Raw genomic sequence first — 64,611 nt, 5'->3', positions numbered from 1 at the left:
GGGGCCCAGGAAGGGACCGCGGGGAGTTGAGGGAGATCTAGGTGGGCCAGATGGGGGTGGGGCGCTGGAGATCCTGGCGACAGGACCCAGGCGGGAGTTGGGTGGGGAATCCAGCTGGACAGGACGCAGGCAGAGGGAATCCGGGCGGGGGCGGGTGGGGGGGAGGGGATGGGACTCGAGCTGGAGGGATGCGGCGTAGGAGGGGGCAACGCCCAAGGGCCCGCACGTTTGGAGCCCGGAGCTGTAGGCGCGGGAGCCAGGGAGGCTGGGCCCCAGGGGAAGCAAGGACTAAGGCCTTGCCCAGGCGAAGGGGGTCACTGCCGGGGCAGGGGGCAGGGTCCGACGGCATGTGTGTGGAGGGGGGAGCGCAGAGGGGGGAGGAAAGAGCAGGCATGCGCCCAGAAGACCACCCAGGCCTTTTGGAGAAGGGCGGGAGCAGGGAGAGGAGTAGGAGGCTGCTGCGAGCACTCGAGGATTTGAGGATTCGAGGTTTCGAGGAGGAGGATTGGTAGAGGTAGAGGTGGCTGGCCAGGATCAAGGAAAGCTCTGCGCGGATCCGAGCCCAAGGATCCAGATTTTAGGGGTAGAAGAACCCAGAACCCAAGAGATGTAGGTCTGGGGGTGGGGTGTTAAAAGCCCGCCCTTGGCTGTCAAACACTGAGACCAGTGTTACCACTCCCTAGCAATGCAACCCAGGGCAAGTTACCTAACCTCTCTGAGCCTCAGTTTCTTTGTTTGTAAAGTGGAGCTAAGGATCTCTCTATCTTACAGAGCTGTTGTAAAGGTTAGAGCGACATAAGCAAAGGGGCCTGGTACTCAGTAAGTCCCAAGGAAACCATAGCCACGTTTGGGATTTAGTTAGGTGCTTTTTCAAGGAAGAACCTTTTGGGGAGTGTGACAAGTCATAGGTTCTTGTCCTCACTCCTCTCTCACAAGCTGGGTGGCTTTGTGGGGGAAGCTCCCCAGGGCTTCTGGGTTCTCCTCTGTAAAATGGGAACACTGATACCTCCCACATTGGACTTGGAGTGGAGCAGATGGGACATTGTGTGAGCGGGAGCTCGTGACCCAGCGGGAGAGGCGAGGATGGTCAGTCCAGCTGGCCCGTGGGTCTGCTCTGGATAAGCCCGGATGCCAGGTCTTAGGAGCCTCCCTGCCTTTGCTTTAGGGATTTCTTTATCTACCCTGGAATGTGCCGGCAATCTTAGGCAACTTGGAAGAATATTTCTCACACTCTTACATCAGCAATCCCCTAATAGGCATTGAGCTCACACACCAACCACCACATTTAAGCAAATTTTAAAAGAACATGGTGTTTCTAAAATAGTAAAAAAAAAAAAAAAAAAAAATGCAGCTTTGTACAAGTAATATGAAAGATAACTGTTTTGTATCCTGAGAAGGATAGTACTTTCTGAAAATCTCTGCCCCGGTGTCTATGCCCTGAGACAAGAGGCCGTAAGGGTTTACACATCCTGTCAGTTCTTTTCTTACTCCTTATTTGTACTAAATTAGAAAATCCTAAACCACAATTACAGGTCATTAGAAATGGCAGCAAATGTTTGGTCGCTGTCAGATGGTTGTGGATTCGGACCAAAGAAGAATCCAGAAATCACGGCGCTGTTTCTCCCTGCAGACTCTTTTCCACTCTTCCGGACACTAGGTCAATAGTGACAAACCTTCTAAAAGTTGGAAGATTATTTCACTTAGAAAGAGAGAGTGGCAGACGCAGTTGTAATCCTCTCCTTGGTTGAATTTGACTCTAGAAAGAATTCTTTAAGTTCTGATGTAATATTTGGATATGGTTTTATATTAATCTTAATAATATGGCATTGATTCCATTCTGTGCAGAAACAGAAATCATCCAGTGTTGAGACATAATGGAGCAGTTGCAACGCAGTTTGGTTTTAAGTAATTTGGCTAAGTTTATCCCCAACAGTCTGTAATAGTCTGGTTATGTCTGGGCAATACAGACATTGAGCAGAATGCCATGTTAAGATCTTAGAATGGGTCTTAAGTGCCACTATTAGCTGTTCATTACAGAGATCCAAAATAACAGTGGCTTAAACAAGAAAGAAATCAATTTCTCTTCTGGATGGTATTCCTGAGATAGGTGGTCTAGGTGTAAAAGATGGTTCTTCCCTCGATTAGTTTGTCCAGAGATACAGGCTTCTCCTATCTTACTGTTCTGCTACCCTTAGGTCTTGCCCTCACTGGCATGCTTCAGGGTGGCTCACCATGACATGAGAGATTCCGAGCAGGAATTGAAGGAAAGTGGAGTGGAAAGGCATGCCCACTCCCTATGAAGACCTGCAAGTCATACTTCAGCTCACATCCCATTGGCCAGGACACTGTCACATGACCACAATTAGCTGAAAGGGATGATGCGAAATGGAGTTTTAATTCTGAGTGGTGATGCATCCTGGTAAAAATTGAAAGAGAAGGGGACAAGGGATATTGGGGGACAATCGCTGACGTTGCCAAAATGGGGGGGGGGGATCGGGAAACAGATAGAAACTGGCTTTCAGGCACAGCCTCTTTCTTCCTTAGAGGGGACCTTTGCTGGTGCTCTCTCAGCAGTGATTGCCAAACCGTCTTTTCTTTCTTCTAGGTTTTTTTGTTTTGTTTTTTTTTTTTAAGATTTTATCTACTTTTTTGAGAGAGAGAGAGAGAGAGACAACATAAGAGAGAAAGAGAGATCATGAGCAGGGAAGAGGGGTAGAGGGAGAAGCAGAGTTCCCACTGGGCAAGGAGCCCCACATGGGACTTGATCCCAAAACCCTGGGATCACGTCCTGAGCTGAAGGCAGACACTTAACCAACTGAGCCACCTAGGCAACCCTAAACCATCTTTTCAATCCATATCATGATTCATGAAATAATTCATGTAAGCAAAGAATCTTTTTCCTGAAGCAGGCATTTTTAGTGATAAAACTAATAGTTATCAAATGCTTTTCTCAGATACACGAACCACACACATCCTAAGTATGGTTAGACTCTGCACATTATTGATTTTAAATGGGATTTTTTTCCCCCTAAGTTTATTTACTTAAGTAATCTCTATAGTTAACGTGTTGCTCAAACTTGTGACCCCAAGATCAGGATCTGCATGCTCTTCCAACTGAGCCAGCCAGGCGCCCCTGCATGTCATTAATTTAAACCCATGTCACACACATGGGCCTATAGGAAGGTTTGAAAAAAGAGATGAGTTGAAACCCTTTCTTAAAATCACCGATCATGGGGCATCGGGGTGGCTCAGTGGGTTGAAGCCTCTGCCTTCGGCTCAGGTCATGGTCCCGGGATCCTGGGTTCGGGACCCGAGATGGGCTTTCTGCTCGGTGGGGAGCCTGCTTCACCACCCCCTCTCTGCCTGCCTCTCTGCTTACTTGCGATCCTGTCTGTCAAATTAATAAATAAAATCTTAAAATAAAATAAAATCACCAATCACTTGAGACAAGTTCCAAGATCTTTCACAGCTTGCTCAGATGGCGGTATGTTCATCTGTGATAGTCCGAACCTAACCTTAGAGGAGCAGGAATGTTCAATTTTTAACAAGGAGAGTGAGATGGCTGGGTTTATTAAAACCGAATTATTTTCTTATAATGTATGCATCTGCTACTATGTGATGTCCAACACTGTCATTTGATAAAGGACATTTGCCAAAAGCTGGTTCTGCTTTCTTTCTGGGAAAAATGTGTCGTGAATAAACAGTTCTTCCACAAGCTTCTCAGATAACATTACTTGTATCCATGTTTGACTAAGAGGAGTGCGATTTTCAATGCTGCCTGCGTCATTTTGTTTTTCTTCTTGCCTTTAGTGGGGGGAAAAATCCATCAATTTTGTCCTGGAAAGCTTATTTTACTCTTGTTCTGGAAGGGAAAAAAAAAGAAGAAAGCATTAATGGTTTACCAGAAAGGTCACTGTGCTTTGTTTAAAAATGATGTTAAAATCTTGATGGCTTTATGCCACTATTTGACAAAGTTTCATAACACATAACACACTGGGGATTAAGATGGGCTGGTTAGCTGGTCCGGTGAAGTTCAGTGTTGGGTTTTTAACATCAAGCTCAGTATTTACACTTTCCTTTCTCATTTGCTTGTGTGAAATCATCACATGTGCTCCAGTTCTTAGAGATTTACATTTTTTTCGAACTAGATTTTTGCTCGCTATTTACTTTTATAACACTGTGCTCACTTGTAGTATTTGGATTACTATTTTCATCACTCTTCTCGAGCTTTAATGAGCCACTTTTGAGCCATTGACTTATTTGAGTTGAGGATATTACACATTACAAAACTAATAACCAAAACCCATAAATGACATGAAAATATATCGCCTGCGACAAACTGCCAAGAAGGATCGACCAAAGGCAAACCTTGCAGCTCATGGCACAATGTTGAAAAATGTGACAGTTATTAAGGACATAATGGGATTGTTGTGAAAATCTTCATCAGTTTTTGCGCTTGAATACTATGAGTAAAATCATTCCAGCCTTTTTTTTTCCTGGAGATCTCCACCACCTGCGGACCACTTGTAGACCTCGAGGGAGCCCCCCTATCCCCAGCAAAGGTCCATGGACCACACTTTAGGAAAATTTCTATAGCCAGCAAGCCTACTGTCTGAGTCATGAGATGAGGGTAAGGGGTGTCCTGTTACACTGGTCTCTGGCCACCTCCAGCTGGAAGTGAGTGTTCTTGGCTGAGTGACATGGTTCATGGGAGGAACAGTGATCGACACATCAGCGGACATCCAAGAGAGATCTAGGGCAATGTAATGACCAGAAACCTGGGCATCTCCGTTTGAAGGAGACTCGTGGAAACAAGAAGGGTCTGTCAGAACCCAGCTCGTGATGGGCAACTCCAGTCACGTCATCCCCTGATGTCCCTACTTAGGTACTCTGCCTCGACCAGAGCCCTGTGGCATACAGAAGCTGTTTTTCAAACAGCATATAATCCTCCCATGCAGATGGCCTTTCCACAAAACCCTAGGGGTCTACACTGTGATTCTCATATTGGGGTGTCAAAGTCTTTTTTGATGTCACAAATACCTCTAACACTGTAGGTTCTGCGGGTCCAATGGTGCCAGTGGCCATGCCCAGAACTGTAACAGAGCTCTATCCTCCTCTGGGTCTCATTCAAATTTGGCAGCCTTTCATGCCACCTGTAAATGGGTCAGAGCCGTATTCCCAAATGCAGAATATGTTTTCTCCAGCACTAGCAAAGCCCTAAGGATGTGCTTTCTTATTCGCGGTGAGAAGTACAAGAAGCAATTATTTCTCCCCAGACCTCTAAACCCCTAAAAGGCTTCACCAATGTTAAGAGCTTCTAAACTTTGGTAACTTTTTTTTTCTTCCCATCTCCTGGAATGCACATGTCTTATGAAAGTTCCCACCGCTTGCTCTTCTGGTCCACTTAACATGATGTCAGTTGTAAATTGTCAAATTAGATCAATCTGATATTCTGTAGAATGTCCTGATGATTCAGGTCCCTTCAGACTATGTTGTCACAGAGAGTAGGAGGGTAATACACCCTGGGACAAGATCTCAAATGTGTACCGCCATCCCTTCCAAGTGAATGCAAATTGTTTCTGCTGTTCTTGACTGGAAGGGAAAAGACTGCATTTGTTGGACCAGTGGCCACACACCATGCACCCAAGGTGAGCTCCTTAGTTTTACTAAAGCTATCCCATCTGGCCCAGCAGTTGAAATGGGGTTACTTGGTAGTGTCCACTGTGGTCCTTCAGCAGCTCCCTGGTGACTTTCTGGTTTTACAGGACATATCCATTCCAGCATGCGCACTTCCCTGTGCCTTTCAAACACTGTCTATCTGCTCCGGCTTTCACTTAGCATGAAACTGACCCACAGTTGATCCAGGTCCTAAATCCTATTGCAGAAACTGCTTCCTGGGGCACCTGGCCGGCTCGGTCAGTAGAGCACGTGTCTCTTGATCTCGGGGGTGTGAGTTCAAGCCCCACGTTGGGTGTTAGAGATTATCTAAATAAATAAATAAATAAATAAATAAATAAATAAATAGAATCTTAAAAAGATAAAGTCTGCTCTCTTGGACCACTCCTGGTACTTAAGACCCGTTTTAGGACAGGTATCTGGGAAATAGACTCTGAAATGGAGTTTTATGTGCAGGAATCTGTTGGGGAGTGAATGAACCAGGACTTAACAGAGGGAGGTCGTTAACTGCAACACATTCCAAATAGAAGCATCGGCCAATCCCACCAAGAGCTCTGGAGCTGAAGCGGCCCTTCAAGTTGGCCCCCTTGAGACAAGGGGTTGGAGCTTTTGTCTCTTCACATCAACCAGTCATGGGTCGATTGCCTCTGCAGAGGGAGCATGACCTCTGGCGAAGTACATCGCTTTGGCTGACGGTGATTCCTGGAGAGGGCTGGGGAGCCAGCAGCCTCCCATGTTGCTAACCATGGAGGGGTGGTGGCTGGGTGTCTTAGTCCTGCAGCAGTTGTCTGGGCAGCACACCCCGGGAGGTGTCTATGGCAGAGGCGGGGCAAGGCAGACTTCAAAGTCCTCTCCAGCCGTCAGAGCTTCTTTGAAAGGTAATGATGGCCCCATCACTGAAAGTATGTGAGCCTGAGTCTATAATGACCTGTCCAGGGCTTTACAGAACAAAAGCATGGACCAAGCAGAGCTTGGCTTCAATGAATGGTTTTCAAATGGGGTTCCGTGACACCTTAAGAGTTTCTTAGAGTTCTTGGGGGCTGCATGGCAATTCGTCTTCAGGTTCATCCAAGCCCTTTCCCTTCATCACTGTGACCAGAACAGCTCCCCTCTCAACCTGCTCACATGCTAGGGCTCTGCACAAGGTTTGGTTTGCAGAAAGGTTTTTTGCTGCTAAAAAATAACACTAGGGAGTTCTACAGAATACCTACCTAATCAGGACTCCTCAGAGCTATCAAGGTGGGGAAAAAATAAGGAAATACAAAGAAAAGGTCATAAGCCAGAGGAGACCAAGGAGACATGAAAACCAAATATGGTGCGACATCCTGGATGGGATCCTGGGACAGAAAAAGGACATTAGTAGAAAAACTAGTGAAACCCCAATAAAGTCTGGAGTTCAGTTATTAGTGATGTACCAACGTTGGCTTTTTAATTGGACTATGGTGCTGTAGGCTATCAACCCGGGGAGGAACTGGATGAGGGGTGTATGGAAAAATCTCTATGTTTCATTTGCAACTCTGCTGTAAATCTGAAATTGTTCCCAGATTTAAAAAAAAAAAAAAAAAAAAGGTTATTTTTTAAAATTGCATTAAGATCCCATCAGACAGGGGCGCCTGGGTGGCTCTGTGGTTTAGGCCTCTGCCTTCAGCTCGGGTCCTGATCTCAGGGTCCTGGGATCGAGCCCCGCATATAGCTCTCTACTCAGCGGGGAGCCTGCTTCCCCTTCTCTCTCTGCCTGCTGCTCTGCCTACCTTGTGATCTCTCTCTGTCTGTCAAATAAATAAATAAAAGTCTAAAAAAAAAAATCCCATCAGACAGATGAGTTCTAAATATTTCCAAAAATGAGAACAAGGATGGGCTTTGCTGATGCAGGAAGGCTCCCAGGAAGAGGCCGAGCATGGATATTAGGAGGGGTTGGGGTGTCAGAATGTTGGTGATTGGGTAGGATTCTTGCCCTCAGATTTCTATGTGAAATGTTGCATATGTTCCTGTCCTTCCTTATCTCCAGCTCCTCCAGGAAAGTAAGGACCCATCTGGGAAGAAGGGAATAGAAGTTGGGCTCACCTGAGTAGACTGGACTATTGAAACATTAAAGTTTAAAAAGGCTTTGAAGGGAGATCGAGAAGTTGGTTTGTGCTTCAGTCCCTCCATTACAGCTAAATATTCTCCAAAGCAGAGAGCCCAAGCTAAGCCCAGGAGAAGCCAGAAGGAGGAGACAAAGGTCCTGCCCCCAGTCTGATGGAGGAAACCCATGTTATGAACTCAAGGAACCCCAGTGTGGTGGGGAAAGACAAAGCCTGCCCTCGGGGAGCCTTCAGTCTAAATGAGGAGACATAGTTCCTACCTTTGGGAGCCTCCTGTCTGATGGGAGGGACACAGGCTGAAGGGGGAGGCAGGACACCTTCCAGACGTGCCAACTCATGATGCCTAGGCTGACTTTCAGATATTGGTATTTGGGCTTGAAGAGGAGAGGACTATGCCCTTCGTAGAAAGAAACCAGTAGGAAAGGTCCTGGGACCGAGGGGATGGGTCCCTTGGAGGTGGGCCCTGCTCAGATATGGATATCCAGTCTACGATGGGTAGGCAAGCCTCTGATTCATTGTCCTCATGAGGACTGAGGAGCAGCTGATAAGCAGTGAGGGGACAGGGAAGAGCAGGTGAGGGAGAAGAGATAGATACACACAGAGAGGCAGCTAGGGAGAGAATCTTCCAGAGATGCCAAGAGAGGAACTGAGATGGAGAGATACAGAAGAGACGTGAGCATAATACCAAAAAAAAAAAAAAAAAAAAAAAAAAAAGGCAGAAGCAGAGAGCCCCTGTCCCGCCCACCCCTGCCCCTGCCTGCCCCACCCCAGCCCTGGCCCCCAGCTGACCCAGCCCTGGCCCCCAGCTGGCCTACCCCATTCTCATCTCCCTGCCTCTCTGCTCTCATTCAGGCTTTGGCACTGCCCCAGTGTTTTCCCTCACTAGGTGTCAAATGCAAACTAGAGCCAAAATCCACATGTCCTAGCTGGCTGGGAGGAATCTCCCTGGGAAGGAAGGAGAGTGAGAGCCGGCACAGACCCTTGTCCACTCTGTGGTGCCGGGGCAGGGGCAGGTGGAGGAGGCGGGGAGGACCAGTTCACTTTGGTGTGCCGAGGGCCTGGCACAGCACTGGGCACAACGGGGCAGTCCGCAGTGGTTCCTGACTGGCTGAACGAGTTGTACCTGGCCCACCTTAGAGAAAGGCCTAAGGCATGGTGGCAAGAGCCTGGGTTCAAATCTCAGCTTCACAACTTCCTAGCTGTGTGACCTTGAGCAGGTTACTTAACCTCTCTGAGCCTGTCTCTTCATCCATAAAATGAGGATAAGGATATTAACAAAACCTGTAGGGGCTCCTGGGTGGCTCAGTTCTGCCTTCAGCTCAGGTCATGATCCCAGGGTCCTGGGATCTAGCCCCACATCAGGCTCCCTGCTTAGCGGGAAGACTGCTTCTCTCCCTTCCACTCCCCCTGCTTGTGTTCCCTCTCTCACTGTCTTTCTCTCTGTCAAATTAAATAAATAAAATCTTAAAAAAATAAAATAAAAACACTGTATCATAGGATTGCTGTGGCAATTCAGTGAGCTCACATATTTCAGCCCTTAGGACAGTGTCCTGCATGCAGAAAACACCAGATAATTCAGCCTGTGGCATGTGGGTGCAACATGGCTGTGATTTTCCTGCACCTGTTCCCTGCGTGTATGTTCAGGGTGGACGTGGTGTGGGCAAGGGATGCTTCTGGACGGCGGTGGGTGGGCTGCCTGCCGGGCCAGGCAGACTTGAGTTCTGGTCACAGCCTCACCAGGTCCTGGCTGGGGGCATCCCCAGCCAGGGGCTTCCCCTCACCTACAGAATAAGCATAAGACCTTCCTCGGGGGATTGTCGGCGAGGAGTAGCCAAGCACCACAAGCACAACCAAGGGCCGACCTTGTTCCCATGTTGTACGTGGTCTGTGGGACGTGGCTCTGCGTGTCTGGTGGTTGCATGGATTTGCAAACACGAGAGACATGAGGCAATGGAAAGAAGCCTGATCTGGCGGTCCGGGCACGTGGGTTCTCTCCCAGCTCTAAGAAGTGTGTCGCAAGGCAATGCCTCCATCCTTCTGGGTCTCGGGTTCTTCATATGGACGAGAGAGGTGTTAAGACCAACCTCCCAGAACTGTCAGACGGATCAGATGAGATGGTGTGTGAGCTGCTACCAGCAAACAGAACTTCTCAAGAGCTTTTCAGCTGCGGAGGGGGGCGGGTGGGGGGCGCGGCTAGTTTCCAACCACGGGACACTGTGATGCTTTTCCACACATGCGCACAAAGGGAACGTGCGTGTTGGTGCAAACAGCCACTTTTTCGAGCAAGGCAGGAGGGCATCCCTTGGCATCCACCCTGGGTCTTTTGGACCTGTCCAGTGGTGGTGGAGCTTGTGAGGCTCTGGAGCCCAGCTGCTTGGGTGTGAATCCCAGCTCAGCCACTTGCCAGCTTTGTGACTCCAGGCAACTGACTTACCCTCTCTGTTCTTCTCTTTCCTCCTCTGAAATTGGAGACACTAATATCACCCCCCCTTGGAGAGCTTTGTGAGGAGGACTCAGTTCAAATGTGTAAAGTGCTTACGGCACAGCCTGGTACAGATGTTTGTGGTTATTCCCGAGTTGGACTAGGTCGGAGGGGTGCGCTCTGCTGCCCAATTCGCACGACTTTCCTGGCCAACAGATAGCTCATCCCCTGGAACCGTCCTTTCTGAGCTCTGACCAGTTTCCCTTAGGCAGAAGTTCCTCGAAGGGTGCAGCCGGAGGCACAGCAGCCAGCACAAGCAGCTAAAATAATCACATTTACAGGAGGTCCAGGATGTTGGTGGGACCGATGTTTTTGAAAGTGAATGTTAGTGAATTTCAGGAAAGAGAGGCAGGGGACATGCTTCTGCAGGTCCCCAGCTGGCTGGGCGAGAGCAAGCTTTTGTGATGCCTCCCCCTCTCAGACCCCGTCCCACCCAGAACCTCACAAGGAGGCCAGTGACCTGAGGGGGCGGCGGGAATGGGCCTTGGCAGAGTCAGATCTCCCTTCCCACTGCTCCCGCTTTGCCCTTGCCCGGCCGGTGACTTTGGGAGGAGGAGAACCAGGACTGGGAAAATGGACAGGGGTGCTGGTGGGGAGTGGGGGTGAGATAGGAATGAGAGAAGAAATGGGGAGCCCTCAGAGAGAAGGAAATAGATGTGGGGGGTGTCTGCCAGACTGAAGTAGGCTGAGGGTCCGGGGTACACGTAGATGTATGTGTGAAGAGGAGACAGATCACAGACCCACACCACCAGCAGGGACTTTCTCTGACCAGACTGCTGTTCGGCAGATGGGGAAGCAGGCTCCGGAATGAAATGCCCAGTCCCTGGGCTAGAGTCCTTTGCTCTCTAGACAACTACTCCAGGGCTGGGGGGTGGGTGGGGGGTGCCCTAGCCCTTGGTCTCCCCTCCAGCCCCCAGCTGGAGTGGGGGGAGGCAAGACAGCGTTGCCCCAGAAGATGGGAGAGGAGGAGGGGCAGGAAACAACCTTGAAGGGTGCAGGGCCCCTGAGGGAAGGGTCCAGCATTGGGCCTCCCCCTTTCCTGCAGACGTGGACTCCCCACCCCAGCCAGCCGGGACGTGTCATCCTTGGAGCCCGTGGCAGAAGCTGCAGCCTCTCCAGCTTTCCTACGGACCCGGCCTCGAACGTGGGGAGGGCCCTTCAGGAAGAGGTTTGGGCCCATTCCCAGTTTGGCAAAACTGAGCCCTAACAGGGAGTGGGGAGGAGCCCGAGCACCCCCCCCCCCCCCGCCCAGAGTTCTGGCCTTCTCCTACCTGTTCCTCCTCAGTTTCCCCACCTGGGCAATGTGAGAAAGAACAGGATATTCTATCTGTGAGAGGTGAAGGGGAATAGGGGGGAGTTCTCTAAGCAGGCCCTCCCTGGCTCTTGCCTATGGCCTCTCTGCTCCGCGTTCAGAGCCCCCTGCCTGGGGAGGAGCACCCTCTGTTCTGAGTTTGCAGGAGGAGGGCAAAGAGGGTCCATAGCCAAGGAAGGGAAGCTGCAACCAGAGCAGACATTCCCGATGACTCACGGGCCAGGAACGCCTTGAGAGGGGGCAGGACAGCCCTCTGCTCAGCTGGGGCAGCCAGAGAAGACCCAGGCCCCGAAGGGTGGAGGGGGGGGGGCAGGGAGATGAGGGGAAGGCAGAAGGTCAAGAAGCAGAGCCCTGGAGAGGCTCAGGGAAGGTCACTGAGAGGTGTCTTAGGGAAGAGCGACCATGGGCCTCCCCACTTCCATCCTAGCCCCAGGCTGTGTTTCCACTGCTGCAGGCACAGTGAAGGCTGGTTGTTACCAGAGACACCCCCCTTCCCGGACCTTCAGGGAACTCCCTTCCTGGATAATGGCTTGAGAGGAGGAAAATGTTCTGCCTCTACCCCTTCCTGGGACTGAAAATCATACCTTCCTTCCCTAAGGACGCAGGGGGACCGCTTTGATGATCACCACGGAGCCCCACTACTTTGTTCTTACCCACTCCAACTTCCCTCACTGCCTCTCTGGGGAGGGGAAACTGAGGCCCAGAGCAGTTTGGAGGTACAGGGCATACAGCTGCTCCCTCCCAGGTCTGCCTGACCTGGCAGAGCTCTGGGCTCAGGGTGCCTGTGTCCAGTCCCTTCTCCCCACCCCACCCCCAGCAGAAGAGGCAGTAAAGCCTTTAGTCTACGTGGCAGACAGAGGGGGGCCTGCAAGGGAGGGGAGCTGGGAATGAGGTCAGCGGGTTGGATGGGCCAGGCTGTGGCTGTGAAGGCATCTGGGCTGCAGCAGTCTGGAAGGTAGGGGCCTCCGGGCCGGCCACTCCCAGCCCCAACCCGCCATCCACCCGCCCACCATGGCCTGTCTCCCGGCTCCTGCTCCTCCCCTCCCTGCAGCCCACACTCCAGCCAGGCCAGATGGTTCCCATCAAGCCTCTTCCATGTGGCAGTTCCACCCTGCCCAGCAGGCTCCCTTCCCCCTCCGGCCACATGGCTCAGCTGGGAGTTGGGGAACAACTCTCCTGCCCTGTCCTCCCCAGGCCTGGACTGGTATCATGTGGGATCCCTGTACAGGTCAACCCCTTCCCCTCCATCCCCAGTTCCTTTCCTGGCCCCTCCAGTTCTCCAGCAGCCGCCCCCGACTCAGGATCTTAAAGTGTAGCAGGGATCTTGCCTCGGGCCCCTCCATCTCAGCTGTGAGACCGCAAGCAGGTCAATTCCCTACTCTGAGCTTTAGTTTTCTCATCTGTGCGGGGAGGGGGGCAGAGCAGGGCAGAGTGAGCTCAAAGTTTCATTCTACCTGAACATCTGTTGTATCATATTTCCACTTTGAAAGAGTGTGAAGTCCCCAAGTCTAGCAACCATGGAATGCCAACTTTGGAGGGGTCATCTGGTCTACCTCTTTGCTGGCTCCCAAGACAAGTTTTCTTGATGGTTTGAGACCCACAGAGCCCACCCACTTTCCTTGCATTTCCCCATTCCCCCGCCGCCAAGGACTTCAGCCTTCTTAGTTGGGCTCTGCTGCCACCGAGGTAGAGGTTTTCTGAGCAAGTCCTTGGCAAAAGGCTTCCAACCATACCCTGCTCAAAAGTGGTCACTGAGGGGTGCCTGGGTGGCTCAGTGGGTTAAAGCCTCAGTCTTCAGCTCAGATCATGATCCCAGGGTCCTGGGATTGAGCCCCGAATTGGGCTCTCTGCTCAACAGGGAGCCTGCTTCCTCCTCTCTCTACCTGTTTCTCTGCCTACTTGTGATCTCTGTCAAATAAATAAATAAAATCTTAAAAAAAAAAAATCCATAGGCTCTCTAGAGGTGAATGGATTTATTAAAAAAAAAAAAGTGGTCAGTGACTCAAATTCCAGGCTTCTAGAAGTTGGCCCCAGCCTAACTTTCCAGACTTACCTTCCATGTTTCCTCTGCCCAAGTTCTTCTCTCCACCACCTCTGTCTCTGTTGGGGTCAGGGGGAGGTTTCTCAGGTTTGGTAGGTGCCCTCCCTCCCATGCCAACCCTGCCTTCAAAACCTGTCACTCACCTCCAAGGCTCAGCTCGAAAGCGGCTCCTCCTAAAATCTGACTTATCTCCTGTTGGCATTCTCTCATCACTTTTGCCTCTCCTTTGAGGCTTCCATTTACCAAGCATGACCCAAGCTGGCAAGGTGGTCTCACTACTACCCCATTCCACAGATTGGGGAAATGAGGATCAGAGAGATGGAGAAACTTACACAAAATCACAGAGCCAGCGCTGCCCTGGGTGAGGGATATTTCTGTCTTTTCTTTATTCCCCATCTGGACTCCCCATTTCCTGAGGACCGGAACTGTTGTCCCCAAAGCACTCCTCAGCACAGGGCTGGCCCCAGGACATCCTCAGTAACCATCCACTGAATAGAATTGACTACAGTGTTCGCAACAGACACCAAACTCAGGATGTTCTTCCCTACACAAGGCCTTACCCAACCTTCCCCCTTCCAGGGTACCACAGCAGCCAGTCTCTCAGAAGACCAGGAATCATCCCTGCTCTGCACTGCCACACTCCCACATCCACCCACCCCAGGGCCTCTAAACTCCACCTCTCAAAGTGCTCCTGATTCCATTCTCTTCTTTATGTCCATCCCCTTCAACCTGGTCCAGGCTCCCAACATCTCTCAGCCCTGCAGCAGCTAACTTCTACCAGAACCCTCCTGAGTGATGATGGCCATCTTCTACAAACACAGACCTGACTTTGTCCCTCCCTGCTTCAGACCCTCTATTGGGGTCCAGAGCTTTAAGGACCTGACTGAACCGTCTGCTATGCCTTCATTGTTTTCCGGCCTTCGGTTCCTGTGCTCCAGTCACTCTGGCTGTCTCTGGATTCCGTAGGCATCTAGAACTTGCCGTGCTCCCCTCTGTGCATGTATACCATGACACTCACGGTAAACCCCCACCCTGCCACCTACCCCTTACCTAAGGGGTCCCTAGCTCATCTGCCAACCTCTTCAGGGAAGCCTTACTGGGCCCTCAGGTCCAGACTCCCTGGGAGGCATCCCACTGAGAGCTCCGTGTTCCTTTCCTTCATGATCTTTACAGCTGCAACAATGTCATTCATGTCTATCCCTACCAGACAGAAGCTCCACAGGCACTTACTGCCCAGGTGCCAGTGCAAAGTGCCTGAGAGAACAACATGGTTGAGTGACCAATCTGGATCCTTTCTCAGTCCAAGCCGCATTCTGTCTAAAGGTGTGCTCTGCCCAGGACTTGTACCAGTGAGAAGACTGGGACCCCCCCATCCCCTACGGAATCCCACCCCCAGAAACTCCAAGATCCCAGGTTTACCAGGAGAAACTGGTGGCCGAGGTAGAAGAGGAAGGCACCAGACACCTGTGGCCAAGGCTTCTTTGTCGGATGGGGGCAGGGGGACAGGGGTGAAGGAAGCAGCTGGGCTCTGGACAGGAGCCTCTATCTCACAGAGGCTCCCCCTAATCCTTGCTCGTTTTCTTTTCAAATCCAAACTTCAAAGAAACCTTTGCACCCCGCTCCTAGGCACTTGGACCAGACCTCTGGCGGTGATGTGAGCCTCCGGGAGCCCTCGGCCCCGCCCCCTAGGCTGGCAGCTTGCCCTGGGTGGAAGCTTGCGCCCCGGCAACATCACTGCAGCATCGAAGCCTCAGAAGACAGCCCCAGGAAGAGACGGAGGAGCCAGAGATACCGGAAGAGAATATGAGAGAAAAAGAAGGAGGGCAGAGGAGAGTGTGGGTGGAGGGGTCAGGACAATGGGGCGGATGACGCAGAGGAGAGAAATTCAGGGGAGAAAAAGATCTAAGAAGAGGAAGGAAAATACATGAACAGGAGAAATGGGAGTAGGGTGGGGGAAATAAAAGAATAAGAAAGAGGATAGAAGTGGGGGAAGACAACGGGGCTAAAGCAAGTACAGAACAGAACCATATCCGAAAGAGGTAAATAGCAATTCAATAAAACCTGCTGCACCCCCAGACCAGGGGAGGGCCAGAGATGCGATCTAGCCCTGGCCAGGTCCCGGGCCTGGGCGCTCACGCTCCAGCAGGAAAGATGGGCGTTGACTCCTCACGGAGCAGAAGTGAGAGCCCACCCAGCACCTTTTTCTCAGTTGGGACCCGTTGGGAACCCAGCGAGGTGGCTGGAATGGGCCTGGGGAGTCCTAATGTCACTGATGGATCACACTCCAGCCCCTCTCCCCCAGGTCAGCCCAGCTCCTTTCCCAGCTCCTCTGCCTCCACATTCCCCTTCTTGGACTGGACCCCTACCCCCAAGAATGGGGCAGACCCTGCCAGGACTAGAAATCAAGACTTCTCTTTAAAAGCCTGGATGGAGGGCACACTTTAGAAAAGAATGAGGTGCTGGCTGGGCCTGGATGTGGGTATCTGAGAGGAGGGAGAGCCCAAAGCACAAAGGACCCAGAGAAAGAGCTCAGGAGAGGGCAGGGTGGAGAAAGAACCAGAGTCCCATGGGAGAGAAAGAGGAGGGAGGCGGGGGACAGACAGACAGACAGACAGCAGTGGGAGTGGGGGAGAGCAGGGAAAGAAAGACTGACAGGAGGGGAGTTGGGGCATCTACTCATTCTCCTCCCCTCAGCACTAAACTCCTCCTCCAAGCTCTGTGCACTCTGACCCCATTTCCTGGGCTCCCACCTGCTCCTCATCTCCCTTCAGTGGCTTCCTCACCCGCCACTTCACCAAAACTTACGGGGCACTAATCAGTCACCACCATCCTGCCAAACCTAGGGAACATTTTGCCCCTTACCATGCTAATTCTCTCTGCAGCATCTAATTCTCCCTCCTTCTAGAACAATCTTCCCTTGCCTACATGACACGCACCTCCCTCTCCTTCTGACCCGTCTATTCCCACACTTGTCCTGTCTCCTGTGCAGAGGGGCTCCTCCTCCACTTCCCACCCCTTCAGCCTCCAAGGTTCCAGCCCTTCATCAGTCCTCCCTCCATGCTGGGTCCGGAGACTACTCCTTCTACACCATTGTCTTGGGGGAGCCCATGTTTGTCTTTCCTCTGAGCTCCAGACCCAGACACCCAAGGGTTGCCCTGACCTTTCTAACTGGATGTCTCATAGGCACACACGTGGACAAACTTCATTGCTCTTCTTTCCTCTAAACCTGGAAAAGATGAAGAGACAGAGGGACATCTCTGAAGGCTGAGGGACTTGGGTTGAGGTTGAGGCTGGGAAAGATGAGAGCTGTGCCTGGAATTTAAGGAACTTAGCTGAGGACCCCAGGGCCTGGCCCTGAGCAAAAGGAGGGAGAAAGGACCCCACACACTTGGGGTCTGGTCTCAGGGACCCTCAACAGAACCAGAGCAGGGCTCTGTGATGGGGACCCACGGAGACCAAGCTGTGAACCGCAGCCACACTCTCAGACCCCTCCCCTCCTCTCTCCTCAACCCTCTCCCAGGGTTGGGGGCAGGGACAGGGGAGAGGAGCATTCTGGAAGGCCAAGACTGGGGAGGGAGGGCAGGAGAACTTCAGAGCAGCTGGAAAGGGCTGATCTCCCCTTACCCCCACTGGGTGCCCTACTTCTCCCTAGTCCCAAACCACAGAGTCCAGACTGGGGGCTTGGGGGGCTTCCGAGGGAGAGGGGCGCTGGGGGTCACAGGCCTGTCCCATCTCTCACGGAGGGAGGGCACTTGGAGAAATTTGGAGAGGGAGAGAACTCAGAGCTCAGCATTTTCCTCTTTCTGTTTTTCTTCTTGAGGAATTTATTTCCCTAAGTGCTGATGACTTTACCATTGCTTGGGGGTGTGTGTTGGGGGGGGGGAGATTTTGGCTTTCGTTCCCCCCAAACTCCAAATGCCCCACGAAGTCTAACATTCCACCAGAAGCCAGAGCTTCAGAGTTTCCTCAAGATGAGGTGGCGTCTCCTCCCCTCTCCCAGCTCCCTCCCTCCTCCCTCGCCCCTCCTCCCTACCCCCCCCCCACCAAGTCTCAAGCCCAAGGAGGCCCAGCCAGGCTGGGAGGAGACCCCAAGCACATTCTTCCTCTCACTGTCATGCTGCAGAAATTAAAGACACATCTTCGGGCTGGGCGCCCGCCAAGCGTTTCAAGTCGAAAGTGGCAGAGGAGGCTGGAGCCTCAGCTCTATGCCACGTGTAAAGAATGCTTGGAAAGCCTCCGCCCGCAATTCCTGGGACTGAGGGCTGAAACTGGATGATGGGGCCGTGGCTGTTACACACCACACACAAGCACCCCCCCCACCCCAGGGGTCCCTGAACATCCTTTAGAACCTCCTCCTTGTCATCTGAGAGGCTCAATCTCTTCTTTAAGACAGGCCTGGGATACCTGGACCAGGAGCACCAGGGGAGGGGACTGGAGGCTGGAGTCCTGTGCTGGTTTCCAGAACTCAGCCGGAGAGGTGGGCAGGTCACAGCAACCCTCATCCTTAGCCTGTGACACTCCGCCCCAGACAGCCACTGCAGAGGGACAGGATCCTTGTCCCCCTTGTCCCCCTCATCCCCCTTGTCCCTGACCCCCAGGACGTGGAGTGGTGGGGGCAGGAACTGCCATCTCAGCAACCCAGCGCTGTCCTGCCTGTAGTCGCTGGCACTAGGCGGGGGCAGATCTTGGGCCACAAGTTGCTGCCACATGGTGGGGATAATTGATGAAGGCCCGTCCCTCCATTGCTGTCTGCTCTCTGGAAACTCTATATTTTCCCTTTAATTATAGCCCCTGCTCTCTCCCTCCGCCGCCCCACCCGCACCGCTCATCCTGGCTGCCCACGGCCTACGTGGCTCCCTCCCCTTCTGTTCCCTTGGTCTTTTTTTTTTTTTTCCTTTGCCTTCGTTGCACAAAACCAGCTGGGGGAGGGCGTGGAGAGGGGCGGAGGGGGGGAGGCAATGGAATTTTGGATGGTTTGGGGGAGGCGGGACTCCCCGCTTCCACGTTTGCAGCTCTGGAGTGATGGGGGTGGGGGAACCCAGGCAGGAGGGACTGGAGTTGATGGACATGGCAAGGGGACCCCAATTGCCTTCTCTTGGGCCCACAGATTTCAGTAGGGCCAACAGTAGAGTGCTATTGGGAGATTGGGACCAGGGGAAGGGAGGACACTGGCTTCTGGGGGCATCCCCCCAAATATAGCCTGTTGTTCTTGGGGTCTCCTTCCCCCTTCAGGGGTTTCCAGGGGCAGAGAGCAATGCCCTGGATTTTCAAGAAAGAGGTGGGGCAGCAGGGAACATCTTCTAAAATCAGGTCACTGAACTTCCCCTGCAATTCCATCCCAAACCCCCTGACACCCAAATTCCCCCATATGCTCCAACTTTGAGTCCAGGTACAACCAGCTGCTCCCTGCAGCTCTCAGAAGGAGACTCTGAGGGATACGAGGGTCTCAGACAGGCCCTGGCCACCACCCGGGGCCTACCCTCACACAAGACCCTTTTCTAGGTCACTGATGACTACAGTGTTCCTGTGCAACCTCACTGGCCTGGGGCAGAGGGAAGGGTCCCAGCAGCTTCCCATCACCACTCTGCTGCCCTATCACTTACCCCCCAAGCTTCCTTCTGGAGAGATCACACAGTTGCATTTCTCACGCAGTCTCAACCTCCCTACCCCATCTCTCTCGGTCCCACCTTGGGTTTGGGGGAGAGCATCTGAGTCCATCTTGGATCCTCAAGCAAGGCAGAATTGATGTCCTCAAAATAAATCCCCTCTTGCCAACAACCCCCACCCAAGTATCTCATTCCTAATGTCTGCAAAGGAAACTGTAACTTCTTCCCGAAACATGTCTAAGCTCCCCCGCCACACCAGAAGACACCTCTAAACAGGAACATCTTTTAAATTCTCAGGTTCTTCTCTGTTTTAGAGGAGAACCCGGCCCCTTCATGCCCATCCCTTAGTTCTGGCCAAGGATGTCGGTAGGGTGAATGAGAGAGACATGGCCAAGACTACCCTCTCCAGACCACTGGAAGCTTCCCCTTCCAGCTCCCCAGGTCCAGTTCCTCCCGATGGGGGAGCCCCAGGAAGAAAGCCCAAGGGGCAACACTACCCACTCTCTAGCCCACCCTATACTGGGGACCTAGCAGCACCTCAGCAGCAGCATCTCTGGCCCAGGCTGGGCTGGGGGCTGGGGAGGCAGAGTTTCGAAGGGGGGAGATGTGCGGTGGACTCCCTTCCCTTCCCTCCTCCTCCCCCTCTCCCTTCCAACTCCCAAATTGGGGGCCGGGCCAGGCAGCTCTGATTGGCTGGGGGACGGGCCACCGGCTCCCCCTCTCCCAGGGGCAGAGTTCCTCCCTGCTCTCCATCAGGATGGTATAAAAGGGGCCCGGGCCAGTCGTCGGAGCAGACGGGAGTTTCTCCTCGGGGTCGGAGCAGGAGGCACGCAGAGTGTGAGGCCACGCATGAGCGGACGCTAACCCCCACCCCAGCCGCAAAGAGTCTACATGTCTAGGGTCTAGACATGTTCAGCTTTGTGGACCTCCGGCTCCTGCTCCTCTTAGCGGCCACCGCCCTCCTGACGCACGGCCAAGAGGAGGGCCAAGAAGAAGACAGTAAGTCCCAAACTTTGGGGGAGTCCAAGGGTACTTGGTATCATGCCCTGCGCTCGGTCCCGGCGGTCTGCGACTTAAACTGAGACTCGGGATGCTCTGGAGACTCGGAGGGCAGGAAGATGGGGAGGGCTCTTCCTGCGCGCTGTGGGACAGAAGGCAGTGCACCCTGGGTGGGGGCTGTAGATGAACGCCCGCGGGTGGTGAGAGGGAAGGATGGAGCGCCGCGGGAGTTGACACAGGAGGGAGTCCTGAGCGAGCACTGTGGAATACCACGGGGGAAATGTGGGGTCTGGGCGCCGGGTAAAGGGAAAGTACGTCGAAGATGGGACGGGGGCTCTTTGCTGGGAGTTTGGAACCCAAGATGTGAAAGCGATCGGGAAGGCTGTGGGATGATTCATAAGGAAAGATTGTTTGCCCTCTCTGCAGGCTAGACAGTGTTCCTGGGGCCGCGGGGGTGCTGGGCTGAGGGGGGAGGGGGCGCGGAGAGTGGGCGGGTTGGAGGATGAGAAACTTTGGCGCGGACTCGGCAGGGCGGGGTCCTTGCGCCCTCTGCTGATCCACACTGAGCCCCGCGCCTCCCCGTCCAGCGCTTCCCCGCGAAGGAACTGCATTGAGCGGACGGGCGTTATTGCCGGTTGTGGACCCCACCTCTAGTCCTGGAAAATAAAGCTGGGGACTGGGTAGGCTCAGTCTCTCAAAGAAGTGGCCCGTCCCAGGGAATTGCTTAGTGTTGCCCGCCACCTAGTGGCGGTCTGAGTAGACGCTCGCGCGGTGGGCGTGGTTAGCTACTTTATTTAACTGTTTGCGGACTTTTGGTTCTTTGGCTAAGGCGTGACCCAGAGACCCTGGTTAGCTTTAGGAAAGAGGAGTTGTCCCGAAAGAGCGCTTTTGAGATGTCTGGGTGCTGGAGGTTAGGGTATATCCAACTTTGGGGGTACCATACAAGACTCTGGGCGGGACCTCAGGCCAATAGGCCCCGCCCCATCCCCTAGCCCCGCCCAGGCTATACCACCTGCCCTGGGATGGGGCGGAATGGGGGCTGGACCTCTCTTCCCTCCTCCTACCAGTCCCTCCGACCCCACCCCACCCCCTGTCTCCACACATACCACGCCCCCGCTGGCTGGGGCCCCTCCTGGTCTCTCTCCTCCCCACTCCCTCCCCCCCCCAATGGCTTTTTTATTTCACTTGGCTTCAGCGCCGATGGTCTGGGGTTGGAGTTGGAAGCAACTCCGGCCTAAAGCTTTGTTTAAATTCCTGAGAACTGGAAAGAGTTATAGCCGCCTTGGCCAGGCGCCTCGGACCTGTCACTGGCCCTGATGAGGAGCAGATGAGCTTTTAAGGATTTGGGGAAAGGAGGGGGGACGGGGAGGAGGAGGCGGGAAATGGAAAATCTAAAAGTGTCCTTACGACCGACGGGAGAGGCTACGGGTAGAGCTGGGGTCCCTGGAGCCCCGAGGTGGGGGGCCTCGAGCGCCGCTGACAGCCCCCCCTTTCCCCTCTTGCCCCAGTCCCACCAGTCACCTGCGTACAGAACGGCCTCAGGTACTACGACCGAGACGTATGGAAACCCGAGGCCTGCCGGATCTGTGTCTGCGACAACGGCAACGTGTTGTGCGATGACGTGATCTGCGACGAAACCAAGAACTGCCCCGGCGCCCAAGTCCCCCCGGGCGAGTGCTGCCCCGTCTGCCCCGATGGCGAGGGTACGGCTCGGGGGCCTGGAGATGGGGGAGGGCGGGGCCGCCGGGAGTACCCGGTGCAGACCCCGCCGCTCACCCGTGTCTCTTCTCCCCTAGCGTCACCTACCGACCAAGAAACCGCAGGAGTCGAGGTAATCCTCTGCCCTCGACTTTTGCCACCCGCCCGAGTGTCCTCAAGCGCCTCCCGTCTCTAACCCGGCTTCTTTTGTTTCTTCTCTCCCCACCCCCACCCCCATAGGGACCCAAGGGAGACACTGGCCCCCGAGGTCCAAGGGTAAGTAAGCCTGGTTTTCGCTCGGCTGTAGGGGTGCAAGTGGGCGTGGCTCCAGGCCGGCGCTCACCGCCGCCCGCCCTCTCCCCCCTCCTCTCCTGCTGCAGGGACCTGCCGGCCCCCCTGGCCGAGATGGTATCCCCGGACAGCCTGGACTTCCCGGACCCCCCGGACCTCCCGGACCCCCCGGACCCCCTGGCCTCGGAGGAGTAAGTGAAGACTAAAGAAAGTCCAAGCAGGCCCTGTGTGCTCCACTCACCTCCTGTTCTTTTACTTTTCTTTCTTTCTTTCTTTTTTTTTTTTTGGTGGGTTTTTTGGCAGATGGCACACTATATTTTGAAATGATTTCAAACTTAGAGAAAAGTTTCAAGACTAATGCCAAGAATTCTCACATACACTTCACAGTTTGTCACATTTGCTTTATCAGTCTCTATGTATACATATAACTGTCGCTATTTTTCCTTCTGAACCATTTGTGCTTGAGTTGGCGGATGTCATGTCCTTTTGCTCCTAAATACTTTAGTGTGTCTTTCCTGAGGACAAGGACTTTCTCTTACGCGACCATTGCACAATGATTACATTCCAAAATTCTAACATTGGTACAGAACTATTATCTAACCTATGGCCCTTGTCCAAATTTCAACAACATCCCAATAATGCCCTTTATTGCAGCTTTCCCCCTGATCCAGGATCATGAATTGCACTTAACTGTCGCGTGTCTTCAGTTTCCTTTACTTTGGAACATTCCTCGGACTTTCTTTGTCTTGCACGACCCTGAAATTTTTTTAAGAAGCCAGTTGCTTGGTAGAGGCCAACTGTTTTTATGACTGTCCCCTCAATTTGGGTTGGCCAGATATATCCTCATAATTAGAGTGGGACTCTGTACTTAAAAAAAAAAAAAAGATTTTTATTTATTTATTTGACAGAGAGAGACACAGTGAGAGAGGGAACACAAGCAGGGGGAGTGGGGGGAGGGAGAAGCAGGCTTCCCACTGAGCAGGGAGCCCGATGTGGAGCTCGAACCCAAGACCCTGGGATCATGACCTGAGTTGAAGGCAGACGCTTAATGACTGAGCCACTCAGACGCCCCTGGGACCTGCATTTTTGGCAGGACTGTCTCACAAGAGATGTTGTTTTCCTTCATGACATCAGGAGGCACATGTCAATATTCCGTTCTCAGTGACATCTTCCACCTTCCAACTCCCTGATTTCTCATACACTCTCTCATTTTTTTTTTCCTAGAACTTTGCTCCCCAGATGTCTTATGGCTATGATGAGAAATCAACTGGAGGAATCTCCGTGCCTGGCCCCATGGTGAGCCACTGGGGGGGCAGAGATGACAGAAGAGGAGTCCGTGGGGATCCAGAGGGGATGGGCCAGTGGTGGCTTATGGGGGTGGCATAGATAACTTAGGACATCAAGACAACCATTGGAACCTGAAGTCCAGAAGAGGATGCAAGACAGCTGGGTGGTCCCAACAGGAACCACTGGGGGATGGCAAGACCACACCCACATTGCTCTTCCCTACAGAGATATCATTATGACCTCTCTCTCTATCTTTTTGTTTTTCCTTCTGTAGGGTCCTTCTGGTCCTCGTGGTCTCCCTGGCCCTCCTGGCGCACCTGTGAGTATCCAGGATGTCATCATGTGCCATCCTGGGCTTCAGTCTTTAGAAGGGAGGATTGGGATGAGGGTAGCAAAAGGTACTCTGAGAGATCGATTAGTGATCTGGGGAAAGACTGGTAGGGGCCTGTCCTTCTAACTGAATCCCTCTTTCCTTCTTCTCTAGGGTCCCCAAGGTTTCCAAGGCCCCCCTGGTGAGCCCGGCGAGCCTGGAGCCTCAGTAAGTGCCCCCCCCCAACTTGCACACTACTTGCACACTCCCTCTACAAATATGTGGATTCTCCCATTGAAGGACCCCTCCACCGCTGTCGTCTGGGCTGTTCCCTACTTCCTCCTTCCAATCCCTGCCTTCCCTTTTTTTTTTTTTTTTTTTTAATTTTCCCCCTTATCCTGGCTATTCTAATCACCTTTCTTCCTGTTTCCTCTAGGGTCCCATGGGTCCCCGCGGTCCCCCTGGTCCCCCTGGCAAGAACGGAGATGATGTAAGTATTCCAGGCGAGAAGATCCCAAGTAGTCCCCAACACCTCCATGGGTTAGGTCCCTGTAATCTCCACCCCAGTGCCGCACCACCTTTGGGGGTGATGCTCAAAGAATGGAAGCCAAGTTCTCCCTGATGCATGGGACTGCCCTTGAAAAATGACCTTCAGCCCTTGTGGGATGTTTCCCCATCTTCCCAGTGGAGGACTGGCCCTCCGGACCCTCCAACCACCTTAAAAGCATTCCCCATCCGCACCCCCTGGGGTGAATGACTTCCTTAGGCTTAATTATCTTAGATTTACCCTCCATATATAGAAATAAACAGAAATACCTTTGGAGGGACTCAAAATTCACCAAATAAGGATTTTACAGTAGATGTAAGCTGAGCTCCAAATTCAAAGATAAGATTATAGGCTCCTCGACCTGACCTTCAACAATACCAAGAAAACTCAGACCTCCCACACTTTCCTGGCCCATGGGTGCATGCGCACGATGGTCTTTTCTCTCCCTTTCAGGGTGAAGCTGGAAAGCCTGGTCGTCCTGGTGAGCGTGGCCCTCCTGGACCTCAGGTGAGCTGGAATGCGTGGCTGGCCATGGGCTTCTCTACAAGTGGGCTTCCCTTGGGAGCTGGGTCCTCAGTGTCATCTTCTAATGTCCCTACCTCTCTCCTCCTTTTCTCTTCTCTCCAGGGTGCTCGGGGATTGCCTGGAACAGCTGGCCTTCCTGGAATGAAGGGACACAGAGTAAGTCTCCTTTGAGCCACTGGGTGGCAGCTACAGAAATCCTAAGGGATAGGAGTAGGATTCCGAAAGAACTCCCCTCCACTGGGAAAGAAATCTCAATGAAGAGATTGGGTGAGCTCTTGGCCCATTTGGGGTTTAGTCTAGCGCAGAGACAGAGCCCGTGGGGAACCCCTAAGGCACCTTCTCAGGTCAGAGTGGGGACCAAGGTTCCCTTCCATCGGTACTCACCTTGGCCCCTTCTTCCTATCTTAGGGTTTCAGTGGTTTAGATGGTGCCAAGGGAGATGCTGGTCCTGCTGGTCCCAAGGTAAGAAGATGCCCAAATGTCGTGGGCCTCCCCCTCCCCCCACCCCCCGCCAGCTTACACCGTGTGAACAAATTCCCAACTTTATTCTCTGTTCTCTAGGGTGAGCCTGGTAGTCCTGGTGAAAATGGAGCTCCTGGTCAGATGGTGAGTATGTCCAGTTCTAGAAGGAAGAGAGGGTGCAGGATATAGGGGCCAAGATGAGGCTTGGCGGGGGAAAGGTACATCTCCCGTCTCACGTGGCTTTTCTGGCTTTTGTCGTCAGGGCCCCCGTGGTCTGCCTGGTGAGAGAGGCCGCCCTGGAGCCCCCGGCCCTGCTGTAAGTACTCCTGGCCCCCTTGGGGACAGCTGGGCCCTGGCAGGGGTTCCTGACCAGTTACAGGGTCTGGCCTGTGCTCAGCACTGGTAACTGGGGCTCCCCTCTCTCCGGCAGGGTGCTCGTGGAAATGATGGTGCTACTGGGGCTGCTGGACCCCCCGTGAGTGTGACCTCTGGACCTCGGTGCCTGGGAGTGGGGAGGGCTCTTGGTGTCAGCTCTTGGGGGGATGGAGGCATGGGGCTCAGAATCCCAGGACCTCTGCTATTCCTGGCTGTGATTTGCAGCTACCACCTTCCTTCTTGCTGACATTTCCATTTTGTTCACAGGGTCCCACGGGCCCCGCTGGTCCTCCTGGCTTCCCTGGTGCTGTTGGTGCTAAGGTGAGCCCCCTGCCTTCCTCTGAGCACGGTTGCCACAGGCCAAGGTTGGGGGGTGTCTCCCCACTCTCCAAACCAAAGGGACCAGAGAAGCCTATCCCCTTTGTGCTGGGATCTCCTTCTCTGATATGGGAGTCCTGATTCTTGGTCTTCCTGTCCCTGCCATACACACACACACACACACACACACACACACACACACACACGGAGACATCCAAAGGGGAGCTGGGCTTCCAGGTTGGCTCCTGACATGTCCTTTTTGTCCCATCCAGGGTGAAGCTGGTCCCCAAGGAGCCCGAGGCTCTGAGGGTCCCCAGGGTGTGCGTGGTGAGCCCGGCCCCCCTGGGCCTGCTGGTGCTGCTGGTCCTGCTGTGAGTGTCGCCTCCTCAGCGCCCTGGGGCCTCCCCTCCAGTTCCCGGTCTTGGCCTGTCCCTCACCCGCTTCTCTCTCTCTGCCACAGGGAAACCCTGGTGCTGATGGACAGCCTGGTGCTAAAGGTGCTAACGTAAGTGCCCCAGGGGTCTCAGAGCCACCCCCGTGGCGCCCCTCCTCCAGAGCCCCTGCCCTGCGCTCCTGAGCTCAACCTCTTCTGCCTCCCACAGGGCGCTCCTGGCATTGCTGGTGCTCCCGGCTTCCCCGGCGCCCGAGGGCCCTCTGGACCCCAGGGCCCCAGCGGTCCTCCTGGTCCCAAGGGTAACAGCGTAAGTATCCCTCTACTATTGAGTCCGCCCCATGCGCTAGCTCCGGTGTGGCTCTCCCTGCGGGAGCAGAAGGATCCAGGCCAGTTGTGGACCCCAGAATCTTGCCTCATCCCCTTCTCCTCCCTCGTGCAGGGTGAACCTGGTGCTCCCGGCAACAAAGGAGACACTGGCGCCAAGGGAGAGCCCGTAAGTGTCCCCGCACGTCGGCCTGTCTGCCCTGGGGAGCCCTGGAGGGAGACCCTGCGAGGAGATGGGAACCCAGGGGCGAGATGGCACCCGGTCGGCCCCTCACTGCTGGCCGCCTCCTGGTCTCTGCCCTCTCCAGGGACCCACTGGTATTCAAGGACCCCCTGGCCCTGCTGGGGAAGAAGGAAAGCGAGGAGCCCGAGGTGAACCTGGACCCACTGGCCTGCCTGGACCCCCTGGCGAGCGTGTAAGTGCCCCTCTCTTTGCCCCCAGCGCCAGCCTGGTGCCCCCATGTCGGAGCTCACCGGCCTCTTCTCCTCTTGCAGGGTGGACCTGGTAGCCGCGGTTTCCCCGGTGCAGATGGTGTTGCTGGTCCCAAGGTAACGTCCCTTCACGGCTGGGGTGCGCCCTGCTGCGCCGCGGGCATCACCTTCCTCTCCCCGGTGTAGTCGCCTCCCGCCTACAGCCCCGGTCATTACTGCTCCAGACTGCGGCTGCAGGCTCTCCGTGCCGGACTTCACCCTGACCTTCCCCCTGCCCCCAGTGCCCCTCAGAGCAACCCCACCCTGCCCCACCGGGAGGAGTAAGATGCTGGGCCACAGTAAAGAAGCCCAGACCTAAGACCCTGATTGTCCCTATGACTCCCCCAACCAGGGTCCTGCCGGTGAACGTGGTTCCCCCGGCCCCGCTGGCCCCAAAGGTTCTCCTGGTGAAGCTGGTCGCCCTGGTGAAGCTGGTCTGCCCGGTGCCAAGGTGAGTTCTGACCCCTGTGCTGGACTTGTCCCAGGACCGTGCTGGACCCGTGTGGGGTCTGAAATGAGGCGCCCTGGAGCCGGACCACGGGTCTGCCTCCTGAGGTGCCCCTCCCCTCCTCTGTCCCCCTTCTCCCCACCTGGCTCACACCTGTCTGCTGCCCCCTAGGGTCTGACTGGAAGTCCCGGCAGCCCCGGTCCCGACGGCAAAACCGGCCCCCCTGTGAGTATTGCTCCCCCCAGGGCCCCTCCCCCTCCCACCCACCCACCCACCCACCCTCCGACTTCACTTCTGGTTCTGTGCCTTCTGTCCTTAGGGTCCTGCTGGTCAAGATGGTCGCCCCGGACCCCCAGGCCCCCCTGGTGCCCGTGGTCAGGCTGGCGTGATGGGCTTCCCTGGGCCTAAAGGTGCTGCTGTGAGTATTCACTGAGGAACGTTCCAGAGACAGGGACAGGCGCTCCTGGATGTCCTGGAGTCCTGGAGTCCTGGATGCCAGTCCCAGCTTTGCCACTGACTTGCTGTGTGGCCTTAGGCCACTCACTGCCCCTCTCTGGGGCTCAGTCTCCCTATCCAAATAATGAGACCTCTCTTAACTCTACTCCCATTGCTCTCTCCTTGGGAAAAAGTATTGTTGGAGCAGCACCCCCCCCACACACACACAGGGGAAGAATGGGCCTTTTTAATGATAGTCACCCCTAAATCTGGGTGTGCTCTTTGAGGTTGAAAAGGAGGTACCAGAGGAGATGAAAGCCCTTTGCAGCTTGGGTCACCATAGGCATATGGTGGCAAGAAGGAAGGGAGAGGGTGGGGGCAGCAGCCTGCGGGGACAGGTGGTCTGGGGAGAGAGGGCTCAGGGAGATAGGAAGGAACCCGCAGTAACATCCAGCAAAGCGTTTCCCCAGGACCAGAGCTGGGAGAAAAGAAAACCCCTTAAAAAAATGTCCCTCAGGGTAAACCAAAAGGACCCAAGAGGACTGGTTTCCCACCTAAGCCCCACTGACTCTGACTCTGTTTCCCTGCAGGGAGAGCCCGGCAAGGCTGGAGAGCGAGGCGTGCCTGGTCCCCCCGGTGCTGTTGTAAGTAGCTCCCCGTGGTTTCTGTCCCCTCACTGCCCCTGCTTGTGACACATCCCCTCCCTGCAGAAGGGGTACAGAAGGCCGCAGCCTCTCACCAGGGCAGCAGGGGCTCCCCGTGGGGGTCTGCTCTGTCCTTGTCCCCCTGCCTCCTCCCCAACCCTGAGTCCTTTGTTCTCTCCCCACAGGGTCCTGCTGGCAAAGATGGAGAAGCTGGAGCTCAGGGAGCCCCTGGCCCTGCCGTAAGTGTCCCGGGCAGGCAGCCTGGGGAGGGGGTGCTGTGGAGACACCCCGCCCCCCTTTTCACTGGGCCCTTCCAGGGACCACAGCGTTCTTTCTGTGACAGGGCCCCGCTGGCGAGAGAGGTGAACAAGGTCCCGCTGGCTCCCCCGGATTCCAGGTGAGGCCTGCCTGGCAGGGGGTGAAGGTCTGGGGTTCCCCTTGTTCTTTTTCAGATTCTAATCCTACCCACCTCCTGCCTCCCTCATTTCCCATCTACAGGGTCTCCCTGGCCCCGCTGGTCCTCCTGGTGAAGCTGGCAAACCCGGCGAACAGGTGAGAGGTAGCGGGCGGCCAGAGAGGTGGGGAACACAGGGCGTTTAGAGGAAGAGGCCAGCCCGCCTCCCTGCACAGATAACCAGCAGCTAAAGGGATCCAGGCTAGACACCCTGCAGGACTTCCCGGAAGCAGGGCGCAGAACACCTGCCCGATAAGATCTGGATGGGACTACATGGCTGCTGGTCCGAATGATTTTTTTTTTTTTTTTTTTTTGAGCTGTGGGGCTCACTCTGACTTTTCCCTCAGCCCAGAGTTTGGGGAGGGGGCTGTCTCTGACACCACCCCAGGAGGATGAGAGGGCTAAGCCCAGTTCAGTGCAAAGAAGGGGTTGGTCTCCAATGACAGACCCCAGGGGCCATCCCCCCAGGACATCAAGAACGCTCTCCAGTGGGGAGGTCTGAGGTGGGGTTGGCTCACTCTCTGTCCTCCCTCCCCCTCAGGGTGTTCCTGGTGACCTTGGTGCCCCCGGCCCCTCTGGAGCAAGAGTAAGTAGAACTCCTGGCTGTTCCTGCCTGAATGCCCTGCTCTTGGCCCTGTCTCAGGAGCAGCCATCATGCGCCCCATCCTTCTCTTCCAGGGCGAGAGAGGTTTCCCCGGTGAACGCGGCGTGCAAGGACCCCCCGGCCCCGCAGGTCCCCGGGGAGCCAATGGTGCCCCTGGCAATGACGGTGCTAAGGTGAGGGCAGCAGAGGGACCAGGTCCAGCCCCTTCTGAGGCAGGGGCGGGTGCCTGGTTGTGGCCAAAGCCCCCTAGAAATGAGGGAGGGGTGGCAGGGGGACAGGACGGAGTGGGATCCGTGGGCAGCCCGAAGTTCTGGGCTGGGAGCCTTTCTTCTTAGCTGGTGCTTATCTTTATCCTGGGCACCGAGACCAGGAGGTATTAAGAAGGGGGCACAGGGCTGTGACCCACTCCTGGGACCCCTGCCTCATACCAGTCCTCTTGTTTGTCCCCTAGGGTGATGCTGGTGCCCCTGGAGCCCCAGGTAGCCAGGGCGCTCCTGGCCTTCAGGGAATGCCTGGTGAACGAGGCGCAGCTGGTCTTCCTGGTCCTAAGGGTGACAGAGTAAGTTAAGCCCCCTCCCCTGAGCCGTGCGGGGCTCCCATCTCTGTCTCCCTCTGCTTGGGACACTCCAGCCTCTCTCTCTACCCTCCCTGGGCTCTTTCCCTCATCTCCTTAATCCTCTCTTCTTCCCCTCTGGCCTTGTTGCTGATAAACCCTCTACCAGCCTATCCAGGCTCTTCCCGCCCCACGAATCACCATGGTAACGGGAGGAAGGGTGACCTGACGGATGGCGTTATTCATCCTTCTACACAAGGCATGGGCCTCTTGCCCCAAGTTCCACCACAGCCCCCAAGCAGGCACCTTTTGCTCTGAAAGATCTTGAGTCCCAAGCACAGGCCGGGGTAGGGCAGAGCTGGGGAGGGGTCCCAGACACCAGGAGGACACTCCAGGTCACCTCCCTGTCCGCCTCCACCGCAAGTCTCAGGTTTTCCTCTGTCTTTAGGGTGATGCTGGTCCCAAAGGTGCTGACGGTTCTCCCGGCAAAGATGGTGTCCGTGGTCTGACTGGCCCCATTGGTCCTCCTGGCCCCGCTGGTGCTCCTGGTGACAAGGTGAGGTGGCCCCCACTGTCCCTCCCCCCCCAACACACAGATTCCCCAGCAAGCCTGGGCACTGCTCCCAGGGAGAGGCAGGTCCTGCCATTCTGAGCTGGTCACCTGAACGTGGGAGGACCAGAAGACAGGGGAGGCTCTCCTGGGGTCATCTGTTGAGGTACTTACTTCTCTGACCTGAGCCTCTTGTCCCTCCCTCTCAGGGTGAAGCAGGTCCTAGCGGCCCTGCTGGTCCCACTGGAGCTCGTGGCGCCCCCGTAAGTATAGAAGACCCACACTCTGCCCCAGGCTTTGTGCTTCCTGCCTCCTCCTCTTCCTTCTCTCTCACCGGCTCTGGGCCCTGGGGAATGCTCCTCCGGCCATCTTCCCCTCCAGCTCTGCCCCACCCCAGCCCAGGACCCCACTCCAATCTGCCTCCTTTTCTCCTAGGGAGACCGCGGTGAGCCTGGTCCCCCCGGCCCTGCTGGCTTCGCTGGCCCCCCTGTGAGTACCAAGACCCCCACCATTCTCCATCTCCCACTGGGACACGGGACCTTGGGAGTCTGCATAAGGACAGAGGCGTGGGCCCGAGTCAGGGAAGGAGGGCGGGGAGGGATTCTTGTCCCGTTCTTCCTGGAGTGGCTGCCCTTCCCCAGCCCCATGGGGGCCCCTGATGGGCGAGGACTGCCGCTGCCGTACCCCGCTCCTCCACTCACCACCCTCCCTCCTTCCCCAGGGTGCTGATGGCCAACCCGGTGCTAAAGGCGAACCCGGTGATGCTGGTGCTAAAGGCGACGCAGGTCCCCCAGGCCCCGCTGGCCCCACTGGCCCCCCCGGCCCCATTGTGAGTATCACCCTCTCGGCCCTGAGCCGCAGGTGGACCTGGGGCTGGGACCGGCCAGGTCTTAATGGCTCTGTGCTGTCCTCCAGGGTAACGTTGGTGCTCCTGGACCCAAAGGTGCTCGCGGCAGTGCTGGTCCCCCTGTGAGTACCTCACTTTGCTTCTCTGCTGGGGCTCCTGCTGACCTGTGTGCGGGGGGGAGGGGCGGCCAGGCCAGCCTGGGGCAGGGGTGGGGGTGTTCTCCCTCTGAACTCTCTGTCTTCCTCTGCCAGGGTGCTACCGGTTTCCCTGGTGCTGCTGGCCGAGTCGGTCCCCCCGGCCCCTCTGTAAGTACTGTGGTGAAGACTCCAACGCTCTGCGGGTTGGCGGGGGGTGGCGGTGGTAAGGGGCACAGGGGAGGAGAGGGTGCTGGACCCCTCTGAGGCCTCCGCGGGGCTCCAGAATCCACTGGAACCTGACAGCCCCTCTTCTCCCTGCCCAGGGAAATGCTGGACCCCCTGGCCCTCCCGGCCCCGCTGGCAAAGAAGGCGGCAAAGGTCCCCGTGGTGAGACTGGCCCCGCTGGACGTCCCGGTGAAGTCGGACCCCCCGGTCCCCCCGGCCCCGCTGGCGAGAAAGGATCCCCTGGTGCCGACGGGCCAGCTGTAAGTGCGCCCTCCCGAGGGGTCCCGAGCGGGGATGTACTCCCCGGCCCTGGCAAGGCACCTCATCTTCGTCTCCCTGCACCCAGGGTGCTCCCGGCACTCCCGGACCTCAAGGCATCGCTGGACAGCGTGGTGTGGTCGGCCTGCCCGGTCAGCGAGGAGAGAGAGGCTTCCCCGGTCTCCCCGGCCCCTCTGTGAGTGCCCCCTCCCCTCGGGGCACCCCGAGAAGAACCATCCCTGGGGCTGCAGCCTTGGAGGCCGAGGGCCCTGCCTCTACCCCGTCTCTGGGCTGACTCTGTCTTCTCCCCCAGGGTGAACCTGGCAAACAAGGTCCTTCTGGAGCCAGTGGTGAGCGTGGCCCCCCTGGTCCCATGGGCCCCCCTGGATTGGCTGGACCCCCTGGCGAGTCTGGACGCGAGGTGAGCCATTGCCGGCCCTGTGGCAGTGCCCTCCGCGAGCCCACTTTGGCCTTGGCCTGCGCCTCCCTTCCCCCTGCTGATGCTCACACCTCCTTCTCTCTCGGCAGGGATCTCCTGGTGCTGAAGGCTCCCCTGGACGAGATGGTTCTCCCGGCCCCAAGGTAAGATGCCTGCGCCCCAGGGCCACGGCTCCACCTGCCGTGCCCCCGCCCCAGCCCGTTAGGTGGGACTGACTCCCTGTCCCCTCCTCTGCCACTCTTAGGGTGACCGTGGTGAGACCGGCCCTGCTGGACCCCCCGGTGCTCCCGGTGCTCCCGGTGCCCCCGGCCCCGTCGGCCCTGCTGGCAAGAGCGGCGACCGTGGTGAGACTGTAAGTAGCTGGACTCCAGCCTGTCGTCTTGGGCCAGGGACTCTCTGGGCCGGCCTGTGGGCCTGCAAATGCACATCTGACTTCCCTGAGGCTGGGCGAGGACAGGGGGTCTTACAAAATGTCGGGGCCCCTGGCTGTCCTGAAAACCCGAGCCGTGGCTCAGCCTCGAGGCGCCCCTCTCCCAGATAGACCGTCGCCTCCCCTGGGGAAGGGGGTTTGGCCCCAGGAGCTTGCCCCATGTCACACGAAGCTGAATTCCCCTGAAGGTTCATCTGGGACTCAGGAGGGACGGACATGGCCGCGGGGTGGTTTCACCCCGCAGCTCAGGCTGTAGTAGGATCTGATGTACTCTCTGCTCTCCCCAGGGTCCTGCTGGTCCTGCTGGTCCCATCGGCCCTGTTGGAGCTCGTGGTCCCACTGTAAGTGCCTGACTCCGGCCCTGGTGTCCTGGGTACCTGGCCCAGAGGTGGCCTACATCCCACTCAGTGCTAATGAACCTTCTACCTGATAGCCTGTTCCCTCTTCTCTTCTAGGGACCCCAAGGTCCCCGTGGTGACAAGGGTGAGACAGGCGAACAGGGTGACAGAGGCATAAAGGGCCACCGTGGCTTCTCTGGTCTCCAGGGTCCTCCTGGTCCTCCCGTGAGTATACTTAGCACCCCCAGCCCTTAGCTGCCATTGAGCCCTGTTATACAATGGGGGGGGGTGGTTGCCTCAGTTTGCCCTCTGGATAATCATTCTCATTCCTCCCTAGCAGGGACCGGGGTGTAAAGATTTGTGGCCATTGCCAAGGGGCTTCTGGGAGGGTGAGGGACACAAAGAGAGGGTAGAGGGGGTCTTAGCCTGTGGACACCTTGGGACTAGATGTCCAGAATAATGGGGCAGGGGGCAGGTTGCTGGCCACATTTGACCCACATGGGGTCTTACTGCCTTTGCCTCTGTCCTTCAGGGCTCTCCTGGTGAACAAGGTCCTTCTGGAGCTTCTGGTCCTGCTGGTCCCCGAGTAAGTCGTGCCTCTATCTACCTTCCCTTGCTGGGGCCCAAGTCCAGGCTCACTTCGGGGTCCCCTGTCTGGGACACAGGTGTCCGTATCTCTCTGTAGAAGGGTCTGGAGGCAGGGGTTGGGAGGAGGGAAGAAGAATCCGGGAAGATCTCTCCTGACTGCAAGAATGAATGAGAAGGAGGCTGTGGAGGCTGAGCGGGGCCGGGAGGGCAGTGGGCTTCTCTGCAGAGCTGGGCTGGTGGTCCTGTGCTTTTGAGCAGGACTCCTCCAACCATCTTCCTCTTCCCAGGGTCCCCCTGGCTCTGCTGGCTCTCCTGGCAAAGACGGACTCAACGGTCTCCCAGGCCCCATCGGCCCCCCTGGTCCTCGCGGTCGCACTGGTGATGCTGGTCCTGTTGTACGTAGCCTCCCCAACCCCCTCAGCCCCTGTGGCCCTCAGCCCCAAGGGCTCTTGGACCGTGGTAATCCCGGCTCTCCTCCCTCTCTGTGCAGGGTCCCCCCGGCCCTCCTGGACCCCCTGGTCCCCCTGGTCCTCCCAGCGGCGGTTTCGACTTCAGCTTCCTGCCCCAGCCACCTCAAGAGAAGGCTCACGATGGCGGCCGCTACTACCGGGCTGATGACGCCAATGTGGTCCGGGACCGTGACCTCGAGGTGGACACCACCCTCAAGAGCCTGAGCCAGCAGATCGAAAACATCCGGAGCCCTGAAGGAAGCCGCAAGAACCCAGCCCGCACCTGCCGTGACCTCAAGATGTGCCACTCTGACTGGAAGAGCGGTGAGGGCCACCTCCTCCCTCTGTGACCGCGTGGAGCCCCAAGGGGCCCGGATGACCAAGGGTGCCCCGCCGCCGCCAGTACCTCCCCTGACTCTGTCTCGCTCTGTCCCACCGCAGGAGAATACTGGATTGACCCCAACCAAGGATGCAACCTCGATGCCATCAAGGTCTTCTGCAACATGGAGACAGGTGAGACCTGCGTGTACCCCACTCAGCCCCAGGTGGCCCAGAAGAACTGGTACATCAGCAAGAACCCCAAGGAAAAGAGGCACGTCTGGTACGGCGAGAGCATGACCGACGGATTCCAGGTGCGTCTGCTGGTCCTCGAGCCGCCCTCCCAAGATGGGGCTGGCCCAGGGCTCAGAAGGGTCAGGAGGGGAGGTCCTGGGTGGACTAGACTCCTGATAAGGGGGACGGACACTGCTGGGCTGGGAGGCAGGAGTCCTGGGCCCTTGATCCTGGCTCAGACATGGGGCAAGGGTTGCTACTTCTGGACGGGAGAAGGGTGCTCCGGGATGCTCTCAGAGGACTCCAGGGAGGGAGGGAGGCCAGGACTAGAGGCTCCAGCGTGGTCACTCACTTGCTTCTCCCCGCTACCCCTCTTCCCCCCAGTTCGAGTATGGTGGCCAGGGCTCCGATCCTGCCGATGTGGCCATCCAGCTGACGTTCCTGCGCCTGATGTCCACCGAGGCTTCCCAGAACATCACCTACCACTGCAAGAACAGCGTGGCCTACATGGACCAGCAGACCGGCAACCTCAAGAAGGCCCTGCTCCTCCAGGGCTCCAACGAGATCGAGATCCGGGCCGAGGGCAACAGCCGCTTCACCTACAGCGTCACCTACGACGGTTGCACGGTGAGTCCCGGGCCGGGCCCCTGTCTGGGCTCCGGCTTTCCTGGCAGGCCGTACTGGCCCTCACCCCACCGCTCCCACCCGGTGACACCCCTCTCCCGTTGTCTCCCCTTCACCCCAGAGTCACACCGGAGCCTGGGGCAAGACAGTGATCGAATACAAAACCACCAAGACCTCCCGCTTGCCCATCATCGATGTGGCACCATTGGACGTTGGCGCCCCAGACCAGGAATTCGGCATGGATATTGGCCCTGTCTGCTTCCTGTAAACTCGCTCCCACTCAACCTGGCTCCCTCCCACCCAACCCACTCACCCCTGACCCTGGAAACAGACAAACAACCCAAACTGAACCCCCCAAAAAGCCAAAAAACGGGAGACAATTTCACATGGACTTTGGAAAATATTTTTTTCCTTTGCATTCATCTCTCAAACTTAGTTTTTATCTTTGACCAACTGAACATGACCAAAAACCAAAAGCACATTCAACCTTAACCAAAAAAAAAAAAAAAAAAAGAATAAATAAATAACTTTTTAAAAAAAGGAAGCTTGGTCCACTTGCTTGAAGACCCATATGGGGGTAAGTCCTTTTCTGCCCGTTGGGCTTATCATACCCCAACACTGCCCTTTCTGCTCCTTTCTCCAACCCTCCTTGGGGCCTCCCCTTCACTGCTCCCCAAGTCTAAGTCTCCCCGAAAGGCACAGGAAACAATGCATTGTCTGCCCAGCAACCAAAGGCAATGCTAAAACACCTAAGTGACCCCCACACTCCCAGCCCACTCCCCTCACCCAGCACCCCCAAACCCTTGGGGGACCTGAGGTTCTCAGACTGCCAAAGAAGCCTCACCATCCGGCCTCCCCGTGGCTCCTGCAACAATCCACTCTTCGTGTTCGAGGGGGCGTGCTGGGGGACCCACGGGCCCCTCGCTGCCTGCCGGGTTTGGAGGAAAGTCAGGAGGGGCCACGACAAAGCGGAAGGAAACAGCGGAATCATTCAGGGACACGTGTCAATCCCCCGTGCGACAGGGCTGGGTGGGAGAGACTGCTCTGTTCCTTGTGTAATTGTGTTGCTGAAGGACTACCTCTTCTTGTCTCCGTGTGTCACCGGGACAACTGCGTGGGGGCGGGAGTGGGGGCGGGGCGGAAGGGGCTCCCCATTTTATATCAAAGGTGCTACATCTCTGTGACGGGGTGGGGCTGGGAAAGGATTCACTGGTGCTAGGGAAGTCAAGGACCCCCACCCCCAGGCCAGCAAATGTTCCTTTTTTGTTCAAAGTCTTTTTTTTATTCTTTGGTTGTTTTTTTTTTTTTTTTCCTTGCGGATGGGGACTCGTGAATTTTCTAAAGGTGCTACTTAACTTGGGAGGAGAGAGTGTCGCAGCTCAGCTCGGTGCTCCCTTCCCCCACCTCTCCGCCCCCCTGGCCGCCTCTCTCTCCACCTCTCACTCTCTCTGAAACCCCGCTCCTCAGCGGCTCCCATCCTCTCAGCCTCTCTGTCCTGTGTCCTCTCTCTGGGTTTCAGAGCACAACTTCCCAAAGCACAAAGCAGTTTTTCCCCCAAGGGGTGGGAGGAAGCAAGACTCTGTACCTATTTTGTATGTGTATAATAATTTGAGATGTTTTTAATTATTTTGATTGCTGGAATAAAGCATGTGGAAATGACCCAAACATACCTGCAGTGGCCTCCTGATTTCCTGCCTTGGAGTCTAGGGTTGGGGGAGGGGAGCCTGCTGGGGCGGGGCGGGGGTGGGGGTTGTGCTTTGGCAGGGGTGGGGGGCTGCGGAGCTCTCCTGTTTCTGCGCCTTCCCTCCTCCTCTTTATCTAGCACCCTCTGCAGTGGCTTCCCCGCTTCCTCTTGCCTTTCCTATGCCTAAACGCTTTCCTCCTCGCTCTTGTAGTCCTCCCAGACTGTCTCCCAAATGTCCTAATTCCTTAGGGTGCCACACGCACCCTAGCAACCCTTAGCAAGACGCAAGAGCGCACATGCCTCGCTTCAGCTCCTGGGCTGCCCAAACCTCGGCATCAACACCATCAACTCCGCTCTCCACGGGTGGGGACGCCCTGCAGGGCTGGGGGTGCAGAGGGTTGGGGAGCACTGTGGGAAGCACTGCGGGGGGGGGGCACTGGTGAGGACTCTCTGGGAACCCCTTCCTCAAGGCCTCTGCCCCGAGGAAACATGGACGGTTGGTTGTCTGGCTTCTCCTCCCTCCTCGCTCACTTGGAGTTCCCCCAAGGGAGCAACAAGCAGGACAGGTCAAGAGAAGGGTCCCTGAGGGCCCAGAGGAGAGGAAGGACTCTGGCTCTCTGGACCCAGGGAAGGAGGGAGGGAGCCTCCGTAGGACCCTCAGAGAGCTGCATTTCAAGGCACAGACAGGGTGCTGTCCTGCTGATGACAGGCCCTGACCCCACTGGGAGCTACCAGGTCCCTCTTGGCCTTCTAAGTCCCCATCACACCTGGGATCCGGGTGGCCTGGCAGGTCCTTTAGCCCAGCCTCTGCCTCCTGCCCATGCCTGATCCTTTTAAAAAAATTCTTGCTTCCTCTGCCTCCTTCTCCCTCTCCGTCTGCCTGCCCCTTCCCCCTGCCTGCCTAAGAACCTGTGGCCCCTGGAGGGAAGGTGACTGGTCAGATTCCCAATCCCAGGGAAGAGGAACAACCCTGAGCCGTCATTGGGGCACAGAGGTCTTCAGAATTCTGGAGTAGACCAGGTACCCAGAGACCTGGAGACAGGGAGAAGCTGAAGCCTTGCCCCCCTCCCCCACCCACCCACCCAAGGTCTCAGGGCACCTAAACCCTCCAGGGAAGGAAAGCTCCCCCCACGCCTTGCTTCCCTCAGGTCTCAGAGAGACGGAGTCTAAGAAGCCACTGGCAGCCATGCTAATGCCATTGCTGTCATTAGGTGGTCATGACGACTAATTGTTCCTTTTAATAATTCATTGTTAGCACTTCTACCACAATCTGGACAGTGTAGAAAGGGAATTAGTCTTGAGCGGTTAAGAAATTATGACACGTAAATGAGGTTTTCTTCCTAGGCAGCTTACCCGACCCGACCTGCGTGGTGATGGATGGGTGATGCCTTGGTCACCCTCGGCTACCCTGGCCTCCAGCATCCTCCCCACCCCCGCAATCCGGGGGCAACCAAGGCTCTACCTGGCTGTTACCCACCTGTCCCATCTCCCTGTCCCTCTCTTGCCACACCTATCACACCAGCCAGAAAGGGTGACCATGACCACAGCTCCCACGTATGTACCACACTTTCCACATCCAGACCTTTCTTTACACGTCTTCCTCTGCCTGAACTGACAGCCCTTATCTCTGCCAGCTCAGTGCCCCCCAACTCCCGGCCACGTGTACCCTCGTTCCTCCCGCCGTCTCCCCACCACCGCCAGTTATGCTCTTCAGGCCCGGCAGTCGGACTAAGGCCAGAGGCCAGTTTTAGAGATTGGGGAGATTAAAGTGAGAAAGGGGGTGAGGTGGCAAGGGGGAGCTTTCTAGGCCGCTGTGGACAGGAGCGAGAGGAAGAGCAATGAAAACCAGCCCCCGTGGGGGGAGCAGGCAGCCTCGGAAGGCCCAAGGCCAGCGCCTTCTGCACCCTCAAAGCTCACTCTCTCCGGGGGTCTCAATAGCGTGGCCGCTAGCCTCACGTGACACGGGGGCACTTAACATGTGGGTGGTGCCCCTGCAGAACTCAACTTTACATTGTATTTAATTTTAAAGCTATAAGCGGCTAGTGGCCACCGCGTCGGGCATCTCCAGACAAACAAGGGACTATGCCCCTCAATAGGTGGGCACAATCTACACACGGGGACACGAGTGCATGCGTCTGAGGGCATGCGAGGTAACGCCATGTGGCAGGGCTGTGCCGGGCAGCTCGGATCCTGTGGTTGCAAGGCCAGAATGTGGTTTCAGTGTGTGTGCAGGACAGGAGGGGAAGGGGACAAAGGGGCCTTTGTGCCACACTCCCGACTCAAGCCCTCCTCTCCGCTGACATCACAGCTGCCCTAAATAGAGCTGCCGGGACCCGCTCCCCCAGACCCCGGCTGCCCCCCGCGTCATGGCATAGGGCCGGCCGCTCCCGTCGCCGTTCCAAGGACTTTTCCTTTGTCTTTTCTGTGAGGAGCCACCTTCCTAAGGTTGACTTCTCAGTCAACTTCAGATGGAACATTCTAGAAAAGAAGGAGGTTTCATTTGGATTTTATATTTTTTGCGGCTCTCTCAGCATCCTGGGTCCCTTCCGTGGTATGAGCCCATCTCCTGGCAGGATTTTTTTTCCTGACTGAAATGTGGCAGATTTCCCCTCCTCTCTGGAGTCAGCTCTTTACCCCTCAGCTGCCTGGTGCCTCCAAGACTTTCCTGGATGGACATGGGTGAGGTTGAGGAGGGGAGAGGTGGTTGGGGTGGCAGGGAGTCTGCCTAGCTGGAGTGTGGGAGCCTCAGGCAAGGGGGGGCACGTGGGGATTGTGCGGTGAGCAGGAGAAGAAATGTGGGGCTGCTCTCAAAACCGGGACCCCCCAGAGGAACGTTGCCCGGGGCTGTGAATGTGGGAGGCTGTGTGAGTGGGTGAGGGGGTGGGTGCTGCCCACATATCCCTGTGTGGAGGAGAACGTGTCCCACTCTCTGTGGCCCATCTACCCATAAACAAACGGGGCTGTGTTCAAAGGGCCCCACACACGTGTGGGTGTGCTGGGGTTGATTGGTGGGCAGGGGGTGGTCTGTGGGTGTGAGGACCGCTCCCCCACACACCTGGCAGAGGAGGAGATGGAAAGGGTCTAGCAGTAAGGACCTGTGTCTGCATAGGGGCGACAGAGGGCATAGGTAGGCCTGCGGGTGAACAGGGGTGGCTGACCAGGGAAGAGTTGGGGAAAAACCCGGAGAGGCTGGGTGTGGGGAGAGACCACAGACCTAAAGTGTCAGGATCGCAGAGGCCAAGTGCTGGTAAGCAGGTGTCTCTATCCCCTTCCTGGTATGTGCTCCAGAGGGTACCAAGTAGAGCTGAGAGATGTCCACGGGCCAGTGGGCAAGTCCTGGGAAGAAGGATGGCCCTGGTCTAGCAGGGTAATTCAGACCCTTCTGCACATGGAGACGTCGAAGACTTCGCCCAGCACGTGCACGCGCAGAAAGGCTCGGAGGGAGGTGAGTTTCATGCACGCCGATGCGGGAGACTGGGGTTTTCTCTCCCTAAGACCATGGGAGGAAGAGGAGGATGGGGTGGGATGGGGACCAAAGCACATTTTAGAACAAGGAGGCCACATATTCACATTCTAGGTGACTTCACTGCTGTGGGGCGGACCTCCCGCCACCCCCAACAATTCCTTCAGGCTTTGGGAAACTCACGCCTGCACAAAGGTCTGTTGCAAACAGGTTTTCTGGAGAAAGCGAGGAAAGGGGCCGGGTTCTGGGTTTGGGTTGATCTGGAGTGGAGATAAAGGAAGAGCCGTGAACCCAGCACTGCCCAGGAAAAACAGTATGTTCGCCACAAATGTAATTTTACATTTCAGCCAATTAAGGCAATAAAAAGAAACAAGCGAAGTTAATTTTAATAACATGTTTTATTTAACCCAGTATACCCCAAAATATCATTTCACTGGCCAGCTGACCGACACCAGGAAGCATGGGCATTTCAGCCTCCACCCCCAACCTAGAGGCAGAGCATGAACCCTTCACAGGGCACAGAATGTAAATGGAGCTTATTTAAGCTGGACCTCCTGGGGTGCCTGGGGTGGGGGGACCCCACGGGCCTCTCTGGTTTGGCTGTGCTCACAGGAGGTTTCATGGGTAATAATGTCTCCTTTTTGGGGAGCGGCCAGATGCCGGGCATTTGCCTGGGGTTCATAAATTCTCCCAACAGCCCTAGGCAATTATGATTAATGTCTTACGAGCAAACGAACTGTCAGAGCCATGATTCGAGTTCTGCTTGCTCTGAGCCCAAACCCACGCTGTAAATGCTGTGTGTGTGTGTGTGTGTGTGTGTGTGTAGAACTGGGGAGACACAGGCCCTGTGAGGACTAAGGCCAGCTGTAGGTAGGGCCCTGTGTTCCCCTCCAGCAGACATCCTCCTCCCGGACTGAGGAGATGTCTACAGTCAGGCAACGGTGACGCCCTGTTGAGGGTGACAGCAGAGGCCCCACGCACTGGGTCCTGGAGCAGTGGTGGCCGTGGGACCGGAGGAGCTGAGGGTGAAAAGCAGGGCATGGGGCCACATCTCAGGGTGGTGGGGGCTGGGGGGCCACGGTGGCTGGTCTTCCGTGACTGTGGAGGGTTGGGTGTGACTGCAGGAGGACCCCGCCCTTCAGGGAGGACAGAGGTGCTGAGTACAGCCGTGCCTTTCTCGCGTGCTGCCAGGGGCCCTCGGGTGCACGCGTGCGCGTGTGCCCAGGCACGGCTCGGCGTCCTCCGCAGTCACGCCATCCTTCCAGCTACTGTCTGGGCCACTTCCTCCCAGGCTGGCGGCCAGGCTCCCGTGTGCTCCTCGGAGCCAAGATCTCAAGGCAAAAGATGGGCAGCAGAGGGAAGCAAGGGGCCGGGAAGACTCCCAGCTCTGGCTGCTCCCGGGCAGGAGCAGGAGCGCAGAGACCTGGAGAGGGCAGACCCTTCCTGGAGGGGGCAAGGATGGAGGAGGGGCACCCCGGAGAGCAGGCTGGTGGCTCAGAGCCTCCAGCACAGGCCGACTCCGTGCAACTCCAGGTCTCCAGGTTTCGGCCAGATGAGGGGCCTCGAGGCAAAATAGGAAATGAAAAGACAGAGACACAGTCCCGTTAGAGGCCCCATGTGGGTGGGGGGTGGCCACCCCAATAGGCACTCAGTCCAAAACGTCTACTGAGCACCTGCCCTGTGCCAGCACTGAGCCTCTGCCCGCCTCCGCAGATGCTTATGGGACAACTAACTAACTAACTAACTAGGGGGTACGGGATGCCCAGCGGGCAGGGCAACGTGAATGTAATGGTAGATGCACTAGCATTGGCCTTGCCTACTCCCATGGCCCAAAGAAGAGGAACAGCTTCCTTAAGAGCTCTGAGCACACCCAGACCTGGGCACCCCTTCAGGACATCTTTCCTGAGCACCCACTGTGGATAGGCACTGCCCCCCTCCGCAGAAGGGTCCCTAGAACCCTGCCCTTTTGGAGCTTCTATCTAGGGTAGGAAGCCAGCCTGGAACAGGGCACGAAGGAGGTGCAGGGGCCCTGGAAGGAGGCGGGGCTGGTGGGGGCTCTCTGAGGGCTGCCTCTTGGACAGAGACCAAAACGGCAGTGAGGGGGGAGTTGTGTGGATGACCGGGGGAGACGGTAGGGGATCCCAACAGAGGGAAGAGCAGGGGCAAAGGCCCAGAAGCAGGAGTGGGCTATGAGGCAGAATGTCTGCAGTGCCGTGTGAAGGGTAGACATGAGCTCAGAGGGCTGGGCAGAGCCAGCACGCCCGGTCAAGAGCGCGGATCTTACTCTCAGTGTGACCAGAAGGCGTTGGAGAATCAAAAGCTGGGGGATGTGATGCCCTGATCTTCTGAAAGGGTGGGCCTGGCTCCTGCTGGAGTTGAGGCTGGAGGGGCAGAAGAAGGGACGGGGCTCCACGGGGAGGCTGTTGCAGGGGCCCAGAGGCGAGACCCTGGGGCTGCACCAGGATCCGAGTGGAGGCCATGAGAAGTGGATGGATTCCAGACATACTGGAAAGTGGAGATTTGGGGGAATGAGAGAAAGGGGAGGGGTCCCAGGGGGCACTCACCACCCCCTTGCCAGTACCTTTTGGAACACCTGGACACAGTATTCAGAAACTTAGCCATCCTCAGGGGCCCTTGGCCCTGGAGGCACCACCATGGTGTTGGCCCTCCTCCTCAGCCCCAAGCCTGGGGCCATGCATGGCACCCCCAACACCCACTGCCCCCTGGGGGAAGGGAGAGGGATCCACCCATATCCCAGGGCAGTGGGTGGATCCCAGGCCTGGTGGGTCAAACTCAAAAAGGGATTTCAAGGTCACCATGGAGGATGTTTGGATTTTCTTGGGAGTTGCCACCCAGATCCAGGGGCCTGAGACGGAGGCCATAAGTCCCTGCTCCTCTGCCACCCTTCCTTTATCTGGGTCCCCTCTTGGGCCTGATCTCTGGCTTGGCCTCCCAAGGCGGTGGTCAGACATGAGACCAGGTGTGGTTCAGGGCGGCAGTGGGCGGGGGCCCAGCCATCTGGGAGAAAGCAGCTGGGGCTGAGCTCTCCAGGGCCAGGCTGGTGACACTCCGCTCAACAAGGGCGCCAGGTCACGCCGTGTCCCGTGACTTCTGCCCAGACCCTGGAGAAGCCCACTGGGTCATTGAGCTCAAGCATTCAGGGTCCCGTATCCCAACCGCTCTCTCCATATACAGGATAGGCTTCCTTGCAGCATGAGTTACAAAGGGACTCTTCCTCTAGGGGGTCCAGACAGATAAGAACCTGGACCTCTTGCTTCCAGAACCCTTCAGCCCTCCAGAAGGCAACGCGGAGGTGGACATACTAAATTCTAATCCAAACTCTGCCCCTTGCTTGCTCGGTGACCTTGGGTAAGTTGCCTTCTCTCCCTGGGCCTTGGTTTCCTCCTCTGTAAAGTGGGGCTGATGACCCAGTAATACCCGCAATCAGGTTCTGTCCAAGGACTAAGACCTGGGCCACAGATCAGATCCTTCCGTCTTTCTTCCAGAGAAGATGAGAAAACAGCAAAATGCCAAGAGTCTGAAGGGCAGGCTGGTAGCCCCTGGCTGACTCTGAGAGCTCCCGGAGCAGAAAGGGAAACTGAGGAAGCAAGGGCTGGTGGGAGGCTGCTGAGAAGGAGGAGCCGGCAGCCATAGGTGAGGACAGCAGCAACTATTTATTCGGGGGATCCTGACCCCAGACACCCTCACCTCCCCTGCCACCATTTCTCTGTTTGTTCCAAGCCTGGGGGCCCTCAGGCCAGGAGCCCGAATCCCCAGGAAGGATGTGGCTGTGGGTCCGCGGCTCCATGCGTGTGGGGAGAGGAGGAGGAGGAGGCTGGGCCTGGAACTGGAACAGCAGAGGGAGGGCTGAGGGACCGTGATGGGGCTCCTGCCTCCCCAGCCAGCCCTCCAACCCCAAGTGCTGGGCCCTGGGGGACATAGCCCTGGACCTGCTGAGCAACCCCCACACCCCCAGCTCCTTCAGAGGAGCAGGCAAGGCTGTGTGCCCCGTCCCTTGACTTCCCTGCCCACCACTATCTACCCCAGCCGCGAGTCAGAAGCCACCTTGTCCCCAGAAATGAGGTTGGCGTGGCCCCACCGGGCCCACCTGGTTACGCCCTCAGTGCTGGTCCAGGATGAGGGGCACCTGGGCGCTGTCCACTTGCGGAGGCAGCCGCTCGCCGGTGCGCACGTTGAACATGGGCAGCGTGGACAGTGGCCGGGGCACCTCCCGACTGGATGCCATCTGCCGCAGCTCCTCTGTGTTCCCGCGGATGGTGCAGTGGTGGACCATCTGGATGCTGGGGGCACAGGGCCGACAGAGTCATCAGCTCTGGCTCCCTGTGCCCCTGCATCTGAGACACGCTGTAGCCCTCCACTTGCTGGCATGCGTAGGGGGAGGACAAACAGGCGGGTCTTTGGTGCTGGCTCAGGGTCCAGTGACCGAGGCATAGGCTGTGGGAGCAGACAGTCTGGATTCAAAGCTGTGTGTCCCTGGCAAGGTGCTGAACCACGCTGTGCCTCAGTGTCCTCAACCGTAAAATGGGCATAATACTAGAGCCTACTTCCTAGCATTGTGGTGGGAATTAAGTGAGAGAAATGTTTAGAAAAGCACCTGGTGCATGCGAAGAGCTCCCGAGATGCTCGACATGATACCCACAGTGGATCCGTATTTGAGGAGGTCACCATTTGCTGGACATTCATTCCCATGACCCTCTAGGTCCCTTCTAGCAGTTTCCTCCACTAATACTCTCTCCTGTCATTGACCATCCAGTCTTCCCTGTCTCATCCCCCTCAGAGTCTGGCAAACGTCCCCCCTCCATCTCTTCCCACCTCCTACTTCGGCTCCTGCTATTTCTGGCCGGACCCCCACGATCTCCTCTTCCGGCTCTTCCCTTGTAGCGTCCCTGGCCTTTGTACCTGGACCTCTCCCACCCGGCCCCAGGACCGGCTCTGGGACACTGACTATCTGCTCTCTGCTTTCTCCCAGACCACAACTCCCTGAGGCCAGCCCTGGGCTCTGCCCTCTGTGGGCCTGAAATCCCCAGGGCAGTCTGGAAGTCCTTCCTGAGCCCTAGTCTTTCTAGAAGACTTTCTTCTTTCTCAGAAAGCTCAGCCGCATTCTCATTTGAGATCCTCACAGCTTGCTTTCTGCTGTCCGGGGGCAAGCTTCCGTTCATTCTGAGAAGGACGGTAGCCCGGTGAAACCAAGCACAGGGATTTGCTTTGGGTCTGAGTGTGAGTTCTGCTACTCACTGCCTATGTGAACTTATGCAAGTCACTTAACTTCTCTGTGCCACTGTTTCCTCCATTGTAATGAAGTTCAGGTACAGACTGAATGAGTTAATACAGGAAACACACTTCGATGTCTTTTGGTCAGCATCACAGAGATAGCTAAGTTTACAGGGAACGTGATGCCGCCATCCTTATCATCAGTGTTGTTTTATTATAGGAAGCTCACTAATGTACTTGGCCTCCAGTAAAGGGATGTTCTTCCAAGCCCCTTTACATGAGCCCACCCACACTCGTCCAACCGGGACATACTTTCCCAGGTGAGACCAACAGCAGGGACTCTTCATTACAAACTAAGAATTAGTCTCCTTGGGACGCCTGCGTGGCTCAGTCAGTTGAGCATCCAACTCTTGATTTCGACCGATTTTGACCAAGTTCATGATCTGAAGGTCCTGAGATTGAACCCTGGGTGGGGCTCCACACTCAGCCAGGAGTCTGCTTCTCTCCCTCTGCCCCTCCCCCACCAAAATAAAGTCTAAAAAAAAAGGGAGCCTGGGTGGCTCAGTCAGTTAAGTGTCGGACTTCGGCTCAAGTCATGATCTATCAAACCTGGGATGGACCCCCACATGGGGCTCCTTGCTCTGCGGGGAGCCTGCTTCTCCCTCTGCCCCCTACTGCTTGTGTTCTCTCTCTCAAATAAAGTCTTAGAAAAAAATAAAAAAGAATTAAGTTTCCTTAAAGGAGTGGGGACCCCAGGCAGAGGGAAGCTACCCTACTTGCCTCTGGCTTACTGATCAAATGAGGGAGGGGCAGTGATCCCCACCCCTGTCCGAGTCTCAGTTAACGGACACCAACACCAAGTCGAGCTTGGGATAGGAGATTAGACGCCGGGTCAGACTTTCGAGTTTCAGACTGAATGGGCCCCTGCTCTGCTCCTCGGGACAGGGAGGGAGGGGGGCAGGACCAAGTCCTGTCTGGTTGCGGGGAGGAGGTGGAGTCCCCTTCTAAGGCCAGGGGAGGATCAAGATGAGCTCTTGAGTCTGGAATTTGGCAAGCAGAGTAGTCCAAAACGCAATTTTCCATTCCTAGGCAAGGGGAGGCTGAGGGAGAAAGGAAGCTAGAAGCATGGGGCTGCTTCGGGCCAGAGACAGCCAGGCAGGTAATGCCCTGGCCAGGGAAGGGCCTTAGTTAGGGGGCCCCCTCCCCGCCCTGGGCCCTGCATCTGGGTCTCATTACTCTGGCGACATACACAGGTGGAAAATGCTCTGGGGATGTTTTTCCAGAGCAGGAGCCGAAGCCAGCCCCACTGCGGCCTTCCCCCACAGCCCTTCCACATCAGCACTTGGGCAGACGAACAAATAGGCAGGCATTCCTACACACACACACACACACACACTTGCCACCTCCAACACACACAGCTCTGGAGCCCCGTCTCTTGACACACAGACCACAGAAGAGGGTCAGGCAGAGGGACTTTCTGGCCAGCAAACTCTGATACAGGCCACAGTTGTGGATAATTTGAAAAATGGTAGACATTGAACAAGCAAAAAAATAAATAAATAAATAAAGGAATTTGTAGAAATAAATCAACTCAAAATCCAAACCAACAAGGGCTGATAGGGCACACGGTAAGCCTGCTGATGGATTCAACACTGATGGAGGAAACAGATTTTCCTGAGCGCTTCCGAGCTCCAGAACTCAGCCAGCAGAACGGGCCGTGCTCGAAATCGCCGGTCAGAAGAGAATTTCCACAATAGCAGAAGGTATAATTGATCAAATTTGGCATGGGCCAAAAAAATTGAGGAATAAAATGTTCCTTGAAAAACGGACATGGAAAATCACTCATTCCAAATGGGAAAAAAATTCTATCAAATAAAAATGAAAATAGGAAAAAAAAAAAAAAGCAGAGTTTTTCCATGGCTTTGTGATCAAATTGACCAAGGAATCAAACTGACCTGGGTAGAGCAAGGCATGACAGTTTGCTCACTCTGGAAAGTATTTTCCCTTAACGATTCAGAAATGTGGGTATAATTCTGATGCTAAAAATGTTCGTATTCCTCAACCTACTGGGTTGACATGGTGGCATCAAAATGGTGGGTTTAAAACTGAGGTTTCATGGGGCGCCTGGGTGGCTCAATCAGTTAAGGGTCCAACCCTCGATTTCAGCTCAGGTCATGATTTTGGGGTCCTGAGAAAGAGCCCCACGTCAGGCTCCCTGCTCAGGGCAGAGTCAGCTTGTCCTTCTCTCTTCCTCCCTCCCCGCCACTGCTTACTCTCAGTCTCTCTCTCAATAAAAAAAAAAAAAACTGGGGTCTCTGAGCATCCTGAAATCTGCTGGTTCTGATGCATACATTTCTAAACACTCGCACCCGTGCTTGACACACCACGTGACCCCGCCATCCACCCACCTGGCCTCCGCCCTCCTTCCCAAGGTACCTGGCTTGTCAGATGCCCACACTATCTGGGCACCTCCCAGGAAAGAACAATGGGACCACTGTGACCCTCATAGGATTCTGGTGACCTCACAATGTCCCCCTGAGGTCACCACCAAGGTAACCCTTGCCACCCCCTGCACCTGAGGCACAAATCTGCGGAGGCCAGCCGTGGGTGATCATCCTTGGTCTTACTTCTGGCCACCCAGGGGGAGGCTGGGGCTGGAGCCCTCCACGGGAGCCTCTGAGGGAACCAGGACCAGAGACTTGCCTCATCCACCGAAGAGCAACCCAGCGGAGACGTCCAGCCGTCACCCTGGAGGCCCTCGCACCTAGCTCCTTTCACCCGCCCCAGGGAGAGATGCAGAAAGACACTTCAGCGCCACCCCCATCTGCACCCTTGGCGGCCTCGAACCCACCGCAGGGCGTAGGCCGGCAGGCCAGCGCCTCCGGGGCCCCTAGCAAGAATGTGACTGGGCGCCGCGCCAGCCCCAAAACCCGACGGAAGCTCAGCATATCCAAGGTGATCCTGGGGGTGGTGGCGGACAAGGGCATGCACAACCGCGTGAGTCTAGCCACCCTGAAGAAGGCGGTCACCACCATGGGCTACGACATGACCCGGAACGCCTGGCGCTTCAAGCGAGTGCTCAAGGGGCTGGTGGACAAGGGCATTCTCAAGCAGGTGACCGGCAAGGGGGCCTCGGGCTCCTTCCGCATGGGCAAGAAGTTTGCCTCCAAGTTCAAGCTCAGGGGCCAGAGACAGCGCCGATCTGGGCAGCGCCGGCCTGGGCAGCGCCAGTTGCTAATGGGCTCCCAAAGAGGGCACAAGCGGCTACACAAGGAGGGCCGCAGGGTGGCCAGAGGCCGCCGCAATTAATGACGCAGGCGAGGCAAGAAGGCAGGGGTGCCAGGCCCGCCACAGGCTCAGTGCAGTGGAAATAAAAGGAGCCTAACTTATTTCACACCTGCCTCCTGGAATCTTTGGGGCTCGGGAGTGAGAGTGGAAGGAGGCTGGGGACAGAGGAGGGGGTAAGGCCGTCGGGGGGTGCGAACGAAGAGTGGGATGGATTTGGGGTCAGGGCTGGAGGAATTGGGAGGACCACAGACATTAACTAGTTCAATGACCCCGTCATCTGGCAGGTGGAGGAACCTGGGGCCCAAGAGCCTCACGCGGATGGTGTGGCAGAAACCAGTCTGGAACCACACCTACTGTGTGACTCGGGGAAGTGCACGTGTGTGCATGTGTGTGCACGTGTGTGTGTGTGAACACAGCCTCTTCAATGGCTTCTCGAACCCTTTCCCCCAGGGTGGCCACAGGTCTGCACACTTGGCAGGGATCCCCTCCTGTGCCCCATCCCAGGTTACAGTCCTCCACGGAGACCCAGAAAATAAGAAGGCCGGGCCAGGAGAGGTCAGGCCCAGCAACCAGCCAGCCGAGACCTGGAGCTCAGAGGCCAGGTGCGGCCCCCATCAGCCCAGAGTAATGTGTGTTGCTCATGGAGGTTTGGGGGTGGGGTCTAGCTTGGCAGTCTAGGGGGGTGCTCCCACCCAGCCCCCCAGCTTTCCCCTACTCACTCCGAGGTGGCCAGGTCTCTCTTCAGCCTGTGGAAAGCCAAGGGAGGGGGATTAGCTATTACCCATAACACCCCCCCCCCCGGTGCCAGGCTAGGCAAGAGGTCCCCATCTACTTCCTGGCTGAGGACCCCACTCCCTGAGGGCTCCCCAGGCAGCACAGCGGCCACAAGGAGCCCTGTGGGGATGAGCCACAGTGCCCTCCCTGCCCTCTCTCCCCCACACTCACTGTCCCTCCCGCCGGCAGCACATGATGTAAGCCAGCAACGCAGTGAGCAGCAAAGCCACCAGCAGGGGCACCAGGAGGGTGACCAGGGCGTCGGTGAGGAAGTCTCGGTCCGTGGCCTCAGTCGGTGGACAGAAGAACGGGTCATGCTCCAGAATCCCATCACCTGGGGTGGGCACTTCATCGGCGGGCTCTGGCACTGACTTATCCACCTGCTCAGAGAGCCCAGGGCTCACCGAGGAGCCGTCGGCTAGACACAGAGACCCCCGGGGGATGGGGCACGACCACAGGGTTTCCTCCTGCCTGTCTCCCCCTGCTTGGGTGAGCTCAAAGGACAGGTTTTGGACTAGGAACCGGGAGAGAAGGGCGAGGAGAGGCAGGTCCGTACAATGGTTAAGGCACATCTCTGGGGCCCGACTGCCTGGGTTTGAATCCTCATTCCGACAAGGGCTGTGCTGGATGACTTCCCTCCAGGTGCCTCCTTTCCCTCACGTGGAAAGGCAGAATGCTGATGGTGGCCCCTATCTCTGGGGTGGGGGCAAGTGTAAAGCATGTTGATTGGCTAGAGCCCAGCACACAGCACGTGCTCAGGGACGTTGTTGAGGATCAGTCCTTGCCTCACTGTGGGTCAATTATCAGGAACAGAGTATTCCAGGGGCTCCCAACCCGGGGAGTCAGGGTCTCTACGGACCCCAAGAAATTGTGCTCAGTATTCCCAAGAGCTGTAGTGAGTATCTTTGGTTTAGAACTTGGGGTAGAGGGGTGCCTGGGTGGCTCAGTGGGTTAAAGCCTCTGCCTTCAGCTCCGCGCATGATCTCAGGGTCCTGGGATCAAGCCCCACATCTGGCTCTCTGCTCAGCAGGGAGCCTGCTTCCCCGCTCTCTCACTCTGCCTGCCTCTCTACCTACTTGTGATCTCTGTCGGTCAAATAAATAAATAAAAATCTTAAAAAAAAAAAAAAAACTTGGGGTAGAGCTATCTGTTTATTATTGCAGGCAGATTTGCTAGGTGACACCTTAGAAGGAAGCAGACAGAGATGTCCCAAAGAGTCCCCTAGTGGGAAAAGGGTTTTTGGAACTGCCCCATTGGGGTGATTGTTCTAGCGGTTGGGTTGGGCGCATAGGAGACTTCTGGACCCCAGGATCGCTTTTCTGGATTATGGACTCTGTCACCCTCTTGTGGGGTGAGGTGGAACTTCAGCGCGCGCGCGCGCAAGCACAGAAAGAAACAGGAACAGAGAGATGTGGTGGAAACGGGGCTAGAGAGGAGACTGTGATGGGGATCATGCCCCATTCCCACCTCCGGACCCAGGGTCCCTTCTCACCAGGGACACATTGCACCAGTCAACGCGGAAGTGAGGCGCCAAGGTGTCATAGCAGGACAGAAGTGGAGGCTGACCCTGGGCACAGCGAGCGTGGCTGTCTGGAGATGCCACCATCTTCAGGCAAGTGGAGAAGGGTGAGGTAGAGCCCACCTTGATGTAAACCCTGGGCCCGGACAGAAGCCACAGTTAGCATTTGGGGCAGGGGGAGGGCTGGACACAGGAGATTTGGGGATGCAGGACCACCTTGAGACCTGGGTTATGGCGAGAGCACACAGAGCACCCTATTCTTCTGGGGAGCCTTATACTCCTAGGAATGTCTTTTGATAGCTGGGTCTTTTATGTTCTCGTGGGCTATCAGGGAGTCTAGACTTCAATGTAATTAGGGTTTGGGCCCAGGAAGGGCAAGAAGATGAAGGGGTGTGGCTGGAGGGAAGCTGACGGTGATGTGAAACTGGGAGATCCACGCGGGTATATGAAGGTGCAAGATGGTGCTCCATGACCATCCCTCCGGAAGGCCAGCTGTCGCTACCTCCTCCAGGAAGTCCTCCTGGGTTGCAACTTACCCTTCCTTGCGACCCTCAATAGGAAGGGGGACGCGGCCCCCACGGTCCAAGGCGGAGGTAATGTTGAGTAGCTGGAGCTCCCCCGGCTGCCAGAGCCCTCCCAAGGCTGTGAGGAAGCGACTGGCAGGCGTTGAAGGCAGCACCTCCTCCACATCGTGGCTGCATACGAGGAACTCAGCTTGGTATGGCAGCAGGGGGCCTGCAAAGACCAGGTTGGCACTTGAAACCGCACAGACCCTCCCCAGCCCTCCCCCACTCAATCTCCTCCGTCATGCCCCTCCTCCTCAGTCATGCCCCCTCAGACTCCTCCCTTCCTCCCTAACTTCCCATCCTTCACAGGCCTCAAATGCCCTTCCCACAACCTCAGCAACTCCCCAAGGCCCCACAGACCATGGGCAGAACGGCTGAGAAGACAGCTCTGGAGCCCTTCCAGGAGCCCCTGCTCCTACTGCTCCCCAAGTGTCTCCACACCCCCGTCCCTCCTTCCAAGGGAACCCCCCCGCAAGACTGGCATTGGCGGGGTGGAGGTGGGGCAGGGGTTCGGCAGGGCTGACTGTACCTTCTGGATCCCCAATCAGCAGCACCAGCCTCTGCCGGGTGGTGTCAAAGCTGTCCCGATTGTAGGCTGTGACCTGGGGCAGGGGGGTGGAGGATGAAAAGAGGGCTGAGGGAGGGGGCGAGGGAGGAAGTGTGGGGGGCACTGAAACACCCTCAAATCAGAGCATCTAAATTATGTAAATGAACATGCACAGATGTCCACAGGGGGCACAGCCCATTGGGGTCCTTGCCGGTACCTCGATGACCTGGCGCCCACGATCTTCAGGGGTGGGGGTGCCGTAGAGGAAGCCAGGCTGGCGGGGGCTGCGCTGGGTATAGCGGAGCCACCGGGGCAGGTCTGGGTGTCCCTGGAGGTGGGCGTGGTAGGTGACAGGGGTGGTGGGGGGGACATCTGGTGGAAGGGAGGAGAGGGAATGGGAGAAGTGACAGGAGCCTTCACCGGCCCCTGGCCGGGCCTCTCCAGCCCACCAGTGCCCTCCAAGCCCCTCTCACCGGTGTGCTCGGGATGACGCAGGGCCGCTTCCTGGTCCAGGGTGTGCACGAAGACGCGGCCCACAAGAGGCTGCAGGGTGGTCTGCGGGGCCTCCGCATCCCCCAGCCCTGCCAGGAGAACTGTGGGGACCCCATATCCCCCCAAAGACACACATCAGCCTTAGTCCTGGGCAGGGGAGAAGCTCCCAGTGCCCCTAAGAGACGGAGGGCTCCCAGGAAAGGACGTTGGTGGGGTCCTAGCTATGCCACACACACCGGGATCAGTGACAAGTCCCAGACATTTCTGTCACTTCCCATTCATGGGAATTCCCTCCCCCAGTCCACATTTTAAAAGTTTTTTTTTTTTTTTTTTTTTTTTTTTTTTTTTTTTTATTTATTTATCAGAGAGAGAGAGGGGGAGAGAGTGAGCACAGGCAGACAGAATGGCAGGCAGAGGCAGAGGGAGAAGCAGGCTCCCTGCTGAGCAAGGAGCCAGATGTGGGACTCGATCCCAGGACGCTGGGATCATGACCTGAGCCGAAGGCAGCTGCTTAACCAACTGAGCCACCCAGGCTTCCCCCCAGTCCACATTTTAGGCTCCCTTTGAGGGGTCACACTGGGCAGGGGCTGCGGTCTGGCTGAGAGGGGTGTGGGGGTGTGGGGGGTAGATGCGGGTTATGGGCACTTGTGAAGGAACTCGAAGAATGCGGGTGTCAGGGGCGCCCGGGAGGCTCAGTCAGTTAAGCGTTGGACCCTTGATTTCAGTTCAGGTCTCAGGGTCTTGAGATGGAGCCCGCTTAGGGTGCTCTGTCTTCTCCCTCTACTCCTCCCCACTGCCCCACAAGCGCTTTGTCACTCTCCCTGCTCTCGCTCTCAGAAAATAAACAAATAAATAGAAATTTTTAAAAAAGAACGCAGAGCATCTGGAAGGCTGGAGGGGAGGGGGAGAGGGAAGGGACTTTTGAAGGAGGTGGGTGGCCATTCTGGTACTCTCTCCCAACTTCCCTAACACACAGCGGGGAAGGCGCCCACAGTAGAAGCCAATAAATGCTGAGCAAAAGGGATCCTAAGCCCCAGGGAAAGGACCTGCCCCAGCGGGGGCCCCCACACCCTCCCAAGGCCAAATTTAGCCTGGGCCTAGAAAGAAGGCCGACCAGCCAGCCCATTAAAGGGCCAACTACACTCTGGGCCTGTGGTCAGGCCCATCTCGGCCTAGGACGCCCAACCCTTCTGAGCTCTCTGAAGCTCTCTGTGCCCCCCACATCCCAGAGCCCTGCTCCCAGCCCCACTTCCCTGGACCTCCTGCTGGACACAGCATGAGCACCCCAAGGTCCTTCTGGTCCCTGGCCCCAGACCCCTCCCCTGAGCTACCTCTGTCTTTCCACCTCTTTCCACTCGGACATCCCGTCCCTTCGTCCTGAGCCTCGCCCAGAAGAACGCCGCAACTTGCCTGCAAGAAGAATCCAGATTAGAGCGGCTGCCATGACTGCCCCAGCCTGCCGGCCCCTGTGAGTGACAGAGACAGGAGCAGGGGAGGAGGAGAGAGGGAGGGAGGGAGAGTGGGAGGGAGAGCCGCTGGGGGAGGTGTCCCAGAGCAGCGGGCCCCAGCTTCTGCCAGGGGGTCCCTCCCCATCCCCACCTAAGCAGGCACTGAATCCAGGTTGAACACTCTCCTCTGAGGACACTATCCCTCCAGGGATCCCCTCCCTGTGGCCTGAGAACATTCTCTAAACCACCAATCCAAAAACCTTAGTCCTCCCTGGAAACACTCAGGGCTCCCCTTGCCCTGAGGCCCCAGCTCTTGATGGCTTTTAGACCCTGCCTGGGCCTGGCCATCCGGTCCAGAATCCCCGCCTCTCACCCCTGCCAACCACACACACACACACACACACACACACACACACACTCTCTCTCTCTCTCTCTCTCTCTCTCTACCCCAGGCTTCTGCCCAGCATCAATCTGCTGCTGCCCCCTCCACCACCCCCGTCACTAAGTCCTTTGCACAAGCTGTTCCCGCTGCTTGCAGTTCCTTTCCTGCCCTCATCAGACCAGCCAACGGCCACGTACCTGGCAAGACTCTGACACAGGCCTCCTCTCCTCCCTGCAGGCGCTCTGTGCTGCCTTCCTCTGCTAGGCCCAGCTGGGTGCCCGCTGGGCCCCGGGTACAGCACTGCAGGGGGTAGGGGAGACTAGAATCTTTTTATCTCCGTATGCCCGGACCTGGCATGGGGCCTGGCAACCAGCAGGTATGGGGGGGACAGCATGCCGAACAGCAAGGTGCCCATTCACCCAGCCCTGACCCCCAGAGTAGACACCCCCAGCACGTACCCCAAGTCTGGGAAGAGAGAGAGAGAGTCCTGGACAGGACTAGCCAGGTAGAGCCGGGGGAGTGGAGGAGGCGGCACAGGCTTGGAGACCTGCCAACTGGACATGAACCTCACCTTGACCCCTCACTGGAGACCTGGCCTTGGAAAACTTCATTTGCCCTCTCTAGGCTCTGTTCCCACAACTATAACCTAGCACGATAGTGCTCACCTCTCGGTGTGCTTGTGATGAAGCCACAACCTCATGAACTCAGTGCGTGCTTAGAGAGCAGCCCCTATTGGCAGGGGTGGGGTGGACGGGGTTGGGGTGGGGACAGACACGTGCCCCACGGGAGTGTGCACGCGGATGGGTACTGCCGGCTAACCCTCCCCCCCTGCTGCCCTGCACCAGGCTTGGATACACGGATACACATACACGGATGGACTGTAACTCCTTCCATCCCCGCAGCTGTTCCCAGGAGGGCTTTCATCCCCATTTTCAGACAAGAAGAATGAGGTACCAGCTCTTCATGACCCCCCACCCCACAGGGCCGTACAACCAAACAGCTGAGGCTCGTGGCCCGGCTGCGGGGGACACCCTGTCCCCCTCCATCTTGCCTCAGTCAACGATCTGGGTCCAGGTGTGAAGGGGATGGCATGCCCTTCTCTCTGGGGGCTTCGAACTCAGAGCCAGCAGAGGGTACTCTCCCTAGATGTCTTGAGGAGGAGGTGGGGACCCAGGGGTGCCTCCTGGGTCCAGAATTCCTGGTGTGTGCAGGAGTCTCCCTCCTGGGCATCTCCATCTCCCCCCACCATACCCATTGCCCCACACAGGGGCGCCTGGAACCAGTTCTGGTCAGAACTGAGGGCCATGGCACGGCATTGGCCTGCCAACTGGAATGACTAGGGTGCAGGTTACTTAGTCCTCATCTCTTTTTCTCTCTTCCTGCCTGACCGTCCCACCCATCCCTGGAGAGCCACCAGATTCCACAGTCAGCATCCACTCAGGCTCTCAGACAGGGCAGGGTTTGTCCCAGAGTCACCGTGGCGCCTCTCTGCCTTCTCAGACATGGAGACGGAGGGCATGAGGTAGAAAGGTTCTGGAGGCAGACAGAGGGCTCTGAGGGAGTCTGGCCAGCTGCCCAGTCCTCAGCCCCTCAGCGGCCCCTCGCCTGCTCTTTTCTGGAGCCCCCCACTCACACTTTCAGCTGTCCTGAAGTAGCTGTGTCTGAATGCAGTGCCACCAGGCCCCCAGAGGTCAGTTTCCTTACAGATCCTTCTCGCCTTCTCCCAACCAAGGACTGTGCCAGGAGCCAGCCAGAAGTCCCCTGTGGCCAACCAGAGGACCTCAGAGCTGTCTGGATTGCAAGCTACTGCTAGAATTCTCAGCGTTTCTGTTCCCTGGGGCCTGAGCATAGAGAGAGGGGTCACAGGGTCCTTAAACTTCTTAGTTTGCAAATTTTATTTTATTTTAAGTAGGCTCTACACCGAGTGTGGAGCCCAGTGGGGGCCTTGGACTCTTGACCCTGAGATCAAGACCTGAGCTGAGATGGAGAGTCAGACACTTAACTGATTGAGCCATCGTGGTGCCCCTTAGTTTGCAAACTTTAAACAAAAGTCTACATAATAGGGGCGCCTGGGTGGCTCAGTGGGTTAAAGCCTCTGCCTTTGGCTCCAGTCATGATCTCAGGGTTCTGGGATCAAGCCCCGCATCAGGCTCTCTGCTCAGCAGGGAGCCTGTTTCCCCCCCCCCCTCTGCCTGCCTCTCTGCCTACTTGTGATCTCTGCCTGTCAAATAAATAAATAAAATCTTTTTTTAAAAAAGTCTACAGAATAAAAGAATGAAAGCTCCATATATCTACCCTCCAGCTTCAACTGTCAGCGACTTATGGCCAATCTCCTGTCACCTGTGCTCCCCCAACTCTCCCTCCTGTTTCATTTCCTCTGTCAATATTTTAGCATGTATTTTTGAAAGATGATGACTCTTTTATTTTTATTATTTTAATAGAATGACTCTTCTTTAAACAATCACAATTGTTATACTTCGTATATTAGTATACCTTAAAGTTAATGATAATTCCTTGATATCAGACCTATAGTGTTCAGATTTCCAATTTCTCATGAATGTCTTTTTTTTTTTAACAGTGTATTTGTTTGAATCATGATCCAAATAGAGCACACACACCGAAACTGACTGATGTGTCTCCTTTAAATCTCTTTAAGTCCATAGGTTCCCCATCCAAACCTCTCTCTCTCTTTTTCCTTGAGAGAACCAGGCCATTTGCTGTGCTGTTTTCCAGTCTGGGTTTTGCTGATTGCATCTCTAGGGTGTTCTTTAACACATCTCTCTGACCTCTGTACTTCCTGTAAATTGTATTTCCTGTACATTGTTTTTTCCTGTAAATTGTATTTGGATTCAAAGTCCTGATCAGGTATAGGTTCTATTTTCCTTGGCAAGACCACTTCACAGATGGTGGGATTGCTTCTTCCATCCAGAAGTACAGGAACTATGATGCTCTGTACCTCATCCGTCAGTCCCCCGCCCCCCACCCTGCAAATGGTGATACTCACATCCAATCACTCCTTCCTTTATTAGTCAGAATAATTCTCAACACAGAAACTGTGCCTCGCTTACTAGTTGGTTACTGAGTGTTGTAGCTCCTATGGAAAAAGATAGGATAAATACTCGATTCTGTTCCTATATTTGCCAATTTCGAAATAATGAATTGATTCTCCAGCATCCCTCAAACCTCAGCCCGTTAGCTTTTCAAAAACAGTAGCCTAATTATGAATTTATGGCTTTAGGCATATTTGATTGCTTCAGTCTTTTGTGACAAGAGTCCCCTCCTGGTCCTTGGACTGTCCCTTCTTGAGCTCCTGAGGTGGCCCTCACCTGTCAGAGCATCCGTCTGGGGGGACAGGTGGGTCAGGTCTATGCCTCTCCACACCTGTTTCCCCAGCTCTCTGCCGGATCTCCGCTTGTCAGTGTCCCGATTTAATTCCTCTGGTCCTTTGTCTCTGGCTCTCCCCATCTCAGTGAAAATCTTCTGAATGAATGAAAGATTGAATGAATGCCTCATCTCCCCAACTCTCTCCTTCCACTTCTGTCTTTATGAACCTCTTGATTTCTGAGGACCATATTTTCTTCATCTGCATCTACAACGGGAGATTATATGTTGTCATAAGGGACAAAGGAAAGGGATTCTCATCATTGTGATCTGATTGTCGCATCTGCCTCCCAGACTCCACCCCCATCTTCCTCCCCCTCCTCTTCGCCGCCCCCCAGCGCCTCAACAAAGGATGCGATCTGTCAGTTAGCCACGAGAGGGCGCGTTCGCGGCCGCAGCTTGGACCTGCGCCTGCGCAATACTGGGGCAGAGCGGGGACAGGGCGGGAGTCGGGTTGGGGGGCGGGAGCGCTCCGCCCGGGGTTGGGGTTGCGCGTCAGGAGTGTTTGCTGAGCACTGCAGCTAGAGGGGGCGACGCAGGAGGAAGCCCACGGCCCCGAGCCTGACTTCGTCCTCCCCTTCCGGGTCCAGAGGATGTTTTCCCAAGCCGGGAGGCGATCCGCCTAGCTGCGGGGGGAGGGGGGGGGGACTGGACACTGCCCTTTTTCCCACCATCCCCATCATTTGTATCAACCCTCCGACTTCCAAGGACATGTCCCTATTTCTCCACTCTTCGCGACCTTTGGGGGCACGAGTCTGAGGACCTAAATGTACCCAGATTCCTCCTCCCTTTTTTTTTTTTTTTTTTTAAATCTTTGGCCTTCAGCCCTCAAAGAGGTTCCTTGAGCCTTGTGACCGCCCAGAGCCATCAATCCTGAGTCTGAGAATACCAGACACCATCCCTAGCCAAACTTTGTAGCTTAGGGGAGAAACAGAGAAAGGGAGGGACTGTCAAAGAGCTCACAGCACAGTGTTCTGCCCAGCTAGATCTCTGGACAAGGAGGAGAGACACTCCCGCTCTGTAAAGTGGGGGTAATAAGGATCAATGAGATAGTGAAAGCGAAAGTGCTTTGTAAATTGTAAAGCTCTGGAGAGAGTAAGGGGTCTTTTATTTATTTACAACTGAAGGCCCAAAACTGTAGCTGCCCAGGGCCAGGCCACCCGCACAGATCGAGAGCTGGGAGAAGTCAGATTTAAAAGCCACCACCGCTCAGCGATGGAAGGATTAGGAAAATAAAAGAAACAAAAAATCTTTGACATTTTTTGCTGATGGTATAAATATTTATATAGAAAATCTAAGAGGTTCTACAGGCATGTTATTAGGGTTCTTAAGAGAGATCAGCAGGTTGTTGGATGAAAGTTAATATCCAAATATAAATAAAATTCCAACTCCAACAGTGTTTCTATACCCTAACAGTAATTTTGTAGAAGCTGTAATATCTTTTAAAAAAATAAATCACTGGGGCGCCTGGGTGGCTCAGTGGGTTAAAGCCTCTGCCTTCAGCTCAGGTCATGACCTCAGAGTCCTAGGGTTCTGGGATTGAGCCCCACATGGGGCTCTCTGTTCAGCGGGGAGCCTGCTTCCTCCTCTCTCTCTCTGCCTGCCTCTCTGCCTACTTGTGATCTCTCTCTCTGTTAAATAAATAAATAAAATCTTTTTTAAAAAAAAATCATTAACACTAAAATTAAAATTGTACAGAACCCCAAAAAAACTCACAGATACTTATGAAGCAAAACGATAGGTGTAAAACTATAAAAACCATAGGCTTTAAAAGGAGTAAGTGGAGAGATGTATTCAATTTAGGGATGAGATTCTTAATGTCAGGAAGACAATTCTCTCCATATTAATCTTCTGATTCAATGCGAGTTCAATGAATTTCCCAGTAGGATTTTTCAGAGAGTTAGGCAAGCCGGTTCTAAAATTCATACAGAAGAGCCAAGGACCAAGAAAAGGCTAGACAATTTAAGAAAGAATAAGCCCCTAACACATACCAAGACCTATTTGGAAGCGATAGTAATTAAAACAATGTGTATTGGTGCCGGGCTAAACAAAGAGATCAATAGAATAGAGTGCCCAGAACCAGATCCAAGCTTATGTGGGAAATGTGATTTATGATGTCAGTTGCATTGCAACTCAGTGAGAGGGAACAGACTAATAAAAAGTGTTGTGACAGTCGGCTTTTCGAATGAAAAATCCTCACACCATCCATAAATATTAATTCCAGATGGATTAAAGACCTAAAAGTGAAAGAAACAAAACTTCAAAATACTTAGAAGAAAACGTAGGCGATCTCAGGATAGGAAAAGAGTTCTCAGACAAGACACAAGTCACCAAAGATTGATTGATTTTACTATATTACATAAAAAGGGAAAAGAAAAGAAAAAAGCTTTCTGGTATGAAATTATAAACAAAGTTACAAGACAAGCACAGCCTGGGTGACCATGTCAGCGCATGTGAAACAGACAAAAGGACCTGAAAACAATGTAGCGTGTGCAACTGTACTAAAAAAAATTAGAATTAAAGATAAACAACTAAAAGGTTAGTATCCAAGATATATAAAGAACTCCTACAAATCAAGGAAAGCCCAGACCTTTTGCATGCCACCCTAAATAGCATTCCTTTCCTTCTTCCATGATAATGGAACCTTGGTCTGATTCAGGAATCCAGAGTCTAGGCTTTTGGGGAGGCTGGGTTAGCTGCATTGGGTGAATGGCGATTGGTCTAAATATAGTACAATAATTCAGTTCCTCTGCTCAGTGATTGGTTTAAGTATGGACACATATGGAGACCGGAGACTAGAAGGGAGATCTGCTCTGGGGCCTCTGGGAAAGATACACTGGGAAGAAAATGTCCCCTTTCTTCTACCTCTGGACATTTTCTGCACAAGAAAACTGAGGGGAGGCCACCACTGTGGACAATTGAGGGGACTGGTCTAATATGCAAGCCAACACAATGAGGAGGATTTTGTGGAAAGATGGGAAGAACCTGGTTCTTGATGGTCAGAGCTGAGATTCTGAATTTAACCAACCCTAAGACTTCTTGTTATGTGAGATCATAAAATTCCTTTTTTGCTTAAACCACATCTAGTTGGGGTTTCTATAATTCGTATCAAGCCAGAGGGGCACCTGAGTGGCTCAGCTCAGTCGTTAAGTGTCTGCTTTGGGCTCAGGTCACGGTCCCAAGGTCCTGGAATCGAGTCCCGCATCCAGCTCCCTGCTCAGCGGGGAGTCTGCTTCTCCCTCTCCCACCACCCTGCTTGTGTTCCCTCTCTCGCTGGCTCTATCAAATAAATAAATAAAATTTTTAAAAGATAGGAAGAAAGATAGATAGATCGATAGATGGTTCACTATCAATCAAGATAGATAGATAGATAGTCTCACAAGAGCAGATGTGGGCAAGGATGTGGCCAGACAGGATGCCCTGTACAAGGCTGGTAGCAAGAGCATAAAGGGGAGCTGTCGCTGGAGAGAGTAGTCAGACAGAGCTAGCCAAGTAGAAAGTGTGCCTGCCCACAAGCCTGTCTCCCTGCTCCGAGGTGTCTGTTCTCCAGTGGCTTCACACTTGTATAAGGGTGCTCACCACTGTCCCATTTATGACGGCAGAACGCAGCAACACGCCCAGTGCCCTTCAGTGGAGGAACCGATAAATGAACGGTGGCTTAGCTCCACAATGAAATACCAAATACAAGTTAAAGTGAAGGAATCAAAGTCACAGGTATCACCAGTGTGACTCTCTTGGGAAAAACACACTGAATGGAAAAAAAAACGAGGCAAGTAAGGTGGTTGTTTTGTACATATTAATAACACAGAAAGTATTACTGTCTGCGAGTTTTGCAATATTTCAGTGCATAGGGAAAACATCAAATTATGGGCTAGACTTATGAAGGAAGGGAATGCTGATGCTAGAACTTGGATAAATCTTGAGGTTATTATGCTAAGCGAAATAAGCCAGGCACAAAGGAACAAATGCTATGTGATTCTCCTTGCATGAGGTACCAAGAGTTGTCATATTCATGGATGCAGGAAGTAGGATGGAGGTTGCCAGGGTCTGGGGGGGAGGAAGACATGGAGAGTCGGTGTTTAACGGGCATGGAGTTTCAGTTGGGAAGATGAGAAAGTTCTGGAGATGGATGGTGGTGATGGTGGCACAGCAATGGGAATGTACTTTGCGCTACTGAACACCGAAAATGGTTAAAAGAGCAAATTTTGTGTTATTTTACGTATTTTACAGTTAAAAAAAATAATAATAATGGTGGCACCCGGATGGCTCAGTCAGTTAAGTGTCTGATTTCAGCTCTGGTCGTGATCTCAGGGTTCTGGGATAGAAGCCCTCACTTTGTGGGGCTCCCCACTCAGGGGGGGAATCTGCTTGTCCCTCTGCCCCTCCCCCTGCTCACACGCAAGTGCTCTCTCTCTCTCATAAATAAGAAATACAATCTTTAAATAATAATAATAAAAAATTATGGACTATAAAAGTGCATCCTGGGGCACCTGGGTGGCTCAGCGGGTTAAGCCTCTGCCTTTGGCTCAGATCATGGTCTCAGGGTCCTGGGATCGAGCCCTGCATCAGGCTCTCTGCTCAGTAGGGAGCCTGCTTACCCTCTGTCTCATCCTGCCTCTCTGCCTACTTGTGATCTTTCTCTCTGTCAAATAATAAATAAATAAATTAAAATGGTGCATCCCAAATTTGTGATAGTAGGTATAGTAAACAATGGGACCAAGACAAAGAACCAACTTTCATACCCTTTCCTATGAAAGAAACTGAAGCAAAAATGACACATTTATAAATTGCTAGCATTTATAAATTCTTTTTTTAAGATTTTATTTATTCATTTGAGAGAACATGAGAGCAAGCATGAGTAGGGGCAGGGAAGTAGGATGAGCAGACTCCCCAAAGAGCAGGGAGCCTGACTCAGGACTTGATCCCAAGAATCCAGGAACATGACCTGGGCTGAAGGCAAGAGCTTAACCCACTGAGCCACCCAGGCGCCCTGGTATTTTAAAATTCTCTTTGTTATGTGATTCTCTGAACTTTTCTTACTTTTGAAGAAACTTTCCAAACTAAAATGAATATAACAGATATTTATCGTATGTATATGCATGCTTTTTTTTAAAGAAAGAAGAGTTGTCTCAAAGAGTGCTGCTCTGAAGTGGCAGGATTTGTCCCCTCAAGGTCACCTCAAGTACAAGGGGTTGAGTGTAGGAGATGGGAGGGCTGTGGCCTCTGGAGGTTGCTGCTGTTCAGGTACCATGCGGCACTGAGCCTGGCAGTGCCAGTCGGGAAAAGGGCTGATCTGGGCAAGACGCTCTTCGCCTGGCCCCAGAGCAGGTGAGACAAAGGCTCGTGGAGGAAAGTAACTCAGAGCCAGTCTCTTCCACAGGCACCCACTGCTCAAGATCCAGAGAGCAGATGAAAAATAGAAACCACCATCAAAACACAGGAATGTATATTATTAGCAGTTGGAGCCGGCAGTAGAAAGAGTCCTTCGAATCTGCTGATGACAAACTATATTGCCCAATCTTTCCGGGTAATTTTTTCTTTGACCTCCCTGCATATCTCTGGAGCTACCACAGCTATGGCTGTCTGGGTTGCAAAATACATATTTACAGGCCCTGTAAGCCTGGCTAAATATAGGCTTTCTTTAAAGGCAACTGATGAGTTGGAGAAATCTTTCCTGTGTCCCACCCCTTCCCCACATCCCAACACACACACACACACACACACACACACACACACACACACACACCCTGACTCCTCCTTCTGTGGGTGGATCCCAAGGGACCCCTGTCCCTGTACAGGCAAGGGAGGGTTGAGGCACCAAGAGGCAGGAGTGAAAAGTCTTTGGCAAGTAGAGAAGAGAGGTCACCGTCTCTCCAGAAATGACCCCAGAAAATCTGGAAGAGCTGCAGGCAGGAGACGCATCTGTCTCTGATTTCCATAGACGTGACCTTAGAAGGAACCAAGAAGCCGGAAGTCTCGTGAAGGCCCACACAGAGAGGCAAACACTGACGCCCATTTGGGCCACACCTGCTCATACATGGGCACACACCTCCATGCG

At 55.2% G+C, this 64,611-nt stretch overlaps 2 protein-coding genes and 1 long non-coding RNA gene across 4 annotated transcripts; 2 read left to right on the top strand and 1 right to left on the bottom strand.

The window, feature by feature from the left end:
- The first annotated feature begins 19,974 nt into the window (after positions 1-19,974).
- On the top strand, positions 19,975-37,442 carry COL1A1 (collagen type I alpha 1 chain). Its single transcript, XM_004764821.3, has 51 exons — positions 19,975-20,200; positions 21,709-21,903; positions 21,997-22,031; positions 22,139-22,174; positions 22,279-22,380; positions 23,414-23,485; positions 23,751-23,795; positions 23,961-24,014; positions 24,223-24,276; positions 24,787-24,840; positions 24,961-25,014; positions 25,267-25,320; positions 25,420-25,464; positions 25,583-25,636; positions 25,751-25,795; positions 25,963-26,016; positions 26,286-26,384; positions 26,474-26,518; positions 26,616-26,714; positions 26,847-26,900; positions 27,040-27,147; positions 27,227-27,280; positions 27,555-27,653; positions 27,822-27,875; positions 27,970-28,068; positions 28,676-28,729; positions 28,915-28,968; positions 29,073-29,126; positions 29,228-29,281; positions 29,725-29,769; positions 29,862-29,960; positions 30,239-30,346; positions 30,789-30,896; positions 31,100-31,153; positions 31,326-31,379; positions 31,612-31,719; positions 31,806-31,859; positions 31,989-32,042; positions 32,198-32,359; positions 32,446-32,553; positions 32,671-32,778; positions 32,886-32,939; positions 33,041-33,148; positions 33,514-33,567; positions 33,682-33,789; positions 34,097-34,150; positions 34,440-34,547; positions 34,643-34,925; positions 35,043-35,233; positions 35,538-35,780; positions 35,899-37,442. The coding sequence occupies exons 1-51, from the start codon at positions 20,110-20,112 to the stop codon at positions 36,043-36,045; spliced, it is 4,383 nt and encodes a 1,460-aa protein (XP_004764878.1). The 5' UTR covers positions 19,975-20,109; the 3' UTR covers positions 36,046-37,442.
- A 2,379-nt stretch (positions 37,443-39,821) lies between these two features.
- LOC106007077 lies at positions 39,822-44,523 on the top strand. Its single transcript, XR_001181601.2, has 3 exons — positions 39,822-40,140; positions 40,750-40,906; positions 41,039-44,523. It is a non-coding gene; the product is annotated as an uncharacterized LOC106007077 (long non-coding RNA).
- Positions 44,524-44,579: 56 nt separating this feature from the next.
- SGCA (sarcoglycan alpha) lies at positions 44,580-55,142 on the bottom strand. Of its 2 annotated transcripts, XM_004764812.3 has the most exons (10): positions 54,753-55,142; positions 53,324-53,443; positions 53,068-53,222; positions 52,833-52,905; positions 52,274-52,472; positions 51,711-51,873; positions 50,390-50,598; positions 50,164-50,190; positions 45,033-45,225; positions 44,580-44,771 (listed from the first exon to the last, which is right to left on the bottom strand). In XM_004764812.3, exons 1-9 carry the CDS (start codon positions 55,024-55,026, stop codon positions 45,045-45,047), a joined length of 1,401 nt encoding a protein of 466 aa, XP_004764869.1. In that variant the 5' UTR covers positions 55,027-55,142; the 3' UTR covers positions 44,580-44,771; positions 45,033-45,044. The 2 variants fall into 2 exon arrangements, with proteins under 2 accessions (XP_004764869.1, XP_012918120.1); XM_013062666.2 differs by lacking the exon at positions 53,068-53,222.
- Positions 55,143-64,611: the final 9,469 nt, after the last annotated feature.

This window comes from Mustela putorius, unplaced genomic scaffold, assembly GCF_011764305.1.
Source record: "Mustela putorius furo isolate JIRA1106 unplaced genomic scaffold, ASM1176430v1.1 tig00003962_pilon_pilon_pilon, whole genome shotgun sequence".
Lineage (NCBI taxonomy): Eukaryota > Metazoa > Chordata > Mammalia > Carnivora > Mustelidae > Mustela > Mustela putorius.
Note: the sequence above shows the minus strand (reverse complement) of the source record. Positions and strands in the feature narration are given on the sequence as shown.

Coding starts and splice junctions, on each gene's coding strand:
- COL1A1 (XM_004764821.3), top strand. CDS start 20,110: ATGTTCAGCTTTGTGGACCTCCGGCTCCTGCTCCTCTTAGCGGCCACC. Junction 22,381..23,413: donor GACCCCCTGGCCTCGGAGGA/GTAAGTGAAGAC, acceptor TTTTTTTCCTAG/AACTTTGCTCCCCAGATGTC. Junction 26,519..26,615: donor CTGGTGCTAAAGGTGCTAAC/GTAAGTGCCCCA, acceptor TGCCTCCCACAG/GGCGCTCCTGGCATTGCTGG.
- SGCA (XM_004764812.3), bottom strand. CDS start 55,026: ATGTTCTCAGGCCACAGGGAGGGGATCCCTGGAGGGATAGTGTCCTCA. Junction 52,906..53,067: donor GTGGGCGCCAGGTCATCGAG/GTACCGGCAAGG, acceptor CCCCTGCCCCAG/GTCACAGCCTACAATCGGGA. Junction 51,874..52,273: donor ATTGAGGGTCGCAAGGAAGG/GTAAGTTGCAAC, acceptor GTCCGGGCCCAG/GGTTTACATCAAGGTGGGCT.